We start from the raw sequence: 72089 nt of genomic DNA on the forward strand, positions 1-72089 counted from the left end.
GATCACATGCGCACGAAACACCATCTATGCAATCCTTGGAGCTGGTGTATACATATGCAAAAACTGGAAAGTCGCCATCAGCAACACACAAACTATAGAGAGCATACGCTGTTTCACGCCTCACATACATGTACGGCCTCAAGTAATGACGCTGACTGCAACACACGCGAAATCCTTAAACAGTTCTAATGCTAGCCCGAGTTTCCTCTGGCCCTGACACCATATTTACACCAGACATGATGTCAGGGCCAGAGGAAACTCGGGCTACTCTAATGCCTACCAACAGCAACAGCAAGCACAGTAATATACTTTGTAATCGGCGCTAAGCCTATCGGTATTACCTTGGAAAAGTACATCATGACATTCTTTGTAAACATTGCAAGAAACGCAAAATCCATTGAAAACGTTATCCTCCGCAGATCGCTCCTGATGAGCGGCTAAAACAGCTCATCTATTTCCTCGCGTGCCTCAAAGTTTCTTGCAAATAAAAACTCCCCTCGGCATGGTCTATTCTTGAAAATCATCCAAAAAATGTCATGGTAAAGAAAGCTTAAATCGGCAACGAATGAAAACTGGAAAGAAATCTGAAAAGAAAATCCGCGTTACGCTTTCTTCAGATACAAGGCAAATCCCTATATAAAGCACATAATAAAGTATTATTTCCCAGGAAAAGAATCACAAATTCAAAATTTTTCGGGGGCAAATTGTTTTTTAATATGTTTAATTTGTGAATTTCTTCATAATTATATATTCAAAACTATTGTGTGAAATCTACTCTTACAATATCATAATAAAAGTGATTGTGGTGTATTAAATTGTTGTTTTGTTTCAATTAATCTGTATATATAACAGCTAGTATTGCTTTATTGTATTGAACTTATTGATCACACACCAAAATCGCTTATCTCCCTTTACTCAGTAGACAATCAAGATATTTTCTGATATTTGACATGTAAATTAGATCTGTATCCTTCTTATCAATTAAAAGATGGACTGCTGGAATTCGCTGCAAAATATCTTTTAAATTTTAAGGTTGTGTATGCATACATGTGGTAACGGACGTTTTATGAGTTTACTCCATTTTCCCAATGAGTGTAATTGGTTAACTCAAGCACAGGTCCTAGCCTCGTCTGTCAATACATCCAATATATAATTGTATTGGATGTATTGAAAGACGAGGCTTGGACCTGTGCTTGAGTGACTGCAAACAACTGGACAGCCAACCGGTACTATGCTGTGCCGGGCCGTACAGCTTTACCGGACTGTAATTAGTACAACAGTAGAGAAGATAACTACGGCCGTGAGTACCCCGACCAGATATGTGTGAGATGCTACCCTTCCTACCAATGTCATAACATTATTTTGTCTCATTGTAATTATTTAAAACTGTGCATATATAAACAAGTCTAGTTGCAGCAGAGTGTCAACCGAGCAAAATAATATCGGTCACAGGACGCATCCATGAGCAAGTAAAGGTTGGGGCTTGTGTAAGTCTATAGGGACGACTTATATTATTGTGGTAAAAATATAATACAATGATAATGAGGGATAACGTATATGTATGTATGTATTAGTTTAGAAATGACATCTTTTAATATATATTCTACTTAAAATACCAAAAATATGCATGCACAGTCATTGTATATTAAAATATGTCATTTTCTAAACAAATTAAATAGATAAATTTGACTTTCTGGAATAAAAATATATATATTACATTTTATGTATATAATGTGTACATTGTATGAATACACCCAAATACACATTTCCCCCTGAAGTCATTAATTACAACTTGTACATTATTAAATCTCCAAATTTTATTCTTATCATATCATTAATAATTGTTCTCACCCTTTCAGGTAGATGCAGAATTGAAATCGTTTTCCATGGAAGTACAGTAGTATGGAATGGAAGTGGGTGACAGTACAGTTCAGGACTGAGTTTGTCAGCTACTGCAGTCTACATATATTGATAAAACTGAAAGGATGTGTACCTTTGATTAAGTAGTGTTGATGTATAAAGATGATACATTTTATCAGGTTGAGATGATATTGGGATGAGGTTAATGTTGAATATCTAGATGCCATCTACACAAGAATTATTTAAAGCAGCCCTACAGGGAGATCTTGCATATTTCAAAGAACTACAGAGTTGTGATGTAGACAGCCATGACAGTTGGTTAAAGGTCACCTACCCTAAGTCAGGTGACAATCTCCTTCACTCTGCTGCCAGGCAGGGACATGTTCATTTGTTGAAGTTTTTTCATGAGGCTGGGGCAGATCTAGAGCTGCCAAACTTTGATGGGAAACGACCCCTACACGAGGCAACACAGGCCGGACATCTCGACTGTGTCAAATACTTGCTGTCACAAGATGTGTCTGTAGACTGCTTAAAAAGGGCTGACTGGTGGGTCAATTATAAGAATATATTCCCTGCTTTCCAGCACCATGTTGAAATAGTGAATATTATCTATACATTCAAAACTTTTCACAATTAAACTTTAATGTCATTTTGAATCAGCTTCATGAAATGTACATTACACATAATGATCTATGAGTTTATATTTCTCAATGTAAAAATTCTCAATGTAAAAATATTAGCAGAGGAATTTCATTCCTTGTAAAATGATCAGAAAGGAAATCTACATGGAAATAAAAAAAAAATCCAATTTCATTTTTCCAAAGCAATTTATTACCATAATTTATCAATTAAGGACTAAAAGATATAGCCTATAGACTACATACTTCTGTTACCATTAATTTCTGTTATGAATTATAGAGTAGATCATTTGTTTTCCATACAGGACCCCTCTGATGTTAGCCAGTACAAAACAGGACCTGGTGGTGATACAGACACTCGTCAACTTCGGAGCTAATCCCAGCCTCAGAAATAAAGATGGATGGAACAGTTTTCATCTGGCTTGTAGGTATGTGTTGATGTCAGCATGCACAATACGTTACCGACCTAGTTTACAGAGACTTCGCTAAACAAAAGATTAGTCATTTCTATGTGATATGGGTTTTATTTATTTTTTTTTTTTTTTTTTTTTTGTTATAATAATAACTGTCGTTAACTGTTTATTGTTTTTTTTTTTACTAAAGAGTGAATTTTGTTCAATGTGAAAATTTTTGTTAAGTACATTGCAAGAATACAATGCCAATGAAAAAGACATTTTCGTTCTTTATAAGACATCAAATCTTTGTTGTTTTTTTATTATTATATTTTTTTTAAATTCACTATATAGTGCACTTGAAATGTTACAGTGCCATTCTATCAGACTACAATATTTTCTTTTTTAGAGAAGGTTTCCTTCCAATAGTTGAGTTTTACCACAAGTACAGAGGAGATCTATGGGACACAGTCAGCAAAAATGGGAGAACGCCCCTTCACACTACAGGTACAGTACAGTACAGCTACATACAATAGTGGGAGAACGCCCCTTCACACTACAGGTACAGTACAGTACAGCTACATACAATAGTGGGAGAACGCCCCTTCATACTACAGGTACAGTACAGTACAGCTACATACAATAGTGGGAGAACGCCCCTTCATACTACAGGTACGGTACAGCTACATACAATAGTGGGAGAACGCCCCTTCATACTACAGGTACAGTACAGCTACATACAATAGTGGGAGAACGCCCCTTCATACTACAGGTACAGTACAGCTACATATAATAGTGGGAGAACGCCCCTTCATACTACAGGTACAGTACAACTACATACAATAGTGGGAGAATGCCCCTTCATACTACAGGTACAGTACAGCTTCATACAATAGTGGGAGAACGCCCCTTCATACTACAGGTACAGTACAGTACAGCTACATACAATAGTGGGAGAACGCCCCTTCATACTACAGGTACAGTACAGTACAGCTACATACAATAGTGGGAGAACGCCCCTTCATACTACAGGTACAGTACAGCTACATACAATAGTGGGAGAACGCCCCTTCATACTACAGGTACAGTACAGTACAGCTACATACAATAGTGGGAGAACGCCCCTTCATACTACAGGTACAGTACAGCTACATACAATAGTGGGAGAACGCCCCTTCATACTACAGGTACAGTACAGCTACATACAATAGTGGGAGAACGCCCCTTCATACTACAGGTACAGTACAGCTACATACAATAGTGGGAGAACGCCCCTTCATACTACAGGTACAGTACAGCTACATACAATAGTGGGAGAATGCCCCTTCATACTACAGGTACAGTACAGTACAACTACATACAATAGTGGGAGAACGCCCCTTCATACTACAGGTACAGTACAGTACAGCTACATACAATAGTGGGAGAACGCCCCTTCATACTACAGGTACAGTACAGTACAGCTACATACAATAGTGGGAGAACGCCCCATTCATACTACAGGTACAGTACAGTACAGCTACATACAATAGTGGGAGAACGCCCCTTCATACTACAGGTACAGTACAGCTACATACAATAGTGGGAGAACGCCCCTTCATACTACAGGTACAGTACAGTACAGCTACATACAATAGTGGGAGAACGCCCCTTCATACTACAGGTACAGTACAGTACAGCTACATACAATAGTGGGAGAACGCCCCATTCATACTACAGGTACAGTACAGTACAGCTACATACAATAGTGGGAGAACGCCCCTTCATACTACAGGTACAGTACAGCTACATACAATAGTGGGAGAACGCCCCTTCATACTACAGGTACAGTACAGCTACATACAATAGTGGGAGAACGCCCCTTCATACTACAGGTACAGTACAGCTACATACAATAGTGGGAGAACGCCCCTTCATACTACAGGTACAGTACAGCTACATACAATAGTGGGAGAACGCCCCTTCATACTACAGGTACAGTACAGTACAGCTACATACAATAGTGGGAGAACGCCCCTTCATACTACAGGTACAGTACAGTACAGCTACATACAATAGTGGGAGAACGCCCCTTCATACTACAGGTACAGTACAGTACAGCTACATACAATAGTGGGAGAACGCCCCTTCATACTACAGGTACAGTACAGCTACATACAATAGTGGGAGAACGCCCCTTTATACTACAGGTACAGTACAGCTACATACAATAGTGGGAGAACTCCCCTTCATACTACAGGTACAGTACAGCTACATACAATAGTGGGAGAACGCCCCTTCATCCTACAGGTACAGTACGGTACAGCTACATACAATAGTGGGATAACGCCCCTTCATACTACAGGTACGGTACAGCTACATACAATAGTGGGAGAACGCTCCTTCATACTACAGGTACAGTACAGGACAGCTACGTACCATAGTGGGAGAACGCCCCTTCATACTACAGGTACAGTACAGCTACATACAATAGTGGGAGAACACCCCTTCATACTACAGGTAGAGTACAGCTACATACAATAGTGGGAGAAAGCCCCTTCATACTACAGGTACAGTACAGCTACATACAATAGTGGGAGAACGCCCCTTCATACTACAGGTACAGTACAGCTACATACAATAGTGGGAGAACGCCCCTTCATACTACATGTACAGTACAGCTACATACAATAGTGGGAGAACGCCCCTTCATACTACAGGTACAGTACAACTACATACAATAGTGGGAGAACGCCCCTTCATACTACATGTACAGTACAGCTACATACAATAGTGGGAGAACGCCCCTTCATACTACAGGTACAGTACAGCTACATACAATAGTGGGAGAACGCCCCTTCATACTACAGGTACAGTATAGCTACATACAATAGTGGGAGAACGCCCCTTCATACTACAGGTACAGTACAACTACATACAATAGTGGGAGAACGCCCCTTCATACTACAGGTACAGTACAGCTACATACAATAGTGGGAGAACGCCCCTTCATACTACAGGTACAGTACAGCTACATACAATAGTGGGAGAACGCCCTTCATACTACAGGTACAGTACAGCTACATACAATAGTGGGAGAACACCCCTTCATACTACAGGTACGGTACAGCTACATACAATAGTGGGAGAACGCCCCTTCATACTACAGGTACAGTACAGCTACATACAATAGTGGGAGAACGCCCCTTCATACTACAGGTACAGTACAGCTACATACAATAGTGGGAGAATGCCCTTCATACTACAGGTACAGTACAGCTACATACAATAGTGGGTGAACGCCCCTTAATACTACAGGTACAGTACAGCTACATACAATAGTGGGAGAACGCCCCTTCATACTACAGGTACAGTACAGCTACATACAATAGTGGGAGAACGCCCCTTCATACTACAGGTACAGTACAGCTACATACAATTGTGGGAGAACGCCCCTTCATACTACAGGTACAGTACAGTACAGCTACATACAATAGTGGGAGAACGCCCCCCTTATACTACAGGTACAGTACAGCTACATACAATAGTGGGAGAACGCCCTTCATACTACAGGTACAGTACAGCTACATACAATAGTGGGAGAACGCCCCTTCATACTACAGGTACAGTACAGCTACATACAATAGTGGGAGAACACCCCTTCATACTACAGGTACAGTACAACTACATACAATAGTGGGAGAACGCCCCTTCATACTACAGGTACAGTACAGTACAGCTACATACAATAGTGGGAGAACACCCCTTCATACTACAGCTACAGTACAGTACATACAATAGTGGGAGAACGCCCCTTCATACTACAGGTACAGTACAGCTATATACAAAAGTGGGAGAACGCTCCTTCATACTACAGGTACAGTACAGCTACATACAATAGTGGGAGAACGCCCCTTCATGCTACAGGTACAGTACAGTACAGCTATATACAATAGTGGGATAACGCCCCTTCATACTACAGGTACGGTACAGCTACATACAATAGTGGGAGAACACCCCTTCATACTACAGGTACAGTACAGTACAGCTACATACAATAGTGGGAGAACGCCCCTTCATACTACAGGTACAGTACAGTTACATACAATAGTGGGAGAACACCCCTTCATACTACAGGTACAGTACAGCTACATACAATAGTGGGAGAACGCCCCTTCATACTACAGGTACAGTACAGTACAGCTACATACAATAGTGGGAGAACGCCCCTTCATACTACAGGTACAGTACAGCTACATACAATAGTGGGAGAACACCCCTTCATACTACAGGTATAGTACAACTACATACAATAGTGGGAGAACGCCCCTTCTTACTACAGGTACAGTACAGCTACATACAATAGTGGGAGAACGCCCCTTCATACTACAGGTACAGTACAGTACAACTACATACAATAGTGGGAGAACGCCCCTTCATACTACAGGTACAGTACAGTACAACTACATACAATAGTGGGAGAACGCCCCTTCATACTACAGGTACAGTACAGCTACATACAATAGTGGGAGAACTCCCCTTCATACTACAGGTACAGTACTGTACAGCTACATACAATAGTGGGAGAACGCCCCTTCATACTACAGGTACAGTACAGCTACATACAATAGTGGGAGAACGCCCCTTCATACTACAGGTACAGTACAGTACAACTACATACAATAGTGGGAGAACGCCCCTTCATACTACAGGTACAGTACAGTACAACTACATACAATAGTGGGAGAACGCCCCTTCATACTACAGGTACAGTACAGCTACATACAATAGTGGGAGAACTCCCCTTCATACTACAGGTACAGTACTGTACAGCTACATACAATAGTGGGAGAACGCCCCTTCATACTACAGGTACAGTACAGCTACATACAATAGTGGGAGAACGCCCCTTTATACTACAGGTACAGTACAGCTACATACAATAGTGGGAGAACGCCCCTTCATACTACAGGTACTGTACAACTACATACAATAGCATTGATATAAAAACAGGTTTAAATTAAAATCTATGTATATTGTTAAGTATTTTTAATTGTTTATGTTCATTTTGCCTCTGTGACATACAGTAAAGAAAAATCAGATATAATCATCCAACAATAAGATATCCATAGAATATATTATAGTCTTGGTCACTTACAAATAAGTAAAACTTTAGTAAATACATAATCTGATTTTTTTTGCTTCATTTAAGTGGACAATCTTCTATTTAGACAAACCTTTCAATGGTTAAAGTTATTATAGTAATATAGGGGGACGAGAATCCTAGGAAAGTGTTGAGGACTAATAGTCCATGTTCCCTCGTCATACCAATTATAGGCCTACTTCTGTAACCAATGTGTATTCTGCCATGTCACCATTATTATCATCCTGTATCTTCAGCTCTCCATGGTTGTTATGACGTCACCTTGTTCCTACTGGAGAATTGTGGGTATTCTGTGGATGTCAAGGACAGTTGTGGAAGTACACCATTCATGGACGCCATGCGGTCAGGTCATGTGAATGTCGGACAATTGCTTTTGGAGAAACAACAGGTCTGTTTACTAATCTACTATACCATACATCCTCCTTGATATACTCCAGGGGCTACGATCATGTAGATTTTAATGATATATCACTGTAATGAAAAATAACATATAAATTAGTAGTGGTTCTGGTTCAATATATAGTTTATCATTCTTCCAGTTTTAGCAATAAGTAAAATAAAACATATCTGTTAAATATTACTACAAACTGTACATTGTAGATTATATCTGTTAAATATTACTACATACTGTACATTGTAGATTATATCTGTTAAATATTACTACATACTGTACATTGTAGATTATTAATATTATAAAGTTTTTTTTAACTATCTTCCTATTCATGCCTTTTTGTCATGCCTTACTAATAACAATCATGAAAATTTTCATTATTATATTTCAATATTAGTTTCAACTAAAGTATAAATGAAAACAATAGCAAAAATGAAAAGATATAAAATTTGGCTGACATTTCCCAAAATTATTTAAACCAATTATCAGGGTGTGTTTGATAAAACTTCCACTTCAGGTCCAAGTCTACTTATGAAAACATCTGATGTAATTGTTTCCATGTACAGGCCAATATTTATGAGGTGGATAATGTTGGATATCAGGCTCTCCACCAGGCGGCTCAAGCTGGCCACACAGAGTCAGTTAAGTATTTGGTGGAAACCAAGGGTGTGGAAGTGGACACGCCAACCACAGCAGGCTCCACAGCATTGGCTGTCGCTGCCAAGGTCAGTTAGATCATCATGTCAATTTTAGTTAGGATCCATTCTTGGTTATTGAAAACTTTTATAAGATCTATTCAGGGAATTTATTTGTCACTATTTTCATATCTATATTTTGGAAACAGTTAAATTGGATTAAGTATATGGTAAAATGTTACTGTGCAAATGGTGCCAAGTTGTACAAACTATGTAGGAACAGTACCCTTACCATTTTTACTGTACAAGGGTTTCACTCGGGGGTTAATCTAGGATTTGGGGAGCTACCCATTATGAAATTGAGAGGAGATGAAGGGCTGCAATCCCTTATCAATTTGCAGCATGGACTGCAATGCAGCATATGCTGCAATCATGCTGCTTTTATGCTGGCACCATGCTGCTAGTTTCACAGCATGATTGCAGCATGTGCTGCATAGCAGCATGGAACCATGCTTCTGTACAGCATGTACTGCAACCATGCTTCCTTAAAGCATAAATGCAGCATGATCCCAGCATAATTCGCATAATTGAAACATGCTGCAATCATGCTTTAACTAGTAAGAATATATAGTGAGGTAAATTAGGCATCATGCTGCAGCCATGCTTCATTCATGCTGCAATTCCATGCTGCATTCATACTGCATCTATGCTGTGATCATGCTGCAAATTCATAAGGGATATGTCTTGAATTAATCTTAATTTAAACAGTTTACAGCTATTCTTTGCTATAATACTTGCATATTTCATCAAAATTTGAGGGATATCCTCTGTTTTGGATAATTTTCCCATGTTTTATTTAATTTTTTCTTTATTGGGAATTTGTATTTTATTCAAAGGAGAAAACATGATCAGTGGGGAATACTACGTACCTTATTTCGGTACTGAAATCAGTCTAGATTAACCTCTGTCTCTGGACTGTTTAATCATTTTTATTAATGAAGTGTGACTACACATTGTATTTGTTTTTGAGTAAATAAATAGCACAATGTAAAAGCTGCTGTTAGCCCAAGTTATTACATGAAATACATATATTTAACAGGAAGGTCAGTTAGCTGTACTGGAGATTTTGTTATATTTAACAGGAAGGTCGGTTAGCTGTACTGGAGATTTTGTTATATTTAACAGGAAGGTCAGTTAGCTGTACTGGAGATTTTGTTATATTTAACAGGAAGGTCAGTTAGCTGTACTGGAGATTTTGTTATATTTAACAGGAAGGTCAGTTAGCTGTACTGGAGATTTTGTTATATTTAACAGGAAAGTGACTGGTCAGTTAGTTGTACTGGAGATTTTGTTATATTTAACAGGAAGGTCAGTTAGCTGTACTGGAGATTTTGTTATATTTAACAGGAAGGTGACTGGTCAGTTAGTTGTACAGGACATTTTTTTTTATATTTAACAGGAAGGCCAGCTAGCTGTACTGGAGATTTTGTTATATTTAACAGGAAGGTCAGTAAGCTGTACTGGAAATTTTGTTATATTTAACAGGAAGGTCAGTTAGCTGTACTGGAGATTTTGTTATATTTAACAGGAAGGTCAGTTAGCTGTACTGGAGATTTTGTTATATTTATCAGGAAGGTCAGTTAGCTGTACTGGAGATTTTGTTATATTTAACAGGAAGGTCAGTTAGCTGTATACTGGAGATTTTGTTATATTTAACAGGAAGGTCAGTTAGCTGTACTGGAGATTTTGTTATATTTAACAGGAAGGTCAGTTAGCTGTACTGGAGATTTTGTTATATTTAACAGGAAGGTCAGTTAGCTGTATACTGGAGATTTTGTTATATTTAACAGGAAAGTCAGTTACAGCTGTACTGGAGATTTTGTTATATTTAACAGAATGTCAGCTAGCTGTACTGGAGATTTTGTTATATTTAACAGGAAGATTGGTTAGCTGTACTGGAGATTTTGTTATATTTAACAGGAAGGTCGGTTAGCTGTACTGGAGATTTTGTTATATTTAACAGGAAGGTCAGTTAGCCGTACTAGAGATTTTGTTATATTTAACAGGAAGGTCAGTTAGCTGTATACTGGAGATTTTGTTATATTTAACAGGAAGGTCAGTTAGCTGTACTGGAGATTTTGTTATATTTAACAGGAAGGTCAGTTAGCTGTACTGGAGATTTTGTTGGGAGCCGGAGCTAACATTAACAGTGTGGACAACAAGGGTCGATCTGGTAAGCTAGGTCTTCTTTTAATGTTCAATGTTACATATGTATATCAACAGAAACTATAATTACATCTATGTTGGCCTAGGCTTGGAAGAGGCCACTGTATGGACATGATATAACAGTCTGTATATGTTTTGTTCTAACCTGACAGGTTTTGGAGGTTAACTTTATCTTGTTGAACCTCTAGCCTGTAAACTCATATTAACCCTAGCTGTTTAAATCTGGTCTTCACACCCAGTCAAATTACTGTGTGTGATACATAAACTGTGTATATCATAAGTGCTTGATATAGATATCCCAATACAGAGACCAAAAGTTATATTGAAAGATTCCATTCTAATTAACCAAAGTGAATTGTTTTTAATAGTTTTAATGCCTTCATGAAATTGCATAATTCATATTGTAACCTTGGTAAATGATACTATCCACAAAATACGGCTATGCTAGGGAGAACTTTTCTTAAGCTCGATCGGTTGAGTGAAAAACTAGAAATACAGAGGTCATGGGTTCGATCCCAAGTGGAGGCATTGAAGTAAATTTAACTTATCCTGCACTGTGATACCATATGAGAGTTTTAATGCCTTATAAGAGTTATCCCCCCTTGAGCATGTTTATTGCATTTACTTCAGCACTCCACATAGCGAGCGGTGCCCACCATGCAGCGTGTGTAGAGATTCTTCTACAACGTGGTGCAGACATAACACCTGATGTGGCAGGTAACACCCCGGACAAACTGGCAAAAAAGGACAGTATCGTCGAAATGTTTGAGAGACATAAGGCCTTATAACACGCGTGACAAACTGGCAAAAAAGGACAGTATCATTAAAATGTCTGAGAGACACATCACCTGATGTGACAGGTAGACAGTGTTATTTAGCTGTTTGAGAGACACATCACCTGATGTGACAGGTAGACAGTGTTATAAAGCTGTTTGAGAGAGACAACACCTGATGTGACAGACATTGTTATTTAGCTGTCTGAGAGACACATCACCTGATGTGACAGGTAGACAGTGTTATTTAGCTGTTTGAGAGACACATCACCTGATGTGACAGACAGTGTTATAAAGCTATTTGAGAGACACACCACCTGATGTGACAGGTAGACAGTGTTATTTAGCTGTTTGAGAGACACATCACCTGATGTGACAGACAGTGTTATAAAGCTATTTGAGAGACACACCACCTGATGTGACAGGTAGACAGTGTTATTTAGCTGTTTGAGAGACACATCACCTGATTTGACCGACAGTGTTATTTAGCTGTTTGAGAGACACATCACCTGATGTGACAGACAGACAGTGTTATAAAGCTGTTTGAGAGACACATCACCTGATGTGATAGACAGTGTTATTTAGCTGTTTGAGAGACACATCACCTGATGTGACAGATAGACAGTGTTATTTAGCTGTTTGAGAGACACATCACCTGATGTGATAGGTAGACAGTGTTATTTAGCTGTTTGAGAGACACATCACCTGATGTGACAGATAGACAGTGTTATTTAGCTGTTTGAGAGACACATCACCTGATGTGAAAGCCAGTGTTATTTAGCTGTTTGAGAGACACATCACCTGATGTGACAGGTAGACAGTGTTATTTAGCTGTTTGAAAGACACATCACATGATGTGACAGACAGTGTTATTTAGCTGTTGGAGAGACACATCACCTGATGTGACAGGTAGACAGTGTTATTTAGCTGTTTGAGAGACACATCACCTGATGTGACAGAAAGACAGTGTTATTTAGCTGTTTGAGAGACACATCACCTGATGTGACAGGTAGAAAGTGCTATTTAGCTGTTTGAAAGACACATCACCTGATGTGACAGACAGTGTTATTTAGCTGTTTGAGAGACACATCACCTGATGTGACAGGTAGAAAGTGCTATTTAGCTGTTTGTGAGACACATCACCTGATGTGACAGGTAGACAGTGCTATTTAGCTGTTTGAGAGACACATCACCTGATGTGACAGTGTTATTTAGCTGTTTGAGAGACACATCACCTGATGTGACAGGTAGACAGTGCTATTTAGCTGTTTGTGAGACACATCACCTGATATGACAGACAGTGTTATTTAGCTGTTTGAGAGACACATCACCTGATGTGACAGTGTTATTTAGCTGTTTGTGAGACACATCACCTGATGTGACAGACAGTGTTATTTAGCTGTTTGAGAGACACATCACCTGATGTGACAGACAGTGTTATTTAGCTGTTTGAGAGACACATCACCTGATGTGACAGACAGTGTTATTTAGCTGTTTGAGAGACACATCACCTGATGTGAAAGACAGTGTTATTTAGCTGTCTGAGAGACACATCACCTGATGTGACAGGTAGACAGTGTTATTTAGCTGTTTGAGAGACACATCACCTGATATGACAGACAGTGTTATTTAGCTGTTTGAGAGACACATCACCTGATGTAACAGGTAGACATTGTTATTTAGCTGTTTGAGAGACACAACACCTGATGTGATAGACAGTGTTATTTAGCTGTTTGAGAGACACATCACCTGATGTGAAAGACAGTGTTATTTAGCTGTCTGAGAGACACATCACCTGATGTGACAGGTAGACAGTGTTATTTAGCTGTTTGAGAGACACATCACCTGATATGACAGACAGTGTTATTTAGCTGTTTGAGAGACACATCACCTGATGTGACAGGTAGACAGTGATATTTAGCTGTTTGAGAGACACATCACCTGATGTGACAGACAGTGTTATTTAGCTGTTTGAGAGACACATCACCTGATATGACAGACAGTGTTATTTAGCTGTTTGAGAGACACATCACCTGATGTAACAGGTAGACAGTGTTATTTAGCTGTTTGAGAGACACATCACCTGATGTAACAGGTAGACATTGTTATTTAGCTGTTTGAGAGACACAACACCTGATGTGATAGACAGTGTTATTTAGCTGTTTGAGAGACACATCACCTGATGTGAAAGACAGTGTTATTTAGCTGTCTGAGAGACACATCACCTGATGTGACAGGTAGACAGTGTTATTTAGCTGTTTGAGAGACACATCACCTGATGTGAAAGACAGTGTTATTTAGCTGTTTGAGAGACACATCACCTGATGTGACAGGTAGACAGTGTTATTTAGCTGCTTGAGAGACACATCACCTGATATGACAGACAGTGTTATTTAGCTGTTTGAGAGACACAACACCTGATGTGACAGGTAGACAGTGATATTTAGCTGTTTGAGAGACACATCACCTGATGTGACAGACAGTGTTATTTAGCTGTTTGAGAGACACATCACCTGATGTGACAGACAGTGTTTTTTAGCTGTTTGAGAGACACAACACCTGATGTGACAGGTAGACAGTGTTATTTAGCTGTTTGAGAGACACATCACCTGATGTGACAGGTAGACAGTGATATTTAGCTGTTTGAGAGACACATCACCTGATGTGACAGACAGTGTTTTTTAGCTGTTTGAGAGACACATCACCTGATGTGACAGGTAGACAGTGTTATTTAGCTGTTTGAGAGACACATCACCTGATGTGACAGACAGTGTTATTTAGCTGTTTGAGAGACACATCACCTACTACACATACAATAGATAAGGAGAATGGTAATTGTGTCATTGTATGTGAGTGTGTGTAACAATATGAATACTTTAAGCTGAAATTAAAAAGGAATTAAACCAAAAAACATATGCTTTGTTGTTAATCAATTGTGACGATGTCACGATACCAATTCTACTTAGACTGTTATTACATATGTACCATGGTTGGAGCTTATTTTCTTTGAAGTTGACTGTTCCATAAATCCTGTCAGGCCATTGGCTGAGCTTAGATAGCAATAACTACCTTGCTACCTTGTCAGGGGTCGAGCATAGCTTTGAAATAAGTAACCAGCTACCTTTTCAGAGGCTGAGCTTAGCGGTGTTACAACTAAACCGCTACATTGTCGGGGGCGGAGCTTAGCTGTATAATTGTAGTACAAAATGTAGAAGTGAGAAAATGCACAGCCAGACTGGGGTTTGAACCCTGGACCTCTACCAATTGGGCTACCTGGACACCGGTGATCGACCCGGTCCAGTTCCGCTATACTCTTCCCTCCCTTTTTAAAGTCTTCACCCTGAAGACTTCACGACTCATAACTCAGCTTCGGGTATCCCCTTGTCAAGTATTCACCTCACTTAAAACAAGATATGGTCACAGGCACCATATGTAGTTCGAGTGGAAAAATGCACAGCCAGACCTGGGTTTGAAGCAGGGACCTCCGAAAACCAGCATGATGCTCGATCTACGGTTGAGCTACCTGGTTGCCGATGATCGACTCGGTCTAGTTCCGCCACATATTAACTAACCCGCTACTTTGTCAGGGGTAAAGCTTTCCTGTGTAATAACTAACCCTTTATTTAGTCAGCAGTGGAGCTTAGCTATATATTTACTAACCAGCTACCTTGTCGGGAATGGAGTCTAGTTATGTAATAGCTTCTAAGGTATGTATCACAGTTAGGCTTATTGGCTGAAGCAATGTATCGATTTATCGCAATGCAATATCTACTCCCGACAATATAGAACGTTTTCCGAATGGACACATAATTTTCATCAGATTTCTCAGTAAATTCACATCGTACTGGCTGATTTCCAAATCAAGGTAGCGTGCCGGGTAGATACATATATATCTCAGTTTTGTCAGGGTTAAAAGTTACAAACCTCGTTTTACACCACACGTTTAAAGATTCAAGATTTCTAAACAAGACATATGGATTTCAAGACGTGATGAGGAAGGCATTAATAGAGACGTGTCAGCAAAAATACGAGCAGCTGAGTCGGGGAGGGATATCAGCAATATCATTAATGTAAATTAAAAACAAAAAAATGACCAAGATTAGAACCTTGAGGAACCCCTGCTAAATTCTAACCTACAATGTAAATGTGAATAAGAGTCATTTAAAATCACTTTCTGGCGCCGGTCAAATAAATAGCTTTCTAGCCATGTATATCTGTATATAATGCACCACAAATTAAGTTAAAAAAAAAAGGGGGGGGGGGGGGGGGGGGGGTGCGTGTTTGCCAACAGTATCAATTGAATTATAATATAGAAAAGGGGTTGCCTGTATGTACGTACAAGTTAACATGGAAAAACCACAAGGGCTTCCAAATTAGACGAAACTCCTGCCCTCTGATTGGTTATGATTGAAATTTAAAGAATACTTTAATCACTTACTTATACTCTCGATGTTAATAAACACCAGTCTCCCCGACTGATGGACCCAGAATAGTCGTGTTACTATATTCCAGTCTCCCCTCTGATAGACCTGGAGTGTTCGTGTTAACATATTCCAGTCTCCCCACTGATAGACCTGGAATGTTTGTGTTACTATATTCCAGTCTCCCCACTGATAGATCTGGAATGTTTGTGTTACTATATTCCAGTCTCCCCACTGATAGACCTGGAATGTTCATGTTACTATATTCCAGTCTCCCCACTGATAGACCTGGGGTGTTCGTGTTACTATATTCCAGTCTCCCCACTGATAGACATGGAGTGTTCGTGTTACTATATTCCAGTCTCCCCACTGATAGACCTGGAATGTTCATGTTACTATATTCCAGTCTCCCCACTGATAGACCTGGAGTGTTCGTGTTACTATATTCCAGTCTCCCCACTGATAGACCTGGAGTGTTCGTGTTACTATATTCCAGTCTCCCCACTGATAGACCTGGAGTGTTCGTGTTACTATATTCCAGTCTCCCCACTGATAGACCTGGGGTGTTCGTGTTACTATATTCCAGTCTCCCCACTGATAGACCTGAAATGTTCGTGTTACTATATTCCAGTCTCCCCACTGATAGACATGGAGTGTTCGTGTTACTATAGTCCAGTCTCCCCACTGATAGACCTGGAGTGTTCGTGTTACTATATTCCAGTCTCCCCACTGATAGACCTGGAATGTTCGTGTTACTATATTCCAGTCTCCCCACTGATAGACATGGTGTGTTCGTGTTACTATATTCCAGTCTCCCCACTGATAGACATGGTGTGTTCGTGTTACTATAGTCCAGTCTCCCCACTGATAGACCTGGAATGTTCGTGTTACTATATTCCAGTCTCCCCACTGATAGACATGGTGTGTTCCTGTTACTATATTCCAGTCTCCCCACTGATAGACCTGGAATGTTCGTGTTACTATATTCCAGTCTCCCCACTGATAGACCTGGAGTGTTCGTGTTACTATATTCCAGTCTCCCCACTGATAGACCTGGAGTGTTCGTGTTACTATATTCCAGTCTCCCCACTGATAGACATGGAGTGTTTGTGTTACTATATTCCAGTCTCCTCACTGATAGACCCAGAATAGTCGGGTTACTATAGTCCAGTCTCCCCACTGATAGACCCAGAATAGTCGTGTTACTATATTCCAGTCTCCCCACTGATAGACCTGGAATGTTCGTGTTACTATATTCCAGTCTCCCCACTGATAGACCTGGAGTGTTCGTGTTACTATATTCCAGTCTCCCCACTGATAGACCCAGAATAGTCGGGTTACTATAGTCCAGTCTCCCCACTGATAGACCTGGAATGTTCGTGTTACTATATTCCAGTCTCCTCACTGATAGACCGGGAATGTTTGTGTTACTATATTCCAGTCTCCCCACTGATAGACCCAGCATAGTCGTGTTACTATATTCCAGTCTCCCCACTGATAGACCCAGCATAGTCGTGTTACTATATTCCAGTCTCCCCACTGATAGACCTGGAGTGTTCGTGTTACTATATTCCAGTCTCCCCACTGATAGACCTGGAGTGTTCGTGTTACTATATTCCAGTCTCCCCACTGATAGACCTGGAATGTTCGTGTTACTATATTCCAGTCCCCCCTCTGATAGACCTGGAGTGTTCGTGTTACTATATTCCAGTCTCCCCACTGATAGACCCAGAATAGTCGTGTTACTATAGTCCAGTCTCCTCACTGATAGACCTAAAGCGTTCGTGTTACTATATTCCAGTCTCCCCACTGATAGACCTAAAGCGTTCGTGTTACTATATTCCAGTCTCCCCACTGATAGACCTGGAATGTTCGTGTTACTATATTCCAGTTTCCCCACTGATAGACCTGGAGTGTTCGTGTTACTATATTCCAGTCTCCCACTGATAGACCTGGAATGTTTGTTTTACTATATTCCAGTCTCCCCCACTAATAGACATGGAGTGTTCGTATTACTATATTCCAGTCTCCCCACTGATAGACCTGGAGTGTTCGTGTTACTATAGTCCAGTCTCCCCACTGATAGACCTGGAGTGTTCGTGTTACTATAGTCCAGTCTCCCCACTGATAGACCTGGAATGTTTGTGTTACTATATTCCAGTCTCCCCACTGATAGACCTGGAGTGTTTGTGTTACTATATTCCAGTCTCCCCACTGATAGACCTGGAATGTTTGTTTTACTATATTCCAGTCTCCCCACTGATAGACCTGGAGTGTTCGTGTTACTATATTCCAGTCTCCCCACTGATAGACATGGAGTGTTTGTGTTACTATATTCCAGTCTCCCCACTGATAGACATGGAGTGTTTGTGTTACTATATTCCAGTCTCCCCACTGATAGACCTGGGGTGTTCGTGTTACTATATTCCAGTCTCCCCACTGATAGACATGGAGTGTTTGTGTTACTATATTCCAGTCTCCCCACTGATAGACCTGGAGTGTTCGTGTTACTATATTCCAGTCTCCCCACTAATAGACCTGGAGTGTTCGTGTTACTATATTCCAGTCTCCCCACTGATAGACCTGGAGTGTTCGTGTTACTATATTCCAGTCTCCCCACTGATATACCTGGAATGTTTGTGTTACTATATTCCAGTCTCCCCACTGATAGACCTGGAATGTTCGTGTTACTATATTCCAGTCTCCCCACTGATAGACCTGGGGTGTTGATGTTACTATATTCCAGTCTCCCCACTGATAGACCTGGAATGATCGTGTTACTATATTCCAGTCTCCCCACTGATAGACCTGGAATGTCCGTGTTACTATATTCCAGTCTCCCCTCTGATAGACCTGGAGTGTTCGTGTTACTATATTCCAGTCTCCCCACTGATAGACCTGGAGTGTTCGTGTTACTATATTCCAGTCTCCCCTCTGATAGACCTGGAGTGTTCATGTTACTATATTCTAGTCTCCCCCACTAATAGACCTGGAGTGTTCGTGTTACTATATTCAAGTCTCCCCCACTGATAGACCTGGAGTGTTCGTGTTACTATATTCCAGTCTCCCCACTGATAGACATGGAGTGTTCGTGTTACTATATTCCAGTCTCCCCACTGATAGACCTGGAATGTTCGTTTTACTATATTCCAGTCTCCCCACTGATAGACCTGGAATGTTTGTGTTACTATATTCCAGTCTCCCCACTGATAGACCTGGAGTGTTCGTGTTACTATATTCCAGTCTCCCCACTGATAGACCTGGAATGTTTGTGTTACTATAGTCCAGTCTCCCCACTGATAGACCTGGAATGTTCGTGTTACTATATTCCAGTCTCCCCACTGATAGACCTGGAGTGTTCGTGTTACTATATTCCAGTCTCCCCACTGATAGACCTGGAATGATCGTGTTACTATATTCCAGTCTCCCCGACTGATATACCTGGAATGTTTGTGTTACTATATTCCAGTCTCCCCACTGATAGACCTGGAATGTTTGTGTTACTATATTCCAGTCTCCCCACTGATAGACCTGGAATGTTTGTGTTACTATATTCCAGTCTCCCCACTGATATACCTGGAATGTTCGTGTTACTATATTCCAGTCTCCCCGACTGATAGACCTGAAATGTTCGTGTTACTATATTCCAGTCTCCCCACTGATAGACCTGGAATGTTCGTGTTACTATATTCCAGTCTCCCCGACTGATAGACCTGAAATGTTCGTGTTACTATATTCCAGTCTCCCCCACTGATAGACCTGGAATGTTTGTGTTACTATATTCCAGTCTCCCCACTGATAGACATGGAGTGTTCGTGTTACTATAGTCCAGTCTCCCCACTGATAGACCTGGAGTGTTCGTGTTACTATATTCCAGTCTCCCCACTGATAGACATGGTGTGTTCCTGTTACTATATTCCAGTCTCCCCGACTGATATACCTGGAATGTTCGTGTTACTATAGTCCAGTCTCCCCACTGATAGACCTGGAATGTTCGTGTTACTATATTCCAGTCTCCCCACTGATAGACCTGGAGTGTTCGTGTTACTATATTCCAGTCTCCCCACTGATAGACCTGGAATGTTCGTGTTACTATATTCCAGTCTCCCCACTGATAGACCTGGAGTGTTTGTGTTACTATAGTCCAGTCTCCCCACTGATAGACCTGGAATGTTCCTGTTACTATATTCCAGTCTCCCCACTGATAGACCTGGAATGTTCGTGTTACTATATTCCAGTCTCCCCACTGATAGACCTGGAGTGTTTGTGTTACTATAGTCCAGTCTCCCCACTGATAGACCTGGAATGTTCCTGTTACTATATTCCAGTCTCCCCACTGATAGACCTGGAGTGTTCGTGTTACTATATTCCAGTCTCCCCACTGATATACCTGGGGTGTTCGTGTTACTATATTCCAGTCTCCCCACTGATAGACATGGAGTGTTTGTGTTACTATATTCCAGTCTCCCCACTGATAGACCTGGAGTGTTCGTGTTACTATATTCCAGTCTCCCCACTAATAGACCTGGAGTGTTCGTGTTACTATATTCCAGTCTCCCCACTGATAGACCTGGAGTGTTCGTGTTACTATATTCCAGTCTCCCCACTGATATACCTGGAATGTTTGTGTTACTATATTCCAGTCTCCCCACTGATAGACCTGGAATGTTCGTGTTACTATATTCCAGTCTCCCCACTGATAGACCTGGGGTGTTGATGTTACTATATTCCAGTCTCCCCACTGATAGACCTGGAATGATCGTGTTACTATATTCCAGTCTCCCCACTGATAGACCTGGAATGTCCGTGTTACTATATTCCAGTCTCCCCTCTGATAGACCTGGAGTGTTCGTGTTACTATATTCCAGTCTCCCCACTGATAGACCTGGAGTGTTCGTGTTACTATATTCCAGTCTCCCCTCTGATAGACCTGGAGTGTTCATGTTACTATATTCTAGTCTCCCCCACTAATAGACCTGGAGTGTTCGTGTTACTATATTCAAGTCTCCCCCACTGATAGACCTGGAGTGTTCGTGTTACTATATTCCAGTCTCCCCACTGATAGACATGGAGTGTTCGTGTTACTATATTCCAGTCTCCCCACTGATAGACCTGGAATGTTCGTTTTACTATATTCCAGTCTCCCCACTGATAGACCTGGAATGTTTGTGTTACTATATTCCAGTCTCCCCACTGATAGACCTGGAGTGTTCGTGTTACTATATTCCAGTCTCCCCACTGATAGACCTGGAATGTTTGTGTTACTATAGTCCAGTCTCCCCACTGATAGACCTGGAATGTTTGTGTTACTATATTCCAGTCTCCCCACTGATAGACCTGGAGTGTTCGTGTTACTATATTCCAGTCTCCCCACTGATAGACCTGGAATGATCGTGTTACTATATTCCAGTCTCCCCGACTGATATACCTGGAATGTTTGTGTTACTATATTCCAGTCTCCCCACTGATAGACCTGGAATGTTTGTGTTACTATATTCCAGTCTCCCCACTGATAGACCTGGAATGTTTGTGTTACTATATTCCAGTCTCCCCACTGATATACCTGGAATGTTCGTGTTACTATATTCCAGTCTCCCCGACTGATAGACCTGAAATGTTCGTGTTACTATATTCCAGTCTCCCCACTGATAGACCTGGAATGTTCGTGTTACTATATTCCAGTCTCCCCGACTGATAGACCTGAAATGTTCGTGTTACTATATTCCAGTCTCCCCCACTGATAGACCTGGAATGTTTGTGTTACTATATTCCAGTCTCCCCACTGATAGACATGGAGTGTTCGTGTTACTATAGTCCAGTCTCCCCACTGATAGACCTGGAGTGTTCGTGTTACTATATTCCAGTCTCCCCACTGATAGACATGGTGTGTTCCTGTTACTATATTCCAGTCTCCCCGACTGATATACCTGGAATGTTCGTGTTACTATAGTCCAGTCTCCCCACTGATAGACCTGGAATGTTCCTGTTACTATATTCCAGTCTCCCCACTGATAGACCTGGAATGTTCGTGTTACTATATTCCAGTCTCCCCACTGATAGACCTGGAGTGTTTGTGTTACTATAGTCCAGTCTCCCCACTGATAGACCTGGAATGTTCCTGTTACTATATTCCAGTCTCCCCACTGATAGACCTGGAATGTTCGTGTTACTATATTCCAGTCTCCCCACTGATAGACCTGGGGTGTTCGTGTTACTATATTCCAGTCTCCCCACTGATATACCTGGAATGTTCGTGTTACTATATTCCAGTCTCCCCACTAATAGACCTGGAGTGTTCGTGTTACTATATTCCAGTCTCCCCACTGATAGACCTGGAGTGTTCGTGTTACTATATTCCAGTCTCCCCACTGATAGACCTGGAGTGTTCGTGTTACTATATTCCAGTCTCCCCACTGATAGACATGGTGTGTTCCTGTTACTATATTCCAGTCTCCCCACTGATAGACCTGGAATGTTTGTGTTACTATATTCCAGTCTCCCCACTGATAGACCTGGAGTGTTCGTGTTACTATATTCCAGTCTCCCCCACTGATAGACCTGGAGTGTTCGTGTTACTATATTCCAGTCTCCCCACTGATAGACCTGGAGTGTTCGTGTTACTATATTCCAGTCTCCCCACTGATAGACCTGGAGTGTTCGTGTTACTATATTCCAGTCTCCCCACTGATAGACCTGGAATGTTCCTGTTACTATATTCCAGTCTCCCCCACTGATAGACCTGGAATGTTTGTGTTACTATATTCCAGTCTCCCCTCTGATAGACCTGGAATGTTTGTGTTACTATATTCCAGTCTCCCCACTGATAGACCTGGAATGTTTGTGTTACTATATTCCAGTCTCCCCCACTGATAGACCTGGAATGTTTGTGTTACTATATTCCAGTCTCCCCACTGATAGACCTGGAATGTTCATGTTACTATATTCCAGTCTCCTCTCTGATAGACCTGGAGTGTTCGTGTTACTATAGTCCAGTCTCCCCACTGATAGACATGGTGTGTTCGTGTTACTATAGTCCAGTCTCCCCACTGATAGACCTGGAGTGTTCGTGTTACTATATTCCAGTCTCCCCACTGATAGACATGGAGTGTTCGTGTTACTATATTCCAGTCTCCCCACTGATAGACATGGAGTGTTCGTGTTACTATATTCCAGTCTCCCCACTGATAGACCTGGATTGTTCGTGTTACTATATTCCAGTCTCCCCACTGATAGACCTGGAGTGTTCGTGTTACTATATTCCAGTCTCCCCACTGATAGACCTGAAATGTTCGTGTTACTATATTCCAGTCTCCCCACTGATAGACCTGGAATGTTTGTGTTACTATATTCCAGTCTCCCCACTGATATACCTGGAATGTTCCTGTTACTATATTCCAGTCTCCCCACTGATAGACCTGGAATGTTCGTGTTACTATATTCCAGTCTCCCCACTGATAGACCTGGGGTGTTCGTGTTACTATATTCCAGTCTCCCCACTGATATACCTGGAATGTTCGTGTTACTATATTCCAGTCTCCCCACTAATAGACCTGGAGTGTTCGTGTTACTATATTCCAGTCTCCCCACTGATAGACCTGGAGTGTTCGTGTTACTATATTCCAGTCTCCCCACTGATAGACCTGGAGTGTTCGTGTTACTATATTCCAGTCTCCCCACTGATAGACATGGTGTGTTCCTGTTACTATATTCCAGTCTCCCCACTGATAGACCTGGAATGTTTGTGTTACTATATTCCAGTCTCCCCACTGATAGACCTGGAGTGTTCGTGTTACTATATTCCAGTCTCCCCCACTGATAGACCTGGAGTGTTCGTGTTACTATATTCCAGTCTCCCCACTGATAGACCTGGAGTGTTCGTGTTACTATATTCCAGTCTCCCCACTGATAGACCTGGAGTGTTCGTGTTACTATATTCCAGTCTCCCCACTGATAGACCTGGAATGTTCCTGTTACTATATTCCAGTCTCCCCCACTGATAGACCTGGAATGTTTGTGTTACTATATTCCAGTCTCCCCACTGATAGACCTGGAATGTTCATGTTACTATATTCCAGTCTCCTCTCTGATAGACCTGGAGTGTTCGTGTTACTATAGTCCAGTCTCCCCACTGATAGACATGGTGTGTTCGTGTTACTATAGTCCAGTCTCCCCACTGATAGACCTGGAGTGTTCGTGTTACTATATTCCAGTCTCCCCACTGATAGACATGGAGTGTTCGTGTTACTATATTCCAGTCTCCCCACTGATAGACATGGAGTGTTCGTGTTACTATATTCCAGTCTCCCCACTGATAGACCTGGATTGTTCGTGTTACTATATTCCAGTCTCCCCACTGATAGACCTGGAGTGTTCGTGTTACTATATTCCAGTCTCCCCACTGATAGACCTGAAATGTTCGTGTTACTATATTCCAGTCTCCCCACTGATAGACCTGGAATGTTTGTGTTACTATATTCCAGTCTCCCCACTGATATACCTGGAATGTTTGTGTTACTATATTCCAGTCTCCCCACTGATAGACCTGGAGTGTTCGTGTTACTATAGTCCAGTCTCCCCGACTGATAGACCTGAAATGTTCGTGTTACTATATTCCAGTCTCCCCACTGATAGACCCAGAATAGTCGTGTTACTATAGCCCAGTCTCCTCACTGATAGACCCAGAATAGTCGTGTTACTATAGCCCAGTCTCCTCACTGATAGACCCAGAATAGTCGTGTTACTATAGCCCAGTCTCCTCACTGATAGACCCAGAATAGTCGTGTTACTATAGTCCAGTTTCCCCACTGATAGACCCAGAATAGTCGTGTTACTATAGTCCAGTCTCCTCACTGATAGACCCAGAATAGTCGTGTTACTATAGTCCAGTCTCCCCACTGATAGACCCAGAATAGTCGGGTTACTATAGTCCAGTCTCCCCACTGATAGACCCAGAATAGTCGTGTTACTATAGCCCAGTCTCCTCACTGATAGACCCAGAATAGTCGTGTTACTATAGCCCAGTCTCCTCACTGATAGACCCAGAATAGTCGTGTTACTATATACCAGTCTCCCCACTGATAGACCCAGAATGTTCGTTTTACTATATTCCAGTCTCCCCACTGATAGACCTGGAATGTTTGTGTTACTATATTCCAGTCTCCCCACTGATAGACCTGGAATGTTCATGTTACTATATTCCAGTCTCCTCTCTGATAGACCTGGAGTGTTCGTGTTACTATAGTCCAGTCTCCCCACTGATAGACATGGTGTGTTCGTGTTACTATAGTCCAGTCTCCCCACTGATAGACCTGGAGTGTTCGTGTTACTATATTCCAGTCTCCCCACTGATAGACATGGAGTGTTCGTGTTACTATATTCCAGTCTCCCCACTGATAGACATGGAGTGTTCGTGTTACTATATTCCAGTCTCCCCACTGATAGACCTGGATTGTTCGTGTTACTATATTCCAGTCTCCCCACTGATAGACCTGGAGTGTTCGTGTTACTATATTCCAGTCTCCCCACTGATAGACCTGAAATGTTCGTGTTACTATATTCCAGTCTCCCCACTGATAGACCTGGAATGTTTGTGTTACTATATTCCAGTCTCCCCACTGATATACCTGGAATGTTTGTGTTACTATATTCCAGTCTCCCCACTGATAGACCTGGAGTGTTCGTGTTACTATAGTCCAGTCTCCCCGACTGATAGACCTGAAATGTTCGTGTTACTATATTCCAGTCTCCCCACTGATAGACCCAGAATAGTCGTGTTACTATAGCCCAGTCTCCTCACTGATAGACCCAGAATAGTCGTGTTACTATAGCCCAGTCTCCTCACTGATAGACCCAGAATAGTCGTGTTACTATAGCCCAGTCTCCTCACTGATAGACCCAGAATAGTCGTGTTACTATAGTCCAGTCTCCCCACTGATAGACCCAGAATAGTCGTGTTACTATAGTCCAGTCTCCTCACTGATAGACCCAGAATAGTCGTGTTACTATAGTCCAGTCTCCCCACTGATAGACCCAGAATAGTCGGGTTACTATAGTCCAGTCTCCCCACTGATAGACCCAGAATAGTCGTGTTACTATAGCCCAGTCTCCTCACTGATAGACCCAGAATAGTCGTGTTACTATAGCCCAGTCTCCTCACTGATAGACCCAGAATAGTCGTGTTACTATATACCAGTCTCCCCACTGATAGACCCAGAATGTTCGTGTTACTATAGTCCAGTCTCCCGACTGATAGACCCAGAATAGTCGGGTTACTATAGTCCAGTCTCCTCACTGATAGACCCAGAATAGTCGTGTTACTATAGCCCAGTCTCCCCACTGATAGACCCAGAATAGTCGTGTTACTATAGTCCAGTCTCCTCACTGATAGACCCAGAATAGTCGTGTTACTATAGTCCAGTCTCCCCACTGATAGACCCAGAATAGTCGTGTTACTATAGTCCAGTCTCCCCACTGATAGACCCAGAATAGTCGTGTTACTATAGCCCAGTCTCCTCACTGATAGACCCAGAATAGTCGGGTTACTATAGTCCAGTCTCCTCACTGATAGACCCAGAATAGTCGTGTTACTATAGTCCAGTCTCCCCACTGATAGACCCGGAATAGTCGGGTTACTATAGTCCAGTCTCCTCACTGATAGACCCAGAATAGTCGTGTTACTATAGTCCAGTCTCCCCGACTGATAGACCCAGCATAGTCGTGTTACTATAGTCCAGTCTCCTCACTGATAGACCCGGAATAGTCGGGTTACTATAGTCCAGTCTCCCCACTGATAGACCCGGAATAGTCGGGTTACTATAGTCCAGTCTGCTCACTGATAGACCCAGAATAGTCGTGTTACTATAGTCCAGTCTCCCCGACTGATAGACCCAGAATAGTCGTGTTACTATAGTCCAGTCTCCCCACTGATAGACCCGGAATAGTCGGGTTACTATAGTCCAGTCTCCTCACTGATAGACCCAGAATAGTCGTGTTACTATAGTCCAGTCTCCCCGACTGATAGACCCAGAATAGTCGTGTTACTATAGTCCAGTCTCCTCACTGATAGACCCGGAATAGTCGGGTTACTATAGTCCAGTCTCCCCACTGATAGACCCGGAATAGTCGGGTTACTATAGTCCAGTCTGCTCACTGATAGACCCAGAATAGTCGTGTTACTATAGTCCAGTCTCCCCGACTGATAGACCCAGCATAGTCGTGTTACTATAGTCCAGTCTCCTCACTGATAGACCCGGAATAGTCGGGTTACTATAGTCCAGTCTCCCCACTGATAGACCCGGAATAGTCGGGTTACTATAGTCCAGTCTGCTCACTGATAGACCCAGAATAGTCGTGTTACTATAGTCCAGTCTCCCCGACTGATAGACCCAGAATAGTCGTGTTACTATAGTCCAGTCTCCCCGACTGATAGACCCAGAATAGTCGTGTTACTATAGTCCAGTCTCCCTGGTTGATAGACCTTGAATGTTCGTGTATAGTCACAGGTGGAGCTTTAAACTTTATTTGTATTACTTCTTTGTATTTGCCATTCGAAAATGGTATTGAATAAAACACTATACAAGTCAACAAGATTAAACATGTCTTTTTAAACTACCAAGTTATCTTTTATGGAGCGCATAAAGCAATGTAGATCACCCTGGTATAAGGCACAGTGTTACATAATTAATTCTCACTCGATAATTGGTTCATCGTTAAGATCCGGTTTTAGTACATTTATGTCTTAATGTATGCATATTTTACCTTTTTAATTTAAATAAGAGTTAAAACTAAATCGTTATGGATTTTTTTTTACCGAAGAAACAAATAATTCAAACAACTCTCTATGTTTCACTCAACCAGGTTTGTTACATAACTTTAATTGTAGAGAAGCGGCTCATACGGCAGATAGCCTTTACAGGTATGGGCGCCACAGTGACACTTCTTGGTGGATGGTGGGGGCTTTATACTGTCGGAATTAGTAGTGGAACTGGCATGTCCATAGTCAAAGGTGAGTTCTGTAAGAGAAGGAATGTCCTTGGTGGCAAACAAACAGAGCTTGGGCACCATCGAGTTAACCCTGACAGGTACCATCGTTAAATTAGGACAACACGAATGGTTAATATACCGTCCAATATTCCCACGACATGTGGGATCCACGTGTGTTACCATGACACCCGTCCCGTGGTGCTCCTTAACAACTATGATATAGTTCATATCACTCTCGGTCTGTCGCTTTGTTCTCTGTTTGGCCTCTTCAAACGATATAATTTCACCGGCATATTCACAAACAAACATTCCTTGGTAGATGTTGTCTAATGTTCGCAAACCAAGTCCTTTTGTTTCAGAATGGAATACCTCCATTTTAATAGATATCCCTTTCTGAATCAGCCTGTTTTGACAGTCGGATGGACATTTACACCGAATATTGCATTCCAATATGGGCACCATGTTTTTACCGTCAATGAGTGACGGAATAATTTTCCCGTTTTCATAAATCCTGCCATATCTGACGATACATGGACACATTTCAAGACAAATGTTGTTGTCACACTGACAGCCGAGGATTTGGGTTTCGAATTCGTCCATGTCACAACCGGGACCGGGGATGTTTGTCTTTACATACTGAAATATACAAAATATCAACATTAAAACCAGACTAGAAAAACAGGGACAGGACTCCTGACCCAGCTGTGTGGACAGCATATTGATATCTACCATCAAATTCTTTGTTTGTCATGACGTCATTTCTACCATCAAATTCTGTGTTTGTCATGACGTCATTTCTACCATCAAATTCTGTGTTTGTCATGACGTCATTTCTACCATCAAATTCTGCGCTTGTCATGACGTCATTTCTACCATCAAATTCTGTGTTTGTCATGACGTCAATGTCTGTACATGATGACATCATATCTACCATCAAATTCTGTGTTTGTCATGACGTCATTTCTACCATCAAATTCTGTTTGTCATGACGTCAATGTTAAGGTAAGTCATTGTCAAATAAAAGGAGCAATATTCAATTTTGAAATGAATTTTAATGAATTTCAAGATAAGATCCGAAATTAAATGTCAGTTTTTTTGGTTTTTTTTTCTGTTTTTTTTTGTTTTTGTTTTTGCTTTTGTTTTGTTTGTTTGTTTTCGTATTTTTATTTGAAATAGAGTTTCCAGCAGAATCAATAGAAAACCTCACAAACCATCTGCACATTTACATTAAAACTTTGATTATCGGTAACATAAGCTATTATTTGATGTTAATGAAGAAATGAAGGACATGTAATGACACAATAGAATGTTCACCTATACATGTATACCGTGTAGACCTATATACGGCGTAGACCTATCTACCGTGTAGACCTATCTACCGTGTAGACCTATATACCGTGTAGACCTATATACCGTGTAGACCTATCTACCGTGTAGACCTATATACCGTGTAGACCTATCTACGGTGTAGACCTATATACCGTGTAGACCTATATACCGTGTAGACCTATATACGGTGTAGACCTATCTACGGTGTAGACCTATATACCGTGTAGACCTATATACGGTGTAGACCTATCTACCGTGTAGACCTATATACCGTGTAGACCTATATACCGTGTAGACCTATATACGGTGTAGACCTATCTACCGTGTAGACCTATATACCGTGTATACCTATATACCGTGTAGACCTATCTACCGTGTAGACCTATATGCGGCGTAGACCTGTCTACCGTGTAGACCTATCTACCGTATAGACCTATCTACCGTGTAGACCTATATACGGCGTAGACCTATCTATCGCCACAGTTACTGTAATTACTTTACAGGGATGCTAAACCACACGACCATTGATTGCCAGAGTCAATCAACGAGGCTTATATGTTCTAACTAATTGTAAGGAATTACTGGAAAGTTCCAACCATAATGACATGGATTGAGGGTTTCCACTGTCTATTGAAATGTCGGCGGGGGTGGTGAGGCACCTCGATCTATAGATTGTTGGTCCAGGGCTGAGATGGGAGTTCATGTAAACAGCTGCTTTTTACTGGAGATGTAACATTAAATACCGGAGTAACGATGGCTATTAATGAATAGAAAGGTCGACATGACGCTCTTCCTAGAATTGATGTCTACTCTTGGGGGAAATCGAAAGTTTATTGATGCAAAGCCAGATAACAGACAAAAAGAACTTATCCTTCTCAAATACCTGGAGATATCCCCCATGTTTGATATGAATTATTTACGAAAATATTCAAGAGAGAAAGTTATCAGGCATCATGATCAGGTTATCATTTCAGAACTGTTTCACTAAATCCAAAACTGGAACATTTCCCCGAGATCACATACATATAGTCTTCAAGTTACATACGTATGTAGGACGAGGAGACATTCAATGTAACTTACGTCTACACTACAGCTAGTGTGTTATAGGCCAATAATAAGTAAAAGGTACCAGATAAATCCATTTATGTGCCAAGTGAAAAGTTAACAGTACAATTTACCCGATAAAACCCTTCACTAGCTTAGTGAAAAGTTGACAGTACAATTTACCCAATAAAATCTTTTACTAGTTAAGTGAAAAGTTGACAGTACAATTTACCCGATAAAACCCTTTACTAGTCAAGTGAAAAGTTGACAGTACAATTTACCAGATAAAACTATTTACTACTTAAGTGAAAAGTTGCAAGTAAAATTTATGCGATACATCCATTTACGCGACAAGTGAAAAGTTGCCAGTAACATTTACCCAATAACAACCCGTTACTAGCTAAGTGAAACGTTACCAGTAACATTTACCCAATAACAACCCGTTACTAGCTAAGTGAAACGTTACCAGTAACATTTACCCAATAACAACCCGTTACTAGCCAAGTGAAACGTTACCAGTAACATTTACCAAATAACAACCCGTTACTAGCCAAGTGAAACGTTACCAGTAACATTTACCCAATAACAACCCGTTACTAGCTAAGTGAAACGTTACCAGTAACATTTACCCAATAACAACCCGTTACTAGCGAAGTGAAACGTTACCAGTAACATTTACCCAATAACAACCCGTTACTAGCTGAGTGAAACGTTACCAGTAACATTTACCCAATAACAACCCGTTACTAGCTGAGTGAAACGTTACCAGTAACATTTACCCAATAACAACCCGTTACTAGCTAAGTGAAACGTTACCTATGCAAAACAAATAGCCTAATAATAGTTAGAAAATAGGTAATTGTAAAGTGAATATTGAGCAAAATTCTGTTCCTTTTCCAGTAGCAGTAGGGGCATAGCAATCCTCGTCAACAACACATTCCAATTTAACATACTTAAGGAAGTTAAGGGCTCTTGTGGTAACTTTCTAATACTTGAAATTAAATTAGCAAGCCAGAATATAATTTTAGCAGCTATATATGGCCCAAATGAAGACAATCCATCTTTTTTTGAAAATATACAACAAAAACTTGAAACTTTTGATAATAACTCTATAATTATATGTGGGGATTGGAACGTTCCTCAAAACTATAATCTAGACACTAAAAACTATAAAAATAAAAATAATACAAAAAGTAAAGTAATGATTTCTAATATGATGTCAACATTGGACATTTTAGATATATGGAGAGAAACTTATCCCGATACAAGACGATATACATGGCGGGGTCCACATAACAAACAGGCACGTCTGGATTATTTTCTAATTTCATCGGATTTAGTTCCATATGTTTCAAACACAGATATCGGAGTTAGTTATATATCTGATCATACACCTGTTTCTATTACACTTAAATTTATTGAACAGCAAAGAGGACATGGTCCCTGGAAATTTAACAATACTTTACTTCGGGATGCTAATTATGTACAACAAGTAAAAGACTGTATTGCAGAAACATTAAACCAGTATAGATTACCTGAAGATGAACAAAATACTCCTGTATATTCTATTGACGATCAACTTTTATGGGAAACAATTAAGTTAATGGTAAGAGGTATAACTATAAAATATTGCTCACATCTTAAGAGAATGAAAAACCAGACAGAGAAAAAATTGGAAGAAAAGTTAAATAGGTTATATTTAAATGAAGGGCAAAGTGACTTTAGCTCAGAGATAGAAAACGCAGAACTGGAACTTAAGAATATTAGGGAGGAAAAAATCAAAGGGATGATTTTAAGGTCAAAGGCAAAATGGAAAGTAGAAGGGGAAAAGAGTTCAAAATATTTCTGTAACTTAGAAAAACGTGATTACATAGATCAGCTTATACCTAGACTAGTAACATATGACAATAAGATGATTACAGATATTAAAGATATTTTAACTGAACAGACTAATTTTTATGGAAAGTTATACAGCAGTCGAGAAGTAAATATTGGAGATTCTCACATAGACTTAGTTTTTAATGAAGAAAATCCATAAAATAAAAAACTAACTATAGACCAGGTTAACAAGATGGAAGGGCTATTAAGTAGATTGGAATGTTTAGATTCATTAAAAAAGATGGGAAATTCTAAATCACCAGGTCTAGATGGTTTTACAGTTGAATTTTATAAATTTTTCTTTAATGATATACAGGAACCACTTATAAATTCTTTAAATAAAGCTTTAGACGTAGGTCAACTTTCTGTTTCTCAGCGACAAGGTATAATTAACTGTATTCCAAAAGAAGGAAAGTCAAAACTATATTTAAAAAAATGGCGACCAATATCTCTTTTAAATGTGGACTATAAAATTGCAGCAGCAAGCATTGCAAATAGAATAAAACCAGTTTTACAAGATTTAATCACTGACACTCAAAAAGGATTTATTAAAGGTAGACATATAGGTGAATGTACAAGAATTATTCTTGATCTTATCGAAAAAACTAATGAAAAAGATATTCCGGGTCTGCTTATTTTATTAGATTTCGAAAAAGCTTTCGACTCTTTAGAATGGGAATTTATACAAAAAGCTTTAACTTTTCAAGGATTTGGCCCAAACATTAGAAAGTGGATCCAAACTTTTTATAAGAATATTTCAAGTTGTATCTATAATAACGGTAACATTTCATCTTTTTTTGATATCAAAAGAGGAGTTCGACAAGGGGACCCTCTTTCCCCATATCTATTTATCTTATCTGTGGAATTACTTAGCAGTTCTTTAAAATTTAACCCTGATTTAAAGGGCTAAACATTGATCACTCGGAGTATCTATTAAGTCAATATGCAGATGATTCGACACTTTGTCTAAAGGATGATGAACAATCTCTAGAACAAACTTTTATAACTTTAGATATGTTTGCTGAATGTTCAGGTTTAAGCATAAATTTAGAAAAAACCCATGCTATTTGGCTAGGGGCAAAACGGGGTTGTGGGGAAGAATACTTGCAAGAAAGGAATTTATTTTGGAATCACAGTGGAAAATTTAAGTTACTTGGTATCTCATATGATCTGAGCAAAGAAGATGTCACTATACAAAACTTTGAAGAAAAATTTGAATCGGTAAGAAAACTATTAAATGACTGGTCGTTCAGAAATCTTAGTTACATAGGGAAAGTTACAGTCATCAAAACGCTAGCGCTGCCTATATTTACCCATATTTTTACAGTACTTCCAGACCCGTCTGAAATGTTCTTTAACAACTTACAAAATCTATTTTTTAACTTTTTATGGTCAGGAAAAATTGATAAAATAAAAAGAAATGTAATAATAAACTCTCACGAGAATGGAGGACTTAAGCTTACTCATGTGAAATCATACTGCCAAGCTTTAAAAATGTCATGGATAAAGAAAATACTTGACCCAAATAATAACTCACCATGGAAAAATTTAATCTCTGATAAACTTAAAAAATATGGGGGTGAAGCAATTTGGTACATGAATAGTAAGGGTCTAAACAATATAGCAGATCACTTCAATCATTTCTGGTGTAATATAATTAAGATATGGGGGCTTCGATAGAACGTGCTCTCCCCCCCCCCCCCCCAGGCAATATATATCAAGATCTTCCAAAAAAATCTATGCAAAAATGGCAAGAAAAAATGGGATCAGATATAACAGTTGACAATTGAAAGATGTACTTTAAACTACCCTTCAACATAACGGATGATACAACATTACAAGCTTTTCAATTTAAGTTGTTACATAGAATACTCTATACAAATTCCAGACTAATGAGAATGAACATTACAGAAACAGAACTTTGTAATTTTTGTACAGTAAATAGGGAAACACTGACTCATTTATTATGGGATTGTCCACATACACGTGTATTATGGTCATTCTTAAGAGAAGAGTTCATATCTAATTGTAATATAGATTTTCCAAAGTCAAGTGTCTCATTTATTTGCGGAATTGATGATACTCCAGAAAATGAAAGTGTAAATTTGTGTATCATTATCATAAAGAAATATATTTATTCTTGTAGAAACAAACATACAACACCAACAGTTGATGGGGCCCGCTCTGCAATATCATACTATAAATTAATTGAAAACCAAAGTATCATGTCTTATTCCCGTGCAAAAGCTGATCGAGTAATAGCCAAGTGGGATGTTATCAGCAGAGCACTGAACATTGATTAACTTGATATAAACATAATACAGTCTATTTCTTTTGTAGTTGAATTTGAATATGTATTTTATTTAACATCAATATTTTTCTTAACAAGATTTGATTACAACCAAAATCTGTAAGGTTACATAGCAATAACAACGCAAAGAGACTTATACATGATATTTAACAACTGTAATAGGAGTGATGATAGAATGAATGAGTATGTGAGATGATTGGTAGTACAATGTGATTCCATGTCATGTATAAAATATGATACATATACTTACATGCGAACATTCAAAAATAAAATATGATAAAAAAAAAAAAAAAATGTACCCTCAAATCTAAAAAAAAAAAAAAAAAAAAAAAAGTGAATATTGAAACCACTATAAGAGGAAGTTTTGCACCGTTCTGCTAGCATTACAATATACAAATTAAACAAAAATTGCAAATCAACTGTATTGAAATGTAAACTTGTTTCATCGGGAGAGGGGTGAAATGTCACTGGTAATGAAAGGAACGGTCGTGGGATTGAAGTCGTCATCGTTAACATAAATTAAGTTTTGATATGCTCAATAATTTTAATCTGTAGCTAGGTAAATTGTAAGATATGGTGCGGCCAAGAACAGTCTGCCTTTGCAATGTCCAGTTCTATAAAGTTATCATAAAGGGCACATTAACAGTATTTCAAGATTTGCAATCTTTCGTTTTCATTTTGTCAATGTATTTCAACCAACTTACACTCTTAATTATACAATGCGGACTGAGTAAAAGCTTAGCTCAATAGAAATTGAGAGTTTCGGAAATAATCCTCACTACATATAAATGCCATCGGTTATGGAGTTTCTTAAACGATGATGAATATCCTTGTTGTTTTTGCTAAAGATAGTTTAACCGTAGTCAATCTGTCTACAGACTATATTACCTGATCAGCGCACAGATAAAATCTGGTTCCACAGACGTCGAATATTAAAGTACTGTTGAATATTTTTACTCAACATCGAATTATATCATCACAACTTTAAGAACTTTTCAAAAACCGAAAGCCTCATTTTGAGGATTACATAACCTGGATTAGACCCAGATTTAGTAACCACCGCAATAGGAGATATCAAGGTATGAAATAATTTCAGTTGTAATTCAACTGGAAAATTAGTACTTCTTTTTATTTCTATAAAACGAAAAAAACGACTCTAGTACTTGTTCTGGTAGCTTTTACCTTGCCTTACATACTGTATCCAAGGTAACTGATATTTTGTGTACAATACGTATCTGGCTGGTCCCATAAATCATGATAAATCAAAAAGTTTTTGTCGTCCCACAGAAAAGTGAACCTGACTGATGTAGTACAATGGCTATGATTTCATATTCCCACATCTAACCCATTCCATATATTTCATATCCCCACATCCAACCCATTCCATATATTTCATATCCCCACATCAAACTCATTCCATAGATTTCATATTCCCACATCTAACGCATTCCTCGGATTTCATATTCTAACATCTAACCCATTCCACGGATTTCATATTCTAACATCTAACGCATTCCTCGGATTTCATATTCCCACATCTAACCCATTCCATATATTTCATATCCCCATATCTAACCCATTCCATAGATTTCATATCCCCACATCTAACCCATTCCATAGATTTAATATTCTAACATCTAACTCATTCCATAGATTTAATATTCTAACATCTAACTCATTCCATAGATTTAATATTCTAACATCTTACTCATTCCATAGATTTCATATTCCCACATCTAACTCATTCCATAGATTTAATATTCTAACATCTAACTCATTCCATAGATTTCATATTCCCACATCTAACTCATTCCATAGATTTAATATTCCCACATCTAACTCATTCCACAGATTTCATATTCCCACATCTAACTCATTCCACAGATTTCATATTCCCACATCTAACCCTTTCCACAGATTTCATATTCCCACATCTAACTCATTCCATAGATTTAATATTCTAACATCTAACTCATTCCATAGATTTCATATTCCCACATCTAACTCATTCCATAGATTTAATATTCTAACATCTAACTCATTCCATAGATTTAATATTCTAACATCTAACTCATTCCATAGATTTCATATTCTAACATCTAACTCATTCCATAGATTTAATATTCTAACATCTAACTCATTCCTATGATTTCATATTCCCACATCTAACTCATTCCATAGATTTAATATTCTAACATCTAACTCATTCCATAGATTTCATATTCCCACATCTAACTCATTCCATAGATTTAATATTCTAACATCTAACTCATTCCATAGATTTCATATTCCCACATCTAACTCATTCCATAGATTTAATATCCCCACATCTAACTCATTCCATAGATTTCATATTCCCACATCTAACTCATTCCATAGATTTCACATTCTAACATCTAACTCATTCCACCGATTTCATATTCCCACATCTAACCCATTCCATAGATTTCATATCCCCACATCTAACCCATTCCATAGATTTCATATTTCCAACATCTAACTCATTCCATAGATTTCATATTTCCACATCTAACTCATTCCATAGATTTAATATTCTAACATCTAACTCATTCCATAGATTTAATATTCTAACATCTTACTCATTCCATAGATTTCATATTCCCACATCTAACTCATTCCATAGATTTAATATTCTAACATCTAACTCATTCCATAGATTTCATATTCCCACATCTAACTCATTCCATAGATTTAATATTCTAACATCTAACTCATTCCATAGATTTCATATTCCCACATCTAACTCATTCCATAGATTTAATATTCTAACATCTAACTCATTCCATAGATTTCATATTCCCACATCTAACTCATTCCATAGATTTAATATTCTAACATCTAACTCATTCCATAGATTTCATATTTCCAACATCTAACCCATTCCACAGATATCAACCTACCAGAAACCAAAGTAATCCTAGGCTACACGCTATCTGTAATACGGAAATGGATATTGAATGGACTTCCGCTTTGACGTTAATCAACAGTAAAGGTCACGCCCACAGCCGAATGCTGGATTCACTAGATTATTTCGTGTCGCAGACGAGGCTTGCGTTTTGTTTTGTTTTTTTTTTGTTTTTTTTTTGTTTTGTTTTTTAGAGACATTCCAGAGTCTTTAAAAAGTGGTATATGGTACGTGCTTAACGCTTAGCACTCTGGGAATTGGACGACTGGTTCGCCTATTGTCAGTATAATGTTACAGGGTAGAATTGGACGACTGGTTGGCCTATTGTCAGTATAATGTTACCGGGTATAATTGGACGACTGGTTGGCCTATTGTCAGTATAATGTTACCGGGTATAATTGGACGACTGGTTCGCCCGTTGTCAGTATAATGTGACCGGGTGGAGTGTGACGACTGGTTCGCCTATTGTCAGTAAAATGTGACCGGGTAGAATTGGACGACTGGTTCGCCTATTGTCAGTATAATGTTACCGGGTAGAATTGGACGACTGGTTCGCCTATTGTCAGTATAATGTTACCGGGTAGAATTGGACGACTGGTTCGCCTATTGTCAGTATAATGTTACCGGGTAGAATTGGACGACTGGTTCGCCTATTGTCAGTATAATGTAACAGGGTAGAATTGGACGACTGGTTCGCCTATTGTCAGTATAATGTTACCGAGTGGAGTGGGACGACTGGTCCGCCTATTGTCAGTATAATGTTACCGGGTAGAATTGGACGACTGGTTCGCCTATTGTCGGTATAATGTTACCGAGTGGAGTGGGACGACTGGTTCGCCTATTGTCAGTATAACGTTACCGGGTAGAATTGGACGTCAGGTTCGCCTATTGTCAGTATAATGTTACCGGGTAGAATTGGACGACAGGTTCGCCTATTGTCAGTTTAACGTTACCGGGTAGAATTGGACGTCAGGTTCGCCTATTGTCGATATAATGTGTCCAGGTAGAATTGGACGTCAGGTTCGCCTATTGTCAGTATAATGTTACAGGGTAGAATTGGACGACAGGTTCGCCTATTGTCAGTTTAACGTTACCGGGTAGAATTGGACGTCAGGTTCGCCTATTGTCAGTATAATGTGTCCGGGTAGAATTGGACGACTGGTTGGCCTATTGTCAGTTTAATGTGTCCGGGTAGAATTGGACGACTGGTTCGCCTATTGTCAGTATAATGTTACCGAGTGGAGTGGGACGACTGGTTCGCCTATTGTCGGTATAATGTTACCGAGTGGAGTGGGACGACTGGTTCGCCTATTGTCAGTATAATGTGTCCGGGTGGAGTGGGACGACTGGTTCGCCTATTGTCGGTATAATGTTACCAAATGGAGTGGGACGACTGGTTCGCCTATTGTCAGTATAATGTGTCCGGGTGGAGTGGGACGTCAGGTTCGCCTATTGTCGGTATAATGTTACCGGGACGACTGGTTCGCCTATTGTCGGTATAATGTTACAGGGTAGAATTGGACGTCAGGTTCGCCTATTGTCAGTATAATGTGACCGGGTGGAGTGGGACGACTGGTTCGCCTATTGTCAGTATAATGTTACATGGTAGAATTGGACGACTGGTTCGCCTATTGTCAGTATAATGTGTCCGGGTAGAATTGGACGACTGGTTCGCCTATTGTCGGTATAATGTTACCGGGTAGAATTGGACGGCTGGTTCGCCTATTGTCAGTATAATGTTACCGGGTAGAATTGGACGACTGGTTCGCCTATTGTCAGTATAATGTTACCGGGTGGAGTGGGACGACTGGTTCGCCTATTGTCAGTATAATGTTACCGGGTGGAGTGGGACGACTGGTTCGCCTATTGTCAGTATAATGTTACCGGGTAGAATTGGACGACTGGTTCGCCTATTGTCAGTATAATGTTACCGGGTATAATTGGACGACTGGTTCGCCTATTGTCAGTATAATGTTACCGGATGGAGTGGGACGACTGGTTCGCCTATTGTCAGTATAATGTTACCGGGTAGAATTGGACGACTGGTTCGCCTATTGTCAGTATAATGTTACCGAGTGGAGTGGGACGACTGGTTCGCCTATTGTCAGTATAATGTTACCGAGTGGAGTGGGACGACTGGTTCGCCTATTGTCGGTATAATGTTACAGGGTGGAGTGGGACGACTGGTTCGCCTATTGTCAGTATAATGTTACCGGGTAGAATTGGAAGACTGGTTCGCCTATTGTCGGTATAATGTTACCGGGTAGAATTGGACGACTGGTTCGCCTATTGTCAGTATAATGTCACCGGGTAGAATTGGACGACTGGTTCGCCCGTTGTCAGTATAATGTGACCGGGTGGAGTGGGACGACTGGTTCGCCTATTGTCAGTATAATGTTACCGAGCGGAGTGGGACGACTGGTTCGCCTATTGTCAGTATAATGTTACCGAGCGGAGTGGGACGACTGGTCCGCCTATTGTCAGTATAATGTTACAGGGTAGAATTGGACGACTGGTTCGCCTATTGTCAGTATAATGTTACCGAGTGCAGTGGGACGACTGGTTCGCCTATTGTCAGTATAATGTTACCGGGTAGAATTGGACGACTGGTTCGCCTATTGTCAGTATAATGTTACTGGGTAGAATTGGACGACTGGTTCGCCTATTGTCAGTATAATGTTACCGAGTGCAGTGGGACGACTGGTTCGCCTATTGTCAGTATAATGTTACCGGGTAGAATTGGACGACTGGTTCGCCTATTGTCGGTATAATGTTACCGGGTAGAATTGGACGACTGGTTCGCCTATTGTCAGTATAATGTTACCGGGTAGAATTGGACGACTGGTTCGCCTATTGTCGGTATAATGTTACCGGGACGACTGGTTCGCCTATTGTCGGTATAATGTTACAGGGTAGAATTGGACGTCAGGTTCGCCTATTGTCAGTATAATGTGACCGGGTGGAGTGGGACGACTGGTTCGCCTATTGTCAGTATAATGTTACATGGTAGAATTGGACGACTGGTTCGCCTATTGTCAGTATAATGTGTCCGGGTAGAATTGGACGACTGGTTCGCCTATTGTCGGTATAATGTTACCGGGTAGAATTGGACGGCTGGTTCGCCTATTGTCAGTATAATGTTACCGGGTAGAATTGGACGACTGGTTCGCCTATTGTCAGTATAATGTTACCGGGTGGAGTGGGACGACTGGTTCGCCTATTGTCAGTATAATGTTACCGGGTGGAGTGGGACGACTGGTTCGCCTATTGTCAGTATAATGTTACCGGGTATAATTGGACGACTGGTTCGCCTATTGTCAGTATAATGTTACCGGGTGGAGTGGGACGACTGGTTCGCCTATTGTCAGTATAATGTTACCGGGTAGAATTGGACGACTGGTTCGCCTATTGTCAGTATAATGTTACCGAGTGGAGTGGGACGACTGGTTCGCCTATTGTCAGTATAATGTTACCGAGTGGAGTGGGACGACTGGTTCGGCTATTGTCGGTATAATGTTACAGGGTGGAGTGGGACGACTGGTTCGCCTATTGTCAGTATAATGTTACCGGGTAGAATTGGAAGACTGGTTCGCCTATTGTCGGTATAATGTTACCGGGTAGAATTGGACGACTGGTTCGCCTATTGTCAGTATAATGTCACCGGGTAGAATTGGACGACTGGTTCGCCCGTTGTCAGTATAATGTGACCGGGTGGAGTGGGACGACTGGTTCGCCTATTGTCAGTATAATGTTACCGAGCGGAGTGGGACGACTGGTTCGCCTATTGTCAGTATAATGTTACCGAGCGGAGTGGGACGACTGGTCCGCCTATTGTCAGTATAATGTTACAGGGTAGAATTGGACGACTGGTTCGCCTATTGTCAGTATAATGTTACCGAGTGCAGTGGGACGACTGGTTCGCCTATTGTCAGTATAATGTTACCGGGTAGAATTGGACGACTGGTTCGCCTATTGTCAGTATAATGTTACTGGGTAGAATTGGACGACTGGTTCGCCTATTGTCAGTATAATGTTACCGGGTAGAATCGGACGACTGGTTCGCCTATTGTCAGTATAATGTGACCGGGTGGAGTGGGACGACTGGTTCGCCTATTGTCAGTATAATGTTACCGGGTAGGATTGGACGACTGGTTCGCCTATTGTCAGTATAATGTTACCGGGTAGAATTGGACGACTGGTTCGCCTATTGTCAGTATAATGTTACCGGGTAAAATTGGACGACTGGTTCGCCTATTGTCGGTATAATGTTACAGGGTAGAATTGGACGACTGGTTCGCCTATTGTCAGTATAATGTTACCGGGTATAATTGGAAGACTGGTTCGCCTATTGTCAGTATAATGTGTCCGGGTAGAATTGGACGACTGGTTGGCCTATTGTCAGTATAATGTTACCGAGTGGAGTGGGACGACTGGTTCGCCTATTGTCAGTATAATGTTACGGGGTAGAATTGGACGACTGGTTCGCCTATTGTCAGTATAATGTTACCGAGTGGAGTGGGACGACTGGTTCGCCTATTGTCAGTATAATGTTACCGGGTAGAATTGGACGACTGGTCCGCCTATTGTCAGTATAATGTTACCGGGTAGAATTGGACGACTGGTTGGCCTATTGTCAGTATAATGTTACCGAGTGGAGTGGGACGACTGGTTCGCCTATTGTCAGTATAATGTTACCGAGTGGAGTGAGACGACTGGTTCGCCTATTGTCAGTATAATGTTACCGGGTGGAGTGGGACGACTGGTTCGCCTATTGTCAGTATAATGTTACCGGGTAGAATTGGACGACTGGTTCGCCTATTGTCAGTATAATGTTACCGAGTGGAGTGGGACGACTGGTTCGCCTATTGTCTGTATGATGTGACCGGGTGGAGTGGGACGACTGGTTCGCCTATTGTCAGTATAATGTCACTACCGGGTAAAATTGGACGACTGGTTCGCCTATTGTCAGTATAATGTTACAGGGTAGAATTGGACGTCAGGTTCGCTTATTGTCAGTATAATGTTACCGGGTAGGATTGGACGACTGGTTCGCCTATTGTCAGTATAATGTTACCGGGACGACTGGTTCGCCTATTGTCAGTATAATGTGACCGGGTAGAATTGGACGACTGGTTCGCCTATTGTCGGTATAATGTTACCGGGTAGAATTGGACGACTGGTTCGCCTATTGTCAGTATAACGTTACCGGGTGGAGTGGGACGACTGGTTCGCCTATTGTCGGTATAATGTTACCGGGTAGAATTGGACGTCAGGTTCGCCTATTGTCAGTATAATGTTACCGGGACGACTGGTTCGCCTATTGTCAGTATAATGTGACCGGGTGGAGTGGGACGACTGGTTCGCCTATTGTCAGTATAATGTTACCGGGTAGAATTGGACGACTGGTTCGCCTATTGTCGGTATAATGTTACAGGGTGGAGTGGGACGACTTGTTCGCCTATTGTCAGTATAATGTTACCGAGTGGAGTGGGACGACTGGTTCGCCTATTGTCAGTATAATGTCACTACCGGGTAGAATTGGACGACTGGTTCGCCTATTGTCAGTATAATGTTACCGGGTAGAATTGGACGACTGGTTCGCCTATTGTCAGTATAATGTTACCGGGTAGAATTGGACGACTGGTTCGCCTATTGTCAGTATAATGTTACCGAGTGGAGTGGGACGACTGGTTCGCCTATTGTCAGTATAATGTTACCGAGTGGAGTGGGACGACTGGTTCGCTTATTGTCAGTATAATGTTACCGGGTAGAATTGGACGACTGGTTCGCCTATTGTCAGTATAATGTGTCCAGGTAGAATTGGACGACTGGTTCGCCTATTGTCAGTATAATGTGTCCAGGTACAATTGGACGACTGGTTCGCCTATTGTCAGTATAATGTTACCGGGTAGAATTGGACGACTGGTTCGCCTATTGTCAGTATAATGTTACCGGGTAGAATTGGACGACTGGTTCGCCTATTGTCGGTATAATGTTACTGGGTAGAATTGGACGACTGGTTCGCCTATTGTCAGTATAATGTGACCGGGTGGAGTGGGACGACTGGTTCGCCTATTGTCGGTATAATGTTACAAGGTAGAATTGGACGACTGGTTCGCCTATTGTCGGTATAATGTTACAGGGTAGAATTGGACGACTGGTTCGCCTATTGTCGGTATAATGTTACCGGGTAGAATTGGACGACTGGTTCGCCTTTTGTCAGTATAACGTTACCGCGTAGAATTGGACGACTGGTTCGCCTATTGTCAGTATAATGTTACCGAGTGGAGTGGGACGACTGGTTCGCCTATTGTCAGTATAATGTTACCGAGTGGAGTGGGACGACTGGTTCGCCTATTGTCGGTATAATGTTACAGGGTGGAGTGGGACGACTGGTTCGCCTATTGTCAGTATAATGTTACCGGGTAGAATTGGAAGACTGGTTCGCCTATTGTCGGTATAATGTTACCGGGTAGAATTGGACGACTGGTTCGCCTATTGTCAGTATAATGTCACCGGGTAGAATTGGACGACTGGTTCGCCCGTTGTCAGTATAATGTGACCGGGTGGAGTGGGACGACTGGTTCGCCTATTGTCAGTATAATGTTACCGAGCGGAGTGGGACGACTGGTCCGCCTATTGTCAGTATAATGTTACAGGGTAGAATTGGACGACTGGTTCGCCTATTGTCAGTATAATGTTACCGAGTGCAGTGGGACGACTGGTTCGCCTATTGTCAGTATAATGTTACCGGGTAGAATTGGACGACTGGTTCGCCTATTGTCAGTATAATGTTACTGGGTAGAATTGGACGACTGGTTCGCCTATTGTCAGTATAATGTTACCGAGTGCAGTGGGACGACTGGTTCGCCTATTGTCAGTATAATGTTACCGGGTAGAATTGGACGACTGGTTCGCCTATTGTCGGTATAATGTTACCGGGTAGAATTGGACGACTGGTTCGCCTATTGTCAGTATAATGTTACCGGGTAGAATTGGACGACTGGTTCGCCTATTGTCGGTATAATGTTACCGGGACGACTGGTTCGCCTATTGTCGGTATAATGTTACAGGGTAGAATTGGACGTCAGGTTCGCCTATTGTCAGTATAATGTGACCGGGTGGAGTGGGACGACTGGTTCGCCTATTGTCAGTATAATGTTACATGGTAGAATTGGACGACTGGTTCGCCTATTGTCAGTATAATGTGTCCGGGTAGAATTGGACGACTGGTTCGCCTATTGTCGGTATAATGTTACCGGGTAGAATTGGACGGCTGGTTCGCCTATTGTCAGTATAATGTTACCGGGTAGAATTGGACGACTGGTTCGCCTATTGTCAGTATAATGTTACCGGGTGGAGTGGGACGACTGGTTCGCCTATCGTCAGTATAATGTTACCGGGTGGAGTGGGACGACTGGTTCGCCTATTGTCAGTATAATGTTACCGGGTATAATTGGACGACTGGTTCGCCTATTGTCAGTATAATGTTACCGGATGGAGTGGGACGACTGGTTCGCCTATTGTCAGTATAATGTTACCGGGTAGAATTGGACGACTGGTTCGCCTATTGTCAGTATAATGTTACCGAGTGGAGTGGGACGACTGGTTCGCCTATTGTCAGTATAATGTTACCGAGTGGAGTGGGACGACTGGTTCGGCTATTGTCGGTATAATGTTACAGGGTGGAGTGGGACGACTGGTTCGCCTATTGTCAGTATAATGTTACCGGGTAGAATTGGAAGACTGGTTCGCCTATTGTCGGTATAATGTTACCGGGTAGAATTGGACGACTGGTTCGCCTATTGTCAGTATAATGTCACCGGGTAGAATTGGACGACTGGTTCGCCCGTTGTCAGTATAATGTGACCGGGTGGAGTGGGACGACTGGTTCGCCTATTGTCAGTATAATGTTACCGAGCGGAGTGGGACGACTGGTTCGCCTATTGTCAGTATAATGTTACCGAGCGGAGTGGGACGACTGGTCCGCCTATTGTCAGTATAATGTTACAGGGTAGAATTGGACGACTGGTTCGCCTATTGTCAGTATAATGTTACCGAGTGCAGTGGGACGACTGGTTCGCCTATTGTCAGTATAATGTTACCGGGTAGAATTGGACGACTGGTTCGCCTATTGTCAGTATAATGTTACTGGGTAGAATTGGACGACTGGTTCGCCTATTGTCAGTATAATGTTACCGGGTAGAATCGGACGACTGGTTCGCCTATTGTCAGTATAATGTGACCGGGTGGAGTGGGACGACTGGTTGGCCTATTGTCAGTATAATGTCACCGGGTAGGATTGGACGACTGGTTCGCCTATTGTCAGTATAATGTTACCGGGTAGAATTGGACGACTGGTTCGCCTATTGTCAGTATAATGTTACCGAGTAAAATTGGACGACTGGTTCGCCTATTGTCGGTATAATGTTACAGGGTAAAATTGGACGACTGGTTCGCCTATTGTCAGTATAATGTTACCGGGTATAATTGGAAGACTGGTTCGCCTATTGTCAGTATAATGTGTCCGGGTAGAATTGGACGACTGGTTGGCCTATTGTCAGTATAATGTTACCGAGTGGAGTGGGACGACTGGTTCGCCTATTGTCAGTATAATGTTACGGGGTAGAATTGGACGACTGGTTCGCCTATTGTCAGTATAATGTTACCGAGTGGAGTGGGACGACTGGTTCGCCTATTGTCAGTATAATGTTACCGGGTAGAATTGGACGACTGGTTCGCCTATTGTCAGTATAATGTTACCGGGTAGAATTGGACGACTGGTTGGCCTATTGTCAGTATAATGTTACCGAGTGGAGTGGGACGACTGGTTCGCCTATTGTCAGTATAATGTTACCGAGTGGAGTGAGACGACTGGTTCGCCTATTGTCAGTATAATGTTACCGGGTGGAGTGGGACGACTGGTTCGCCTATTGTCAGTATAATGTTACCGGGTAGAATTGGACGACTGGTTCGCCTATTGTCAGTATAATGTTACCGAGTGGAGTGGGACGACTGGTTCGCCTATTGTCTGTATGATGTGACCGGGTGGAGTGGGACGACTGGTTCGCCTATTGTCAGTATAATGTCACTACCGGGTAAAATTGGACGACTGGTTCGCCTATTGTCAGTATAATGTTACAGGGTAGAATTGGACGTCAGGTTCGCTTATTGTCAGTATAATGTTACCGGGTAGGATTGGACGACTGGTTCGCCTATTGTCAGTATAATGTTACCGGGACGACTGGTTCGCCTATTGTCAGTATAATGTGACCGGGTAGAATTGGACGACTGGTTCGCCTATTGTCGGTATAATGTTACCGGGTAGAATTGGACGACTGGTTCGCCTATTGTCAGTATAACGTTACCGGGTGGAGTGGGACGACTGGTTCGCCTATTGTCGGTATAATGTTACCGGGTAGAATTGAACGTCAGGTTCGCCTATTGTCAGTATAATGTTACCGGGACGACTGGTTCGCCTATTGTCAGTATAATGTGACCGGGTGGAGTGGGACGACTGGTTCGCCTATTGTCAGTATAATGTTACCGGGTAGAATTGGACGACTGGTTCGCCTATTGTCGGTATAATGTTACAGGGTGGAGTGGGACGACTTGTTCGCCTATTGTCAGTATAATGTTACCGAGTGGAGTGGGACGACTGGTTCGCCTATTGTCAGTATAATGTCACTACCGGGTAGAATTGGACGACTGGTTCGCCTATTGTCAGTATAATGTTACCGGGTAGAATTGGACGACTGGTTCGCCTATTGTCAGTATAATGTTACCGGGTAGAATTGGACGACTGGTTCGCCTATTGTCAGTATAATGTTACCGAGTGGAGTGGGACGACTGGTTCGCCTATTGTCAGTATAATGTTACCGAGTGGAGTGGGACGACTGGTTCGCTTATTGTCAGTATAATGTTACCGGGTAGAATTGGACGACTGGTTCGCCTATTGTCAGTATAATGTGTCCAGGTAGAATTGGACGACTGGTTCGCCTATTGTCAGTATAATGTGTCCAGGTAGAATTGGACGACTGGTTCGCCTATTGTCAGTATAATGTTACCGGGTAGAATTGGACGACTGGTTCGCCTATTGTCAGTATAATGTTACCGGGTAGAATTGGACGACTGGTTCGCCTATTGTCGGTATAATGTTACTGGGTAGAATTGGACGACTGGTTCGCCTATTGTCAGTATAATGTGACCGGGTGGAGTGGGACGACTGGTTCGCCTATTGTCGGTATAATGTTACAAGGTAGAATTGGACGACTGGTTCGCCTATTGTCGGTATAATGTTACAGGGTAGAATTGGACGACTGGTTCGCCTATTGTCGGTATAATGTTACCGGGTAGAATTGGACGACTGGTTCGCCTTTTGTCAGTATAACGTTACCGCGTAGAATTGGACGAATGGTTGGCCCGTTGTCAGTATAATGTTACCGAGTGGAGTGGGACGACTGGTTCGCCTATTGTCAGTTTAATGTTACCGGGTAGAATTGGACGTCAGGTTCGCCTATTGTCAGTATAATGTTACCGGGTAGAATTGGACGTCAGGTTCGCCTATTGTCAGTATAATGTGACCGGGTGGAGTGGGACGACTGGTTCGCCTATTGTCGGTATAATGTTACCGAGTGGAGTGGGACGACTGGTTCGCCTATTGTCAGTATAATGTTACCGGGTAGAATTGGACGACTGGTCCGCCTATTGTCAGTATAATGTTACCGAGTGGAGTGGGACGACTGGTCCGCCTATTGTCAGTATAATGTGACCGGGTGGAGTGGGACGACTGGTTCGCCTATTGTCAGTATAATGTTACCGGGTAGAATTGGACGACTGGTTCGCCTATTGTCGTTATAATGTTACGGGTAGAATTGGACGACTGGTTCGCCTATTGTCAGTATAATGTTACCGGGTAGAATTGGACGACTGGTTCGCCTATTGTCAGTTTAATGTTACCGGGTAGAATTGGACGTCAGGTTCGCCTATTGTCAGTATAATGTTACCGGGTAGAATTGGACGACTGGTTCGCCTATTGTCAGTATAATGTTACCGAGTGGAGTGGGACGACTGGTTCGCCTATTGTCGGTATAATGTTACCGGGTAGAATTGGACGACTGGTTCGCCTATTGTCGGTATAATGTTACAGGGTGGAGTGGGACGACTGGTTCGCCTATTGTCGGTATAATGTTACCGGGTAGAATTGGACGACTGGTTCGCCTATTGTCAGTATAATGTTACCGAGTGGAGTGGGACGACTGGTTCGCCTATTGTCAGTATAATGTTACAGGGTGGAGTGGGACGACTGGTTCGCCTATTGTCAGTATAATGTTACAGGGTGGAGTGGGACGACTGGTTCGCCTATTGTCAGTATAATGTTACAGGGTGGAGTGGGACGACTGGTTCGCCTATTGTCAGTATAATGTTACAGGGTGGAGTGGGACGACTGGTTCGCCTATTGTCAGTATAATGTTACAGGGTGGAGTGGGACGACTGGTTCGCCTATTGTCAGTATAATGTTACCGAGTGGAGTGGGACGACTGGTTCGCCTATTGTCGGTATAATGTTACCGGGTAGAATTGGACGACTGGTTCGCCTATTGTCGGTATAATGTTACAGGGTGGAGTGGGACGACTGGTTCGCCTATTGTCAGTATAATGTTACCGAGTGGAGTGGGACGACTGGTTCGCCTATTGTCGGTATAATGTTACCGGGTAGAATTGGACGACTGGTTCGCCTATTGTCGGTATAATGTTACAGGGTGGAGTGGGACGACTGGTTCGCCTATTGTCAGTATAATGTTACCGGGACGACTGGTTCGCCTATTGTCAGTATAATGTTACCGATTAGAGTGGGACGACTGGTTCGCCTATTGTCAGTATAACGTTACCGGGTAGAATTGGACGACTGGTTCGCCTATTGTCAGTATAATGTTACCGGGTAGAATTGGACGACTGGTTCGCCTATTGTCAGTATAATGTTACCGGGTATAATTGGACGACTGGTTCGCCTATTGGCTATTTTAATGTTACCGGGTAGAATTGGAGGACTGGTTCGCCTATTGTCAGTATAATATGACTGGGTGGAGTGGGATGACTGGTTCGCCTATTGTCAGTATAATGTTACCGGGTAGAATTGGACGACTGGTTCGCCTATTGTCAGTATAATGTGACCGGGTGGAGTGGGACGACTGGTTCGCCTATTGTCGGTATAATGTTACCGGGTAGAATTGGACGACTGGTTCGCCTATTGTCAGTATAATGTTACCGGGACGACTGGTTCGCCCATGATAACCGATGTCCTGCTGAATGTCTTTGGCAGTGTGCTTTAGAGAAGTACAATGTAGCAATGATAAAGTCGACATCAGTTTCTCACTATCAGTAGGAGACAGACCGAAGAAGGTCGGTAAGGACCTTAGCTGCTCATGGGACGTTAAACAGTACAAAACCAGACATTTTCCGTTTATAATAGGGTATTCACAGAGTAAAAATGAGGGAATTTCCATTCATATCGAAACCATATGTTTTCCATAGCTGAACACATATTTTTCTCTATAACCATTTTATATGCACACATTTGAATAGAACACCAAACCAGCTGAAGGTTTAAACTAGGGATAAGCTGTTTACAATTTGCGGCCCATTTACCGGCATCAATAACATTTTTTTCTTGTTATCCAGAAATCGATAATGAGATAGTTCCCTTGATTGCAAACTCTTTAAACTTAATTGAAAGAAATCGATTCCTCAATATAAAAAAGAGTACAAGTGGGCCTGTACCACTCACCTGCTAATTTTACAAAATATTTTGCCTAGCTGAGACAAAAACTTGGTAATTGATTCGATTGTATCAAGGGAACGACACTTGTCACATTGATAAGATGTCTTTTTATATTTATTCCCTTTCTTTATATCAAGAATTCGATTTGTTTTTAACATCAAAAAAATGATTTTCTGATATTAAGAAAACAGGCATGATACATAAAAAAGGTCATCTTAATACTACCATTTACTGATACCATGCTGGGTATTATTTTGTTATAAAAAATAAAATTTTGGATTTATAGTAAATGAGCCTATTTTTTATATGAGCAAATGCATTAATTTTGTGGTATAAAATATAGAAGTCTTGACATTAAAACATCTTATTTGATAAAAAAAAAACCCATATAAATTATCCATTTTTATCACGGATTCGAATTTATATATATATATATTTTTTTTTTTATCAAAAAATCGAATTTTGTGAATAAATATAGTACCCCCATTGGAGAACTGGTTTCAAATCAGGTTCGTAAAGCAAGAGCCTGATATCGAATAATGAATACAAAACTGTATCATGCATGCGTAGCTGCTGTGTTCTTCAGGAATAGCCAGTGGCTTAATTAGAGACCGAATGTGGGGACAAACCGAAATGGACCAAGGCAAAGTAATCAAAATTTTCATTTTATGTCCCTGCTGTACATCAAACCACCTGTATTATGGGATTCAATCATATTTGATATCAACTTTATTTCGTTCATAATTTATTTAACTTTAAAACAACACATAGTAAGTACAGTACGAAAGGCTAGGATCCGGGAACAAGTTGTATTAAATAACTTATATAAATCCGGTAGACGGTTCAATCATATTTGAAATACATGTAGCAATGGGTTTCGGTCAGGAAACAGTATATCTCATTTCCATGTATATTGTTTTACAACGCTATATGTACTTAGTCTTTATTACTGATATTTTAATATACAATCACAACGATAACACAGCTTGTGGTAAAAATCTATGCGATCAAATCCGGATATCTCGATGAAATCCGGTGTATACACCCGATATTAGTTTTGACTTAAACCTACCTTGCTTGTCTTCAACTCCTGTATTAATGTTTCGTCTCTGCTATATATGGCCATCGATTCTAGACCTTCAGCCCAGTCGAGTGGATCTATTGTGTACATAGTCTTGACAGCATTAAATGTTCACCGTTACTTTATAACGACGGGAAGTTGTAAATAAGTTATAATAAATGAAGTGGTTTCCGACAACTATTTCCGGCGTTGTACTAAAAGCACACAATCCTAAAATATGACGATTAAGCGGAATGTAATTGTATACGGTGGATGACGATATATTTTTTCGTTTTTTGTTGGTTTTTTTTCACTCTAAAGCCGATTTTTTGATCAGCCAGCAAATTAGCGATTGCCAAAGATTAACTCCGCCCTGGCGAAACATCTCAATCAATAGCGATCTCCCTACCTCATTTTATAGCCCGAGTGGAAGTCTATGATGTGTTAGAGTACTTCATATTTGTAATTTTCATTCCATACAATCAAAAACCACTTAAACTACAGGTTTCCTCCTGTCCGTTCGTCCGGCCGTCTGTCATTTTGTCCACTCGCGGGGATCGGATTTCCGGACTTTTCTCAGTCATGCTTCAAGGTATGTTGGTATGTAACTTCAGTATGAGTAGCTACAGAACAAGTTTGATTTTTTGATGTCATTACACTCTTATTTTTGTTCTCATCTAAGTCTACATTTCTTTTTCCGAATAATCCCTGATATCTTGTATTTGTTACATGATGAATCCAATACATTTATTTTTAAGCAACCATTATAATCGTGTTTTTGTTTTGCTTTTTTTAGGGGGGAGGGGTATTTTTTTTGCATAACGTCTCTCAATAGTGAAGTTAATGCAAATGCAGTAATTCTATAATCTGTGTTCAATAAAGATATTGGTCTTCAATTCTCAAAACAACTTTTTTTTTCATTATTTTTTTTCCTGTAAATCTAAGAAATTAAACCTACTTTTTGCGTTTTACTAAGGTCTTGTTATTCCCTTTACGGCTGATTTAATGATTCAGTAAGGCTCGTATTCCCTATCTTAACACAAAGCAAATAGACCATGAGTTCAATGACTTTTATTTAATTGAATTTTCAATAGAGCCGCGGTATTCTCCTCATATGTAATATAGCCATCACAAATCTCATTTTCATTTTCAGTTCGAATAGAATCTGATTTCATGCTTTGAATCATCAATTGTATTTTTATTTAGATTTAAAAACTTGTACAATCTTGCGTAGAAATCCGATTTAAGAACTTCACTTGTCTCCAATAACATTTTCCCTGTTTAATCTTTATTGTTTTGAATTACTTTTGATTGCTTTAATATTTTTAAAGACCTATGAAATTAAGTCTTTATTTGTTTTCGCCCTGTTCTAATCATTTTTCGCGCGACCTTACATGTGTCTCTCCTTTATACAATATAGTTTTAGCTCTTTTTCTAAAGTGTTAACTTCTGCTTCTTCTCTATCTTCTTCATGTAACTTCCTGGTTACTGACCTTTGCAATTTAACCCTCTTCCTGTAAAATTGTATCGTTTCGCTTTTTACCGTAGTTTACAATAGTCTTAAGTTTGTCGTTTTGTTCAGTCTTCCTTACTTCCTGTCTTTATATTCAATCTTCCTTACCTCCTGTCTTTATGTTCAGTCGTCCTTACTTCCTGTCTTTATGTTCAGTCTTCCTTACTTCCTTTCTTTATGTTCAGTTTTCCTTACTTCCTGTCTTTATGTTCAGTCTTCCTTACTTCCTGTCTTTATGTTCAGTCGTCCTTCCTTTCTGTCTTTATGTTCAGTCTTCCTTACTTCCTGTCTTTATGTTCAGTCTTCCTTACTTCCTGTCTTTATGTTCAGTCTTCCTTACTTCCTGTCTTTATGTTCAGTCTTCCTTACTTCCTGTCTTTATGTTCAGTCTTCCTTACTTCCTGTCCTTTTGTTCAGTCTTCCTTACTTCCTGTCTTTATGTTCAGTCTTCCCTACTTCCTGTCTTTATGTTCAGTCTTCCTTACTTGCTGTCTTTATGTTCAATCGTCCTTACTTCCTGTCTTTATGTTCAGTGTTCCTTACTTCCTGTCTTTATATTCAGTCTTCTTTACTTCCTGTCTTTATATTCAGTCTTCCTTACTTCCTGTCTTTATGTTCAATCTTCCTTACTTCCTGTCTTTTTAAATAATATACACCAGTGTACTGAACATAAAGACAGGAAGTAAAGAAGACTGAACATAAAGACTAACTGATATAAAACTCCAATCGACCTACTGATTAATTGAGCCGATAAAGATTTAGACCAGCTAAAAAAGAGAGGTATTGTATTCAATATTTCAAGGTGTCCAATATATATCAATAACAGAACATCCGTTTTCAGTTTGCCGATTCAGTTTAATTAAGTTAACATATATGATATGATTGTGCCCTATCCTTCCTAGTTATTTGCAAACACATTTATACAAAATGCCATTGTTAATAGAAACTGTAGTTTGAAAGATTTTATTTGATAGTATTAGTCCCTGAGCGAATTCACACCCCTAATTCCTGAAAACTTGGTCTTCCGGTATGTTTTTTTCCCGGACACATCTTGTGGTGGCTATAGTGCCATATTTTCTTCCTATTTCCGTACTGGATTACAAAGGTTAAATGCATTGGTATCAACACACTCGCTTTTCGTGACGTCCTAGGAGACTTAATAGAGGTATGAAGAGTACATACACATTAGTTTTATTGTACATCTTGTTTTCCATTCATTTTTATTGGTCTCTGGCTGTAGACATTTTATGTTTGCTGCTCGTCACATGTATTTTCTTCGCTTCCAAGTATTTTTTGTTCCAATTTCAAGCATACGCTGTTAGGAACTGCTGATCCTAGAAAAGGTTTACTTTTCAGCACGTTCTACTCTCAACGCAGTTCGGGTTCAGCATGACACGTATGTAACAGGTGTCGAGACATCATTAAAAATCGCCAGCGTTTCAGAAGAGCTAAACATGCCCTTTCTTTTCAATAGCTTGTGAATACATACTGATTGATCCACAGGAGTGTATTTGCTATTAGAAAGATCTCAATCCAAACTGATTGATCTACGGAAGAAAATTCGTTATTAGAATGGATTAAAACCATACTGATTGATCCACGGGAAAATATTCGTTATTAGAATGGTTCATCAGGGCATCTACTTAAAAAATTTTAGCCACTTAATCCAAAAATAGAAGACACAACTTGTATGTCTGAGACACAAACAATGTCATACAATACAAAAGATAACAAGCTAAAGAAATATATGTGATTAATTGGTCATTCTTAATCTCAATGTCAGTAGCATACCCGCCAATGCAGTTCGTGCCTTCAGATCTGATATCCCGATCCTTGTCTACAAAATACTTCCAAATTTCCTACAAAAAGCCCTACATTTCCATACAAATCTAAGGTTACAATCCAGATGTTCTGTATGACAATTTATCGTCAGCAGGGCAGAAACCAATATACCTACCGCTAGCAAAAATAATGGAAATAGATCACTGATCATACTGGCGCTACTGTTAGCGGGAGACATCGAGGTAAACCTTGGACCAAGGGCAAAAAAGTGAGCGTCTACCCATGTGGTATGTGTGACTATCCCGTAACATGTGAAGGCGTATGCTGTGATGCCTGCAACATCTGGCATCACAGATCATGTATCAAACTGCTCTCAGAATATGAAATTGTAAATGTGAAATCATTAATGACAGCTCTCACCTATCACAGCTATGCACTTAGCACTACCAACTGTTATGAACCACTATTTAATATAAATACCAACATGAATTCTGTAACATAAAGCAATCCATCAAGCCCTGTAGGAACTAGTAGCCCTAAACGTCATCAATAAGATCACGAAACGACACATGCAGTAACACTAAATCAACATCTGAAGTTTCCGACCTAAAAAAAAAAAACGAAGCCTACGTTTACTTTCCATCAACTGTAGAAGTGTTAAAGAAAAACAGTCGAAGCTTAAAGTTACGATAAACTACATATATATAAACCGGTTATAATAAGCTTAACGGAAACATGGTTTATAGGGAAAAGACCAGGGATATCCCTTTCAACGATGCCATTAAATCTTGTGAAGTATTCCCTGGAAACTACACAGCATACAGAAACGACCGCAGTACACTGGCGGGCGGTGTATGCATACTAGTCCACAACAGTATAGTATCCACAGACGGCCGAAACTAGTCACGAACTGCGATCTGGTCACAATACAAACTAAGGGAAACAAAGAAACACTCATCGGAACCTTCTATATGCCACACAGGAACATGGAATATATAAGGGAACTAGAAAAGTCCCTAACCAAAATCATGGAACAGAAACACAAGCAAGTTGTTCTCACAGGCGATTTCAACTGCTCAAAAAGCGCCAGAACAAAGAAGTATCACACCCTTTTTCTGATCTTTCTGATCAATATCACAACTACAGCCCAAATACACAGATCCATTCGGAACCTACCAGATAGAACACCTCCTAAACCTAATATTTACCAATAACACCACACTAATCATCAGCTAACGCCCCAGGCATATCGGACCATGTCTCTGATCTTGAAACTAAACCATGCTACCAAGTATCAAGACCACGCAAGTGCTACATATATGCTAAAGCAAACTGGAAAGAACTTGTTCAAGCATCAGAAGACATTAAAACTGAAGAACAGCACGGGCAATCAACAGAACAGTCATGAAAAAAGCGCTAGTATCCACAGTTGACAAGAAACATACCATAAAAATGATCAAGTCCAACGGAAACACACCATGGATAGATAAACCACAAGGTGAAAAGAGTTACAACGGAAGGCTCGACAGTATAGACAAGGTAAAAGGACCGATAAATGACACAACTACGTCAACATCAGAAGGAAGCAAACGGGCTAATCTGGGAAGCAGAGTGGACATATAGATTTATGTCAACAACACCATGTCAGAAAGGGGTCGAAAGTAGACCCTTCTGAAAATACGTGAAATCAAAGAAACAGGAGAAATACTCATCAACGACAGCATAGGGCAAAACGGAAATACTAGTCTAACAATTGTATTCAGTATTCAACACCAGAAACACAAACAAAAACAGGTGAAAAACAAGAGCAAACAAATAACTGCTATCCCTATAAAAGTTGATGTTGTTCGCAAAACTTCTGAAGATATTAACACAGCAAGAACCCCATGTTATATATCTAACAAAATACGCAGTGAATGTACAGAACAACTGGCACCAGGACTAACATCTATATACCAAAGATTCGTCAGTACAGCATAACTACCATCAGACTGGCTCAATATTAACATCTCGTGCATTTTATGAAATTTCATGCGAACAAATGCTACATACTCAGCATCAAACACCACAGTCAGACATTTTTACACTTAACGGGAACGTTAGGATGGAAAATGGAGTACACATATATAAAGAATGTGCCCAGGAAAGCAAACTCAACATTAGGCTTCATAAGACGCAATCTACGCTATCCTGCAACCAAAACTAGAACAAAAAGCCTGCTTCTCGCTTGTAAGATCCGTCATTGAGTTTATCCTCTGGGACCATACACGAAACAAAATATTGAAAAGCTTGAAAACGTCGAAAGATAGGCTGTCAGGTTCACAACCAAAAACTACTTCTGTCGAGAAGAAGGTCAAATGTTTCAAGAATTGTCTTTACCATTACTCCAATCAAGACGAACGAGAGAGCGTCTCAGTTTTATGTTCAAAACTGTTGGGGGTTGTTACCAGCTATACCAACATAGGATTTTCTCCAAAAGTCAAGACCAATTTTATTAAAGAGAGCCATCAAAACAACGAGGTACTTGTACTTGATAACTTAATATCAAAGAACATTGTGGACATATACGTCACCAACAATAGCAAACCTTACCAAGTCCAAGTGATAAAATTGTACAATACAAGAACTCTTATTGCTTGGAATCACCTGGAAGACAATGTTGTGTGTGCTCCAACAGTTGAAGGATTTAAAATATCCCTCTCTAAGCAGTGCCAATTAAGGCACTGCCCCCTCTCCCTCTCCGTCGAGCAAAAAGCAGAATTGGGACCTGCAACGTACCGATACAGATAAGAACACAATTCTTCAGCTTCTGTTAGTTGCTCAGCAATCCTACCCTCTATAACACTCTTAATCCCCAGAATGAAGATTAAACTGAATGAGGACTTCGAAGATCATCTCGCCCCTTTCACCTCGACGATGACGTTCATATGATATGTTGTCTTTTAATACCAAGACGTTCATTGACAATGATTTGGCGGGTATACACTTGTGGATATGGAACCAAAAGACCATACAGATTTTTTGTATCGGCTGTAGCTACCTTACAAGCATGGTGATCACCTTGCTGGGAAATAACAATTTGAAATGTGTAGTTCAAGTGTTTATTGCCCGCTAATATGTCTATTTATTCCAGGGAATCCGTTGTCAGTTTTCCGGTTCAAATTTATAAAAACTTAACATCATTTAGGTCTGACTGATATTCCCATGGCAGGTGTCCTCGTTCAATCAGAAGACACAACACATGATCTTTGCAAATGATCAAGTGTTTTCTTATAAAGTTTTCATTTGTTCCAAAGGCATTGGATTAGAGGTAGCATTACACGTTTGAGTACGTGCCGGTAGTTTCCTGGTCCAGTACAGAAGATTGGAATTGGAAGATTGCTATTTATGTTGATTGTTATTGATATCTGAACATGGATTGACCTTTCTGATTTTTTTCCTTATCGTTTAGGAAATTTGATATGTTACTTATTTGTTTTTTATAGTTTTTACACACACGAAATAAATCAATACTAAAAAAGAGCGATAAAATTTAGCCCATGTAGTAAATTAAATCTCCAAATGCATTAACCTTACGTTGGCACCATAAAAGGAACATTCTCTACCACTTTGTTGTCTCTCCTCAGGGACAGACCTGTTTGACGACACCCTGTAGGTGTCATTTGTTTGTCCTAAATCTCCTCTCGTTTTGGTTTAGTTTTTATCGGGCTTACCAAGTACCGAGCTGTAAAACCATCTCTCAACAGGCCGCCGCCCTCGTCCTGTTCCCAGGGAAGTCGTACAGCAAAGTCGCTTCAGATGATTTAATGAGATTTAATTTCTTTTCTCCATATCATATCTGTATTCCAAGGTCAACTCAAGGACGTTTATTATTTATCCCGGGTTCCATGCCCTGGTTAATTCCACGGGTTTGACAATTGATCTTATTGCCGGAAAGTGTTGAATGCCATCGTAAATTAAACATAAGACTTGAAATGGATTTTAACATCATCGCATGATTCAGCAATTTTGATTTATTTGGAATAAAAAAGTAACAAATGCGAAAATTTCTCAACGAGATATTTGAAATTCAAGGAACAAAGACCGATTACTTTACAGAAACATCTAATTGTGTCGATAGCATCATTGTATTTAATGCACTACAACGTTTTTCCTAAAAGTGAATAAACAATGGAGATTAAAGATAAACGAAGAAGTCGTTTCATCAGCAAAAGTATGCAGCCTAACTAATTTCACTTATTGTCAAAGAGAAAATGTCAAACAAGATAACCCCCTTTTCCATATTTCTTCAACTACATGGTATACGTTTATTTAAATAGTTTACAACTTTTCATTTTTTTCTCTCGAACCACTGTTCATATCCTCCACTGTTCCTAATGATTTCAAATTATACCTTTCCTTATTTTACACTTTATAAAATGTACACAAATAGAAATGCTTTTTGAAACACACCCTCCAAAAATGCTATTTACCAGGTTAATAGTCGAAAGTACTATTTACCCGGAATGAGCGCATTCATATTTTCTTGTTTTTTTTCCTGATTGGACAATGCATTTGTCATATCCTTTCGGATCGTCTCTACCGCCATCCCTTGTATTAGTATAAAGTTCGAAAACTCTTTCGAAAACGTAAGCGCTACAGGAACATTTCGGGAAATGGCTTAATCTACAATATTATATAATCTGGATGAAGACACGTTAGAGAGGATTATTTCTGAAAGACAACGACAACGCTAACACAAGTATTTATTTTCTATTTTTTTTTTAATGTTGATTTTTAATTAACATAAAATGTGATAACTAAATCAGACATTGCTTTTCCTTTCATTACTAGTCTTAAACAAAATGGAATAATTTAAATGTGGGTATAACCCAACAGTGATTGTATGGGTATTTCTGGAAATAGCACTTTTATTGCCACCCTTGACATTAACTATTTCCCTCGGCTTCGCCTCGGGAATAGTTAATGTTTCGGGGGACAATAAAAGTGCTATTTCCCTCACACCCATACAATAACTGTATACTATAGCGTATGCAGATGGTTAAGGATGGTCGGGTGGCACAGTGGTAACACACTTGCCTTTCATCTAGGCTGCCAGGGTTCGATTCCCCGATCGGACGTGAAAAGGTATGGGGTCACCTGCCCGATCACGTGGGTTTTCCCCAGGTACTCAGGTTTCCTCCCACAGTAAGACCCCTCGTACACTTCCATTCGGGCCAACAAGCGTGATTAATAGAAGTTGATATATTTTTTTTTTTGCAATTGTTGTAAAATAAAGAAAGTTTACATTTACAAGGAAAATCAAATGCATTACATAATAAATATATTTATTGGGTGCTGTAGATTATGAGTTCAAATGCTCGGTCAGGGCACGAGTAGTAAAGTTGCGGGCATACTTCTGTATACGCAGTAAAACTGAGGTACAATCCTTTTATTTACATGAAACAAATACTTGAAAAACAGTACGAAGAAAATAACTGAGGTAATGTGTTGCGATGTCGGTAACTACAGCAGCCGTGGTTGCTAAGATAATATAGTTCCAGTAAATCTGAGTAAAGACACCGGTATTGTAAATTAAAAAAAAATTTACAAAAACAACTCAATATTTTTGTTAAGTACCTTTACGTTCTTAATTGATATATTCACAATGCGCGATGCCGTCAAGGATTAATTATGGTTGCCAAGCACAACGTTTATTGACAGAGATTTAGTAGTGACGTCGTCGAATGTTCTTATAGGAGCTGTACGCTTCAGCCATTTGTTGTAAGCTTACCTCTTTGAGAAGTTAAATATGCACCTATTTCTGTATTCAGGTAAGGTTTTGACAAAATACTTACTTGACGTTAGTTTTGTGTACATAGATCATTGGGTAACAGGAGAAAATGCTAAAATTGCGTTAATTAGTCGTTTCAAAATGGCGCCGTCTAGTTGACGTTCCAGTAACGTCACAAATAGGCGACGTCATACTCATGTTACCGATTCCTGCGGTCATTAATCCGCAAAGCCTTTATTTTGCTGCCTATACCCTGATTTATTTACAATCAGAGTTTACTAAGCTGTAGAAGGGAAGAGATGTAAATATGTATGTATATGTTATGCTATTTTGTTGAACCTTTTAGTTATATTATTTATTTATTTATTTTTACCATCTGTACACTACCTAAAATATGTATTTAGCCTGTTTGCTTCTACATTATTTATCCTTTCATCCAAATAAAAAAGTATTGTATACACTTAGCACAACATATATTTAAATTTCTCAAGGTATATGTATTTAAGTTATAGAATATTTATTAATGTATTTGTAATGACACACAGACCAGTTCGCTCATTGTTGGAAACAACGTTAATAGTATTCAATATATTATAACCATTTTGAATTTCGTTGACGCACCTGTCGAAACGCTGTCCAATATCATGTTCGCGTGAACCCTAAATCGGACAGTGATGTGTATTTTCTATCTAACTTGACATTAATTTGCGCGTGAATCGCTGACAGAATTTGTCTAGCCAGCTGATAGTGTCATGACCAGTCGCATATCTGTCTTAATTTGTGGAGACGCACCACTACACCAATCAATCTCTTTTAACAAGCTCATTGAAAACATTAAAGGCTTTATCTACGGTGGCTGATTTGTGACATTTCGTCCTTTCCTCTTTTCGCCCCGAAAAGACGGCTATAAGACGACATTAAAAAACCTTTATTTTCCTCTTTTCGGGACGAAAAGATGAAATGGCACAAATCAGCAACCGTATTTACCTGCCCGATACCCAATAGAGAACAAGTAGTCAGATACCCTATAGAGAACCAGTAGTCAGATACCCTATAGAGAACCAGTAGTCAGATACCCAATAGAGAACCAGTAGTCAGATACCCAATAGAGAACCAGTAGTCAGATACCCAATAGAGAACCAGTAGTCAGATACCCAATAGAGAACCAGTAGTCAGATACCCAATAGAGAACAAGTAGTCAGATATAAAGGTGTTGATGTATGAAAGGTAGCGGGTATTGGTTATGTGTATTTTCAACATTAGGATCACAACTGTTTTAATGTTTAGATAAACATTGTAATATACAGAACACATACCCTAATATCCAGATCCCTTAGGTCGATGATTCTGATGAGGTTTCTTATATCAGTCGATATGTTGGAACTCACTATTTCGTTTAATCACCAATGTATCACTAACATGTACTTCTTTTAAAATCCAATATTGAACATTTTAAAATATATTTACTTATGGTTCGTTTGAAGCTTCCCATCCAGATTTTGACATTTTTTCGACCTACTTTCTTCCTATGTCGTTCTCCTCCTACAAATGTAGATACCAACACTTTAATCCTTAGCTCTACCAACGACTCCTAGAGGGAAGGAAACAAGAGCTGTATTGTGTTGTGTCATCCTTTTTTGGCTTTGCTCATTTTAGAAAGGTCCTAACTATTCCACGGTGTTCACTGTGATAACACTCGTACCTAGTAAGACTCACACATTAATATATGGCGTGTCTTTATAAAACATGAATTGCAATAAGCGTTTGGACTGAATTAGGTTCTTACAAGGTACGAGTGTCATCGAAACAGATAGAATAGTTTACCCTAAATATTCCAAACGAAGACATCAAATTATGAATTTCTTTTACAATTTACCATCAATTCTTCTTTTTTAACTAACAATTCGATGAAGATTTAAAAAAATTGAAATCAGTGCTAAGCTCGGCTGATGAAACATTACACGTTTGTATAGTTATAAAGCATCCAATGCGATAACCGCAACAAAGAGAAATCGCGCAACACCTTTCTAAGATGGGACATTGAAAAAAATATACGTGAACGATGATTTTAGGTTTCATACCGAAAGCTACTTCGTCTAGTTGTTGTATTTTGTATAATGTCCACAGTGATAATTTAGAAAGCGGGTGACAGGGCATATCATTACCTACGATATTTCTGTTAAGATATTGTATCATTGTCGCGGTACAGATATTGTCGCCAACAGGTAACGGTCGGTATGTATTTCCTTTTCTGATACGCGGGTTCCTATCATATGATGCCAGTCAATTTCGTTAATTTCTTTGATGCATTCCTTGTTTTTCACTTGAAGACGGATTTTTTTTATTTTCTTTTGATGCTTCTATCTAATCATTGACTCAGTAAGTAATGTATCTGACCACTGACTCAGTAGGTAATGTATATTACCACTGGCTCGGTAGGTAATGTATCTGACCATTGACTCAGTAGGTTATGTATCTGACCATTGACTCAGTAGGTTATGTATCTAACCACTGGCTCGGTAGGTAATGTATCTGACCACTGACTCAGTAGGTTATGTATCTGACCATTGACTCACTAGGTTATGTATCTAACCACTGACTCAGTAGGTTATGTATCTGACCATTGACTCAGTAGGTTATGTATCTGACCATTGACTCAGTAGGTTATGTATCTAACAATTAGCTCAGTAGGTAATGTATCTGACCACTGACTCAGTAGGTTATGTATCTGACCATTGACACATTAGGTTATGTATCTGACCATTGACTCAGTAGGTTATGTATCTGACCATTGACTCAGTAGGTTATGTATCTGACCACTGACTCAGTAGGTTATGTATCTGACCATTGACTCAGTCGGTAATGTATCTAACCACTGACTCAGTAGGTTATGTATCAAACCATTGCCTCAGTAGGTTATGTATCTAACCACTGACTCAGTAGGTTACGTATCTGACCACTGACTCAGTAGGTAATGTATCTGACCACTGACTCAGTAGGTAATGTATCCAACCATTGACTTAGTAGGTTATGTATCTAACCATTGACTCAGTAGGTTATGTATCTAACCATTGACTCAGTAGGTTATGTATCTAACCATTGACTCAGTAGGTTATGTATCTAACCATTGACTCAGTAGGTTATGTATCTAACCATTGACTCAGTAGGTAATGTATCTAACCATTGACTCAGTAGGTTATGTATCTAACCATTGACTCAGTAGGTTATGTATCTAACCATTGACTCAGTAGGTAATGTATCTGACCATTGACTCAGTAGGTAATGTATCTGACCACTGACTCAGTAGGTAATGTATCTGACCACTGACTCAGTAGGTAATGTATCTAACCATTGACTCAGTAGGTTCTGTATCTAACCATTGACTCAGTAGGTAATGTATCTAACCATTAACTCAGTAGGTAATGTATCTGACCACTGACTCAGTAGGTAATGTATCTGACCACTGACTCAGTAGGTTATGTATCTGACCACTTACTCAGTAGGTAATGTATCTGACCACTAACTCAGTAGGTAATGTATCTGACCACTGACTCAGTGGGTAATGTATCTGACCACTGACTCGGTAGGTTACGTATCTGACCACTGACTCAGTTGGTAATGTATCTAACCATTGACTCAGTAGGTAATATATTTAACCACTGACTTTCGTTATCATATGACATTAGCTGTTGTACTTTATCCTTATCATATGGCATTAGCTGTTGTACTTTACAGGTATCATATGACATTAGCTGTTGTACTTTACAGGTATCATATGACATAAGCCGTCGTATTTTACCGTTATCATATGACATTAGCTGTTGTACTTTACAGGTATCATATGACATTAGCTGTTGTACCTAAGGTATCATATGACATTAGTTGTTGTACTTTACAGGTATCATATGACATTAGTTGTTGTACTTTACAGGTATCATATGACATTAGCTGTTGTACTTTACCGTTATCATATGACATTAGCTGTTGTACTTAACCGTTATCATATGACATTAGCTGTTGTACTTTACCGTTATCATATGACATTAGCTGTTGTACTTTACAGGTATCATATGACATAAGCCGTCGTATTTTACCGTTATCATATGACATTAGCTGTTGTACTTTACCGTTATCATATGACATTAGCTGTTGTACTTTACCGTTATCATATGACATTAGCTGTTGTACTTTACAGGTATCATATGACATTAGCCGTCGTATATTACCGTTATCATATGACATTAGCTGTTGTACTTTACAGGTATCATATGACATAAGCCGTCGTATTTTACCGTTAGCATATGACATTAGCTGTTGTACTTTACCGTTATCATATGACATTAGTTGTTGTACTTTACAGGTATCATATGACATTAGTTGTTGTACTTTATCGTTTTCATATGACATTAGCTGTTGTACTTTACCGTTTTCATATGACATTAGCTGTTGTACTTTACCGTTTTCATATGACATTAGCTGTTGTACTTTACCGTTTTCATATGACATTAGCTGTTGTACCTAAGGTATCATATGACATTAGTTGTTGTACTTTACAGGTATCATATGACATTAGTTGTTGTACTTTATCGTTTTCATATGACATTAGCTGTTGTACTTTATCGTTATCATATGACATTAGCTGTTGTACTTTACAGGTATCATATGACATTAGCTGTTGTACTTTACCGTTATCATATGACATTAGCTGTTGTACCTAAGGTATCATATGACATTAGCTGTTGTATTTTATCGTTATCATACGACATAAGCTGTTTCACTTTACCGTTAGCATGACATTAGCTGTTGGACTTTACCATTATCATGACATTAGCTGTTGTCTTTACCGTTATCATGACATTAGCTGTTGGACTTTACCATTATCATGACATTAGCTGTTGTCTTTACCGTTATCATGACATTAGCTGTTGGACTTTACCATTATCATGACATTAGCTGTTGGACTTTACCATTATCATGACATTAGCTGTTGGACTTTACCATTATCATGACATTAGCTGTTGGACTTTACCATTATCATGACATTAGCTGTTGGACTTTACCCTAACCATACTGTAAAGGCTTCCCCTCGGGAATTAGTTCATGTCTCGGGGACAATAAAAATGTTATTTCCCTCTTACCCATGCAATAACGGTATACTATTGCACGGCTAAGATGACAATTGCAAGGTCAAGTGCAAACTATTGAACACCTGTGACGTTTCGGAATTTAGTCCTACCATTTCGATGTCACTCAGATGTGAATAATACTAGCGGACAATCATGGCTATAATTTTGAATATCTATACAAATTCAGTAATCGATTAAATTTTAACCAACCCTTGGTATGTTTGTGTGTGTGTGTGTGTGTGTGTATGTGTGAGAACGTTATATATTGTAATTGTATTGGCGATGAAAATAATAATAAAAAAGGCATGGCAACTTCTAGGCTTTCTAAGTGTGTTTCTGTAATAAAACAAGTACATCATAGGTGTCTGTGCAATAGTCCAGAATATTTGACATTAGCCATCTTGAAAATGTACATCAGAAGTAAATGTCAATGGTGTTTCAATACCGATCCAATATGGATATAAATGCTATACGGCCGCGTATTAAAAGTATTAACCCAAATCTAAACAAAAATCTTTAATATACAGACATGGCACGAACAAACCATTACACAAAAGATTCAAGGTACAAAGATATTAATATCAAATGTTCAGAAACCGTTTATTAATTATTGACAACAGACAGATTGTGTGTATTGTATCTAAGACTGAATTATCTGTATTAGACTAATTGGTCAAATTAAATTACTTTTTTGTGGTCTCATTAAGGTTTAATTGATTTACGTAATTTCACTAATATTTGTATATAATAAATATATGGATTGAGACCTCAACGAATAAATAGTTATCGGATTTTATTTCGTTCATTATCCGGGTATTTTATTTGGTAATTTGGTCGTTACATTTTGTAATATATTCGAGTGGGTTGGGTTATTTGTCTGTGACATACGGTTTTGGTTATAAACAAAATGTCATTTTGCATCAAAATTACAATGGTTGATCAGGTTTCACAATGTAAAGATACAAAACCAGTACATAAAATAAAGTTTCGTGATTGTCGAAGGGAAGATACTATATGGTTTGATGGAATACTATATGAAATAAAAATTCCTAAGTGGGTAATTACTTTATGGACCTTTTAGACATAAGAAGTAAACTAAAGGCCGTGTTGCTATTTGCTATATAACAGTAATCATAACTGTGTTAACATAGCCGTGGGATGATTTTCTGCTGCGACAACAACAGAATAAAGGCCTTCTATATAATGATGATTTGTGGACACAGAAACGTGTATCTCTAGTGGTTGATACGGCCTTTCTGATTTGTTTTGTTTTAGACAGACTCTGTACAATAGTGCTAAGTAACTCTGTACTTTCCAGTAATGGCTGCCGACACTAATCGTGTTTCCCTTTATCATAAATGTGTGTAGGGGAATATATATATATATATATATTCTGCTGTCAATTACTATTTTTTTTATATACATTACTTGCATTCTGTCACCTTCAACATTTTTTTTGATATATAATATATGTATACGATTCTCGTTCCGGCAGTATCTAGACTAGGAATTAAGTATCACTTATCACTCGAGCTCAGTATTTTAGATTGACATGATCAAACGTTGTCGCGTCTAAACATTGATGTTATAAGTTTGTATCACTTCGATCCCCTATCAGATTACCTAGTGCCATGTCTATATCCTGAATATCGCCGCTATAGGTATATAACCTTTAATCAAATATACTGCAAACGTTGCGTGACAGATCGAGTAAATTATAACATATCATAGATCCAGCCTGTAGACTACTTATGCTGTCTTTATTTTGGTATTTCGATTTTTGCGTCACTGGTTTTACAGTCCACATCCATTATGAAAACGAGAAAGGTGTTTTTTATAAGTGAACATGTCAGTGTAAAAGGTGAGCGATGTATGACATTTTATCCTGTAGTTTAGGTCACTTGCTGTAGTAGGGTAGTTGGTAAATTCGTATGGAGGAACTCACATATTACCATCAACACAATAATAACAATTAAACAAAATACTGTCATCGTTAGCAGAAAACGGCTAATATTGGGCCGAAATGGCAAGAAATCGCCATGTATTATTGGTAATATTCAAATTCTTTGCACATATTCAAATTCTTTGCACATATTCAAATTCTTTGCACATATTCAAATTCTTTGCACATATTCAAATTATTTGCACTGTACTGTTTACGAGAATAAACAATAGTCATTGCCATTGCCATTACCGTTAAACCCCTTTCCATATCGAACCTTCCACAAGAACGAATCCTTTGGAACGATTAGCTATATCTTCTGAAGACAATACGTGTCCGGTACGATTCCGCCTGTTCACAAACTAATCCATGCAATTGGTATGATTTGAAATACAAAGCAGACGGCATGTTTTGATGGATTAACAAAACAGCGTGGGTATTGAGACAATAATATTTAGTTTCCTATATCTAATTCACTTTGTAAAGATAAATCTAAACAGCAAAGCGAGTAAAAACTGATATTTCACAAGCATATAAATTCCTATTATGGTGTAATTTAACAGAAGTAACTGGATCAACTTTTAGTATGTATGTTTTATGTAATAAATAATTAAAAATAAGAAACTGTTAGCATCTGCCGGAAAGCATTGGTGATTTTATGTCAAAACAAACATTTTGGTATATTACATGACTATTTTAGTGGTAGTTTGAAGATATTTATTCGTGTTTAAAAGTGATCATCATTCTCCTATATAGATGACCCCTGGTGGCCTACCACACATAGGATATACTGAAGTCCACGCTCGTCTGAAACTTACCAATCAAGCAATTTAACGGTTGCAGTTCAGTTGGGATTTGGTAATTGCTAAAAGGAAGGTTGAGCATTGACAACAAACGGGAACCACTGATTTTAGACATATGTGAGTACAGGTAAGGACTTACTTGGTAAACTAACTTTTTTTGTAATTGTTCTAATTGTATGGACAATAAAACAGTAGGCTTATGACTTAGCCCGGATGTAAATGGTAGGTGTAAGCAGAAGACGCTTACTCTTCCGGACCACCTGGTTTTATAGCCCTGGTACTTGTCTACATGCAAATTTACATCTTTGTTTATATTTTGCCATCAGACGTTTTAGAAATGTTGCCTTCGTTATTTTACCAGGTATTTTTGTTGTTGTTGCAACTATTTAGACTTATTTGTCGGCAACAAATCATAAACGAGAAATTGAAAATGTTTTCATTTTAAGAGTCTAAAACTGTTTTAATAAATGATATATAGGTGTATATATTGATGAATGATTGCTTCATTTTAACTGACGCATTTGTTTATTCACATGAACTCCAATCATCGTGCTATTTTGAACGATGAATGAAACATTCCTATTGTGTATGTTACATGTATACTATTCAACCACTGAAATACTTCTCATGTTGTGTCACTTGGCTTGAAACGTAGGTGTACCAGAATGTATTGCTGAAGTAAAGGTTCAGCATCTAAGCGAGTGAGATTGTCGTGTCTATAGCGATGTCGAACTAGAGATCGACATCGTACGCGGCACGTCAAGGCTAAGATTCTCCGTGGGATGTTATTGAAAATAGACATTAAAGGATAGTTTTAAACAAAGACGAGATTGTAACTAGTCATTCAAATGCGCACAATGACTATGGAGTTACAATCCATTTCGAAATAAATCAGCAGTTAAATTGGTAAAACGCCCCTGGGAAAACAGATATGATAAAAAGGTTTGAAACCATTGTATTGGGACGTGTCTAGCTAATGTAAAAGAGACTTACGAGGTTTTGTACGTGCTACGAAACGGCTGAAAGAAAACGAGACTGTCCTTATCTGTACCAGGCGAATATCAACTGTTAAAGTGCTCACTCAACATCAGTCGTGTTATTTGCAATATGTTTCTCTAATTCAAACATGTTGATCGTGATTAAAATGTAATGAACGCAATCAAGAAGTTTTCACAAAATTCAGCAATAAATCTATTTATCGGGCATATATAACTTTCCAGATAAAACAAATGCTTTTTAACTTACACCTTGTATCAAAGGAAAGCATGCTACACTTGAGAAAACTTTAAGATTTTTTAGTCAGTTGTCTAAATCATTAGGACCATCAACATAGTAAAAAAAGGTCAGTAATCGAGGCTAATTATATACTTCAATGTCGATGACACGAACATGTCGTAGTTCGAATGTGTATTGAAGGCTGTTTATGTCTTGATGTGATTATTAACGCTTACAAAATACAAACCCAATGCCAGGTACATAGACTATTCTTTAATTGCCATCAACACGATACAGTAAATCTCGTCATCTCTTTGTTTGTTGTGAGAGATGTTTCTGAACTCATACTAAAGCTGCGTCAAAACATTTATATACAAACTACGTAGTTAGCCAAGCATGTGAGGAAAATCCGAGGGATCTCGGTGAATACTTCCTTTGTTCTCCTCACGCAATACGACTATTATCTCTGGCTACTTTGGAATCTTCATCAATTGTCCTAACCTGATTAGGCGGGACACATTGAGCGTGGAGAAGCACTAATAATGATGTCTTTGTTGTGTTTGTGGAACCCCTTGGGCGCCTGATGTGACTTTACATAGTCGACAAATGACATTAGAGAAGTAAGAACTCCCATATCTATAGCTCAGCTGGTGAATTGTCGATAACAAAATCTTGATTTGACACACTTGTTTTTCTGTTTAGGTGAGTGATAGATTATCAGTCCCACACATCAGACATTAACATGTAAGACAAATACAATACCTCAATAAAACGTTCTGAAAGCTGTTCTGTATTGTCTTAGAAATATAGCACATTAAAGCAAGAATAGTGTTAAGTTGTTTATCCTGGAATTGTGAACATCTTAAATTATTTATTGATATTGTCATTTTGGATTATGATCGTGGCAGATATTATTTCAAAGAAGATATTAACAAATGTATATGCCTATTGTAAAATTTATATGAACAAATATAGATATATAACTATTTTGAAACAGATATATAAAATGTATATGCAAACTTATCATTTTAGATGCAGTACAGACTGACGTTCGCTATCCTAAGCTTGTATTACATTACTGTTGAATAGTTAACTGACGTTCGCTATCATTACTGGTCAATAGTTAAATGACGTTCGCTATCATTACTGGTCAATGGTTAACTGACGTTCGCTATCATTACTGGTCAATGGTTAACTGACGTTCGCTATCATTACTGGTCAATGGTTAACTGACGTTCGCTATCCTTAGGACGTATTACATTACTGGTCAATGGTTAACTGACGTTCGCTATCCTTACTGGTCAATAGTTAACTGACGTTCGCTATCATTACTGGTCAATGGTTAACTGACGTTCGCTATCCTTACTGGTCAATGGTTAACTGACGTTCGCTATCCTTTACTGGTCAATGGTTAACTGACGTTCGCTATATCATTACTGGTCAATGTTAACTGACGTTCGCTATCATTACTGGTCAATAGTTACTGACGTTCTCTATCATACTGGGTCAATGGTTAACTGACGTTCGCATATCCTGAGGACGTATTCATTACTGGTCAGTGGTTAACTGACGTTCGCTTTATCCTAGGACTTATTACATTTACTGGTCAATGGTTAACATGACGTTCGCTATCCTTAGGCGTGTTGACATTACTGGTCAAGGTTACTGACGTTCCGTCTATCCTAATGCAGTATTGCATTACTGGTCAATGGTTAACTGACGTTCGCCTTCCTCATGACGTATTACATTACTGGTCAATGGTTAACTGACGTTCGCTATCCTTAGGACGTATTACATTACTGGTCAATGGTTAACTGACGTTCGCTATCCTAATGACGTATTACATTACTGGTCAATGGTTAACTGACGTTCGCTATCCTTAGGACGTATTACATTACTGGTCAATGGTTAACTGACGTTCGCTATCCTTAGGACGTATTACATTACTGGTCAATAGTTAACTGACGTTCGCTATCCTTAGGACGTATTACATTACTGGTCAATGGTTAACTGACGTTCGCTATCCTTAGGACGTATAACATTACTGGTCAATGGTTAACTGACGTTCGCTATCCTAGGACTATTCATTACTGGTCAATGGTTAACTGACGTTCGCAATCCTTAGGACGTATTACATTACTGGTCA

The 72089-nt window shown here is 39.7% G+C and overlaps 2 protein-coding genes across 3 annotated transcripts; one reads left to right on the plus strand and one right to left on the minus strand.

Annotated features, from left to right (window-relative positions):
• The first annotated feature begins 1295 nt into the window (after positions 1-1295).
• Positions 1296-12575, plus strand: LOC117331289 (ankyrin repeat domain-containing protein 16-like). Of its 2 annotated transcripts, XM_033889900.1 has the most exons (8): positions 1300-1487; positions 1860-2406; positions 2804-2926; positions 3300-3397; positions 8270-8421; positions 8991-9149; positions 11214-11292; positions 11916-12575. In XM_033889900.1, exons 2-8 carry the CDS (start codon positions 2081-2083, stop codon positions 12071-12073), a joined length of 1095 nt encoding a protein of 364 aa, XP_033745791.1. In that variant the 5' UTR covers positions 1300-1487; positions 1860-2080; the 3' UTR covers positions 12074-12575. The 2 variants fall into 2 exon arrangements, with proteins under 2 accessions (XP_033745792.1, XP_033745791.1); XM_033889901.1 differs by lacking the exons at positions 11214-11292; positions 11916-12575 and adding an exon at positions 10159-10466 and having other exon boundaries at positions 1296-1487.
• Positions 12576-27945: 15370 nt separating this feature from the next.
• Positions 27946-51985, minus strand: LOC117330568 (histone-lysine N-methyltransferase SETMAR-like). The gene is made up of 2 exons (XM_033888979.1): positions 51802-51985; positions 27946-29097 (listed from the first exon to the last, which is right to left on the minus strand). The coding sequence occupies exons 1-2, from the start codon at positions 51898-51900 to the stop codon at positions 28351-28353; spliced, it is 846 nt and encodes a 281-aa protein (XP_033744870.1). The 5' UTR covers positions 51901-51985; the 3' UTR covers positions 27946-28350.
• Positions 51986-72089: the final 20104 nt, after the last annotated feature.

The sequence above is a fragment of the Pecten maximus genome, chromosome 7 (genome assembly GCF_902652985.1).
Source record: "Pecten maximus chromosome 7, xPecMax1.1, whole genome shotgun sequence".
Classification (NCBI taxonomy): Eukaryota; Metazoa; Mollusca; class Bivalvia; order Pectinida; family Pectinidae; genus Pecten; species Pecten maximus.

Bases quoted from the DNA above. Each gene is read 5' to 3' on its own strand.
- LOC117330568 (XM_033888979.1), bottom strand. From the start codon at position 51,900: ATGTACACAATAGATCCACTCGACTGGGCTGAAGGTCTAGAATCGATG. The intron at 29,098-51,801 runs GTAGGTTTAAGT...TGTATATTTCAG, and splicing joins AGGAGTTGAAGACAAGCAAG to TATGTAAAGACAAACATCCC.
- LOC117331289 (XM_033889900.1), top strand. From the start codon at position 2,081: ATGCCATCTACACAAGAATTATTTAAAGCAGCCCTACAGGGAGATCTT. The intron at 2,407-2,803 runs GTGGGTCAATTA...TTTTCCATACAG, and splicing joins TGCTTAAAAAGGGCTGACTG to GACCCCTCTGATGTTAGCCA. The intron at 3,398-8,269 runs GTACAGTACAGT...CTGTATCTTCAG, and splicing joins AACGCCCCTTCACACTACAG to CTCTCCATGGTTGTTATGAC.